Genomic DNA, 72,089 nt, shown 5'->3' on the forward strand with positions numbered 1-72,089 from the left:
AGAAACAACGCACCAAAATGATACTGAGAAAAGTTGTTTTGACGTCCTCTATACGTTTGTGTGGTCCGTGGACGACATTTAAATAACACCCTGTATAGTCCGTTCGTAACGAACTCAAGATCACCAAGTGTCCATAAGATTTCGATTATCATTTTTCAGAAAAGGCCTCTGAACACACATGCATATGAGGCACATATAAATCCATATTGTCCACTTACTTCACGTATCATTCCGAATCAAGAATAGCAACTTGGTCCATCCATAAACGCACAGCACTGAGCACACACACCACAGACAACCTCGCGACGCTGAGGCAATCAAACGAACTATTCAATGTTAATTTTTGTCACAGTTTTATACCCGTTAAGGTCCTACGAACAACTTTCTCCGAGAAATCATTTACCACTTTTCCTCTAAACAGTTTTTCTCTCTTCGTTTTCTTAATATGGTTCCTTATCGACGCACCCGACCTATAAAGTAAAAGGGAATTCATACGGTGACAGTCTGTCGTGGCATTTCTCAATGCCAGCACCCACATTTGCAAGCATGAGTAGCTTCAGCTTTTCCTTGGCGAAGAGTCGCCCATCCATGCGTGAAATTCACATGATAACACACTACGTGAGCTATGCGATGCTTCATTCAGCCATTAATGAACATGAAACCGACATTTTGCTTAATTGTGCGGAACATTTATGTTCTTGCAAGCATTTTCGTGTTTCTCTGCATTTGCTGATCATTTTTATTGGATTTTTTTTGCAAATTAGATCTGCAAGAGGGTTATTCTGAAAGTGAAATGGTTTGAAGATGTGGTAAGAGCCTGAGGGGTTGTTCTTTACAAGCTTGTTACAGAGTTCCTTCGCTTTGAGATTTGCCATACTCGTTTGCAGTCACTTGTTCTAAAGTATCCTTGCCATGAGATTTACCATACTCGTTTGTACTCAGTTGTTCCAAAGTATCTTGGCCATGAGATTTACCATCCTTGTTTACAGTCAGTTGTTCCAAAGTATCTTGGTCATGAGATTTACCATACTCGTTTGCAGTCAGTTGTTCCAAAGTATCTTGATCATGAGATTTACCATCCATGTTTGCAGTCAGTTGTTCCAAAGTATCCTGGCCATGAGATTTACCACAATCGTTTGCAGTCACTTCTTCTACAGCATCCTTGCCATAGGATTTACCATACTCGTTTGTAGTCAGTTGTTCCAAAGTATATTGGCCATGAGATTTACCGTACTCGTTTGCAGTCACTTGTTCTAAAGTATCCTCGCCATGAGATTTACCATACTCGTTTGTACTCAGTTGTTCCAAAGTATCTTGGCCATGAGATTTACCATCCTTGTTTACAGTCAGTTGTTCCAAAGTATCTTGGTCATGAGATTTACCATACTCGTTTGCAGTCAGTTGTTCCAAAGTATCTTGATCATGAGATTTACCATCCATGTTTGCAGTCAGTTGTTCCAAAGTATCCTGGCCATGAGGTTTACCATAATCGTTTGCAGTCACTTCTTCTACAGCATCCTTGCCATGGGATTTACCATACTCGTTTGTAGTCAGTTGTTCCAAAGTATATTGGCCATGAGATTTACCGTACTCGTTTGCAGTCACTTGTTCTAAAGTATCCTCGCCATGAGATTTACCATACTCGTTTGTACTCAGTTGTTCCAAAGTATCTTGGCCATGAGATTTACCATCCATGTTTGCAGTCAGTTGTTCCAAAGTATCTTGGCCATGAGATTTACCGTACTCGTTTGCAGTCAGTTGTTCCAAAGTGTCCTTGCCATGAGATTTACCATACTCGTTTGTACTCAGTTGTTCCAAAGTGTCCTTGCCATGAGATTTACCATACTCGTTTGTACTCAGTTGTTCCAAAGTATCTTGGCCATGAGATTTACCATCCTTGTTTGCAGACAGTTGTTCCAAGTATCTTGGCCATGAGATTTACCATCCTTGTTTGCAGTCAGTTGTTCCAAAGTATCTTGGTCATGAGATTTACCATACTCGTTTGCAGTCAGTTGTTCCAAAGTATCTTGGTCATGAGATTTACCATCCTTGTTTGCAGTCAGTTGTTCCAAAGTATCTTGGCCATGAGATTTACCGTACTCGTTTGTAGTCATGTTCTAAAGTTTTTCGGGTATCATACTCTTTTGTAGCCAGTTGATCCAAAGCTTTTTGGGAATGAGATTTACTATATTCGTTTGTATTGATTGATTGATTTGCTTTATTTTACTTCGCCTTTTGTGCCACTATTGGCTAATTTGCGAAGATGGGGATGAGAGATGATATGATGAAATTGATGAATGGACACTCACAAACATTCATGCTCATGGCCGGGATTCGAACCCGGAATCCGGAACCCCTAAAACTTATCATACCCTTTTGAAGTCAGTTGTTGGAAAGGTTTTTGGTGGTATGAGATTTATCATACTCATACTCAGTTCTTCTAAAGTGTTTTTGCGGTATGAGACTTAGATATTATGAATAGTTTTGTGAATACGTAAAACTATAAAATCATTAGTAATATCTAGACAACCGCGAAAGCAAACCACACGATGGTTCACGTAAATGTTCTAGAAGGAATTCTAAGGAAATGCAATTTTTCAGATTTTGGAATATTAAAGCGGTTTCTCGGAAAGAGAAAAAATCAAAAACATGCTGCTCGGGTGTCGACCAAATGTTTAGTTGAACCTTAAACTATAGGAGCATCTGGACCTATGGATCTACCAAACTATTCCCCACCGCAGAAAACATTTTCCAAAGCGCTGTATGTATATGCCTTTAGTTCTCATATAAATGACTTTGAAGATATATCATGGCCTCCCAGGCACGTATCTAGAAATATGTTTCGGGGGTACGAACCCAATGTCTCAGGAATTAATATTAATAATAATAATAATAATAACAATAATGTTTATATTAAGATAATTATAAATCAAATTAATACTAATTACAATACATAAATTAATATTATGTTATTATTACACGATTACGTAAAAACAGTGTATAAGAATAGAGATATAAGAGTGCATATCCATTAAGTAGCTTAGTAGTTAAGATCGGAATAATACATAAAAACAAGTGCCTTGGCAAGTGAAATTAATGTCAATTTGATGAATAATTGAATTTTATCGAATAACAAAAATGATGCTACATGTAGTTGAGGAAAAGTAAGTTTCTGATTAAAATTTATTGCATATTATTTTGAGTAGTAGTGTACATAAATCTTCTTTGTAATGTCATTCAAAGCCGTATGATCCCAATGTAATCCTTGTCTTACAATAAGTTCTTAGGAAATTATACAACAAATGCTAAACGAATATATTTTCATTATTTAGTTTTAGTACTTGATAAGTATTTCGGGTAGGGGGGTCCGGACCCCCTAAATACGTTCTTCGTGTCCTTCAAAACCCTATGATTCCAATATAATCCTTGTATTCGAATAAGTTCAGAAGAAATCATACAACAACGGCTAAAGGAATATATTTTTCATTATTTAGTTTTAGTACTTGATAGATATTTCGAGGGGGGTCCTGATCCTCTGAACCCCCCCCCAAATACGTCCTTGGGCCTCACCGATGGCATAGTGTTAATGCCGTCGGCTTGTCATCAAGATATCTCGGGTTCGCAAATGACTAGAGGCACATAGTGGTTCGGATTCGACATTAAACTGTATCTCCAGTCCCGATTAGCCTTTCTGTGCATAAAGTTGACTTAAAACTCAAACCTAAACCTAAAGGAAAAATACATATCGTGTGGGCTATTTGGATAAAGCTTGTAGTACGTGAATTTTTCTTCTGGTGGCAGTGGCTACCATTTTAGGACATCCCTGTCTGAAGGAGGACCAAGATGATGTCAAGCACCACTGGTCACTAAACCAGTGCAAGCGAAAGTAATGCCAAAGCCCTGTTCAACAAACAAAGTATCTTTTTAAACGCTATCAGCAAACACATGACGAAGCAAAACCTTTCATTTCACTGGAATCTCATTAGGATAGTGAATCTGCATTTCTCTCTCATTTTATATGTATTAGACGCATCTCTCTTGTCCCTTTATTGCTGCATACATTCGTTGAATTCTTTTTCTACTTCATGATGCAAATGCATTTATTTTTTATCGCTCTCCTTCAGCTACTTAACAACCCATAATATTCAAAAGTTTCATTCTGTCTAGCATACTAAGGACCGCTTTAGACGAAAGCATTTTCCTTAACATTTATGCCATGACCAAAAAGCTACCGTGTAAAGTGAGAAATCTTATGGCATTTCAGATGCCATGGCATATTTCTCAGGGATAGGCTCGGTCCGTAGCATTTTTCGTAGCGTAACCAATCAGAAGCGACCTCTAGGTCACGAGTGCAGCTGTAATGGAGGCCGCGTGAGATGTATGTAAACAATGTATCACTTCACATTTTTAAAAGCCGATAACTATTGAACCGAGAGGAATGACGTTTCGTATAAAACGTTATTGGGTATAAAACAATAGCGCTGCTTAGATACATACTTTACAACGTTTACTGTGCACGTATGGAAGAATATTTTAGTTGTTTCAAATGTAAACACAGTGCACTCAGCATAGATGGTGTAACTCGACGTGCCTTTCATGCTGTCTTACATTGTAATCGCAAAAGCCAGCCGAAAAACTACATGAAATGCTTTCGTGTAAAGTACTCTCTGCCATGAGATTTTTGGAAGCATTTACGTAGCATTTATGCTAGCAAAAATGTTAAAGGAAATGCTTCTATCTAAATCGAGCCTAAAGGTGATCATGTGCAGAGGCTACGAAAGGGCACCCCGTAATGTGCTCCTAAATTAAAAAACATAGAAACTACAATTAAAATAATGAAGATAATATTAGTGTTTTAAAATGTAATATTCATGTACTTAATAGTTAATGTAAGAAAAAAAACATGACTGAGAAGAGCGGCACTGAATAACAAAATAACAAAAATACTTTTATTTGAATACAGATCATGTAGACAAAAGAAAAAAATACGTTTGGTAACTAAAAATGAGCTTCTTTGAACCACGGTGTATGTCAATTTAAAAGGGTTATATTTAGGATGAAAAGATTTAGGGAGTTACTACACCACAAAACGGATATAACCCCCTTTACGCTCCCTTTTATCGCCCATGTATGTTACAGATTATTATCCTGATTTTTAAGAGTCGACAGAGCCTCGTTAGTCTGCAACAATACAGGGTATTTTTACTTTCATGCTTGATGTGTTTCTGAAGTGCGTTGGTAATCAGTAGGGAACGGATTTTAAGATGCAGCAATTTTCCAAAAAATATAGCTGTTTTCATGCAGATCCTTTGAGATATGTATTTTAGGACATGAAATCAAGTAAAATGAACACACTTTGTTGCACATTTTCGTGAGATTAGCACATCTTTCTATTTTTTACCCCTTCTTTGATGCTTCAACGCCTATTTCCTTCCCGGGTTCGAATCCCGGTCGGGCTTGGTTGTTTGTGAATGTCCATTCATCAATTTCATCATTTCATCACTCATCCCCATCTTCGCAAATTAGCCAAGAGGCACAAAACGCGAAGTAAAATAAACTAAATCAAATCAAATCAAAAGCCTATTTCCTTCCTTTTCTTTCATGTATTGTTGAAAAATTGGACTGGACAGGAATATTAAAAAAAAATCACTCTTCTTGAGCAGCTACATAAAATTCTATAGTCCCATTTTGTAGAGCAGAACACGAGCTATAAAATCGTGTAATATAATCATTGCAGCCCCAACAGTTCCCAAGATAACGTAGCAAAACCCGCGAGAGAAAACACACAACAAAACTTATTCGGCAGAACCACAGTTCTCTATGCGGTCCGCGCTAATTAAGACACAGAAAAAAGAAAGCATTGAATAAACTCATTTTATCAGCACCTTTTTTGCACCTTTTTGAAAACATTTTCAGAGCACTTTTTCCCCGTTCCCGACCATAATTTGGAACTTTAAAATCCTTTCCCTAGTAACCAGCAAGGCCATGACACATGAGAATTAACGTGTAACGGAAACAGATTTATATCAACACGTGTGACCCAACATCGTGTTTCCTGTGATACATTTTATGAACAGGAGAGGGCTCTTCATTTCTGAATATCTGTTAAGAGCAACTGTTGTTTAAAGATTTGTTGGTATATGCAAATGAGTACACATTTAAATTTATCCACTTTTTTCCAATTTGTAGCATGAGTTTAACTTGAAACAAATAGCTTTACTTCACAAATTAATACCTATGTCAGAAAAAGGAAACTGAAATTAAATTTGGATTAGTAAATTTGACTTTGGATTTTAAAAAAGAGTTGCAATTATTTTCGATACTTCATACGTCAGAATCCCTTTTGCTTCTCTGTTTATTGTTATAAGTAGCTACGCTAAAATTACAAAAAAAAAAGTGATATTATAGAGATAACAGGCATCAAATCAGAACATTGAATACAATAAAAATGTTTAAATTATAATTACTCATTAAAACCGTAATACAGTTGAGACTTGTTTATACGTAACTCGGTTCTACTTAACTCTGTTCTATACGTAAATTAATGTAGGTCCCGGCAAAATATAATTTGAAAATAAACCTTATTTGTACGTAATGCATTTGTACGAGGGTTGCTATTTATGTACCCGGAATAACAAAAAAAATATATATATTTATCAATGAAAATGGTTTTACTGTTTTTCAAAATATTCTCCATGCTGATCGTTGCACTTTTGCATACGTTTGAACCAATTCTCATAGCACTTTGTCCATCGAAAACATGCATTTTGAACGCATCAATCGCTTCTTCTGGCGCCGAAAATCGTTGACCACGTAGCTTATTCTTCACGTACGGGAACAAAAAAAAAATCATTGGGTGTTAAATCAGAGCTATACGGCGGATGATCCATAAATTCAATGTCACCGGTCAAATACTGAGTTGTTTGGACCGATGTGTGACAACTCGCATTGTCATGGTGAAGAATGATCCTGCGTCGCTGGTTGTTTCTTCTGATTTCGCCAAAGACTTCTGGCAAACAAATGGTTGTGTACCATTCGGAATTGACGGTTCTACGATTCTCTAGTGGCACTGTAGCCACATGTTCATTTTTTCCAAAAAAACAGGCGACCGTATGCTTCGAAGTGCTTCTTGCACGAACAACTTTTGTTGGGTTTGGCTCATCTTGGAACACCCACACCGTCGACTGCTGTTTGCTTTCGGGCTCATATGCATAGATCCAAGATTCGTCACCTGTGCAGATGTTATACACGGCTCTTGAAGCACCACGATTGTATTTTGTGAGTATTTGTTTGCACCAATCGACACGAGCCTTCTTTGAGCGATTGTCAAATTATGCGGCATCCAACGCGAACAAATCTTCTTCACGGCTAAATGTTCATGCAATATCTTATGTATGCTAGTAATACTAATGCCCAGGGATGCCTCTATCTCACGATATGTCACATGACGATCTTGCATTATCAGTTCTCGCACAGCATCAATGTTTTCTGGCACAACAACCGATTTTGGACGGCCTTCTTTAGATTCGTCCGTGAGCGAGCGACGGCCACGATTGAATTCACTAAACCAGTGATATACAGTGCTTTTGGATGGTGCTTCATCGCTAACAGTCGAAGTGAGTTGATCGATGCACTGTTGTTCAGATAATCCACGTCGAAAGTCATAGAAAATCATTGCTCGAAAGTGTTCTCGAGTTAATTCCATTGTTGGTCTCCGATGAAATTTTCAAGTCCCTGTAACAAACAAAAATAGCATCCGTAAGCACAACGTTCTGGGTACATATACATAGAAATGCCCAACTTTACGATGGATATATTAGATGTTACCTAGCAACATTAGTGTTGCCAGTTCCGGATACATACATAGCAACCTATGTACATAATTCGGTATTGTACGTACTAATTTTCATAAAATACAGTTGAGTTGTATGTAACCAGACTACAACGATGTCACAGAAGTGACAGTAGCTAGCTACTGCCGTGGAGAACAGCAACAGGAAAGGTTACACGCTTGACCAGAAACAGGAAAGATTACACGCTTGCCCATAAATGAAAATTTATACGGGAAGTGGACGCTAATCGACATAAAACCAAAAATGAAGTAGCTGCAGATTTTGGCATCGCTTATACAACACTTTGCACAGTCATTAGTAAAAGAAATGCTATTTTAGACAATTTTTCAAAATTGGGTAGTAAAACTATAAAACTATAGTACCTATTGTAGTCAGTTGCGGCGATTGGATTCTAATAGCAAGGAAGCAAGGTGCCAAAACTGGGGGGGGGGGGGGGGAGCAAAGGCAGAATATTTATTTCCCTTTGTAGATAAGGTTTAGCATAGTGCGGGGGCAAAAGTGGCGAAAAGTGGAAGGGCAGCTGCCCCCCTCGTCCCCCTAATCGCCTCCACTAATTCAGTATCAAAGTGGTCACTAATAAATTGGCAAATGTAATGTATTTAAGAATCAAATTTTTGATTCTTTAATTTACCACTTTATGTCAGAAATAACCTGTAGTACGTATATATTCTTCCTCAAAATTGATGCACTTATAGTATGTTAATATTGATGTAACATGGCATGTAAATCTGATTTGTAAGTTATTCTCAGTTGTACGTATTACTTTCTCTTCATCTTGACATGTACGTAACTCAGGTTCAAATGTACTTCTCCAGTGTAGCTACGTTAATTTCCTAATGAAAGCTGAACATTGTGGAACTACGTATTAATAGAAAGAATAAGTGATGAAACTCCTTTTTTTTAAAAAAAAAAACACTTTTCTAATTTCAGAAATAATAAAATAGTTCAAGTATTATCAACATTTCTCTCTTAAAAAGACTGAAGAAAATAGGAATTCATGATAGCAATATGCATCAGCCAACGTGGAGGGTCATTGTAGACAGAAAGTGTTCGCAATTAAGACATGAAATTATCTTTCACCGTTATGTGCTCGCAATCAGGACTGTTAGCAATTAGGACATGGAATTATTTTTCAGCGTTATGCGTTCGCAATCAGGACTGTTCGCAATTAAGACATGGAATTATTTTTCACCGTTATGCGCTCGCAATCAGGACTGTTCGCAATTAAGACATGGAATTATTTTTCACCGTTATGCGTTCGCAGATTGGACTGTTCGCATTTAGGATACAACACTTTGTGCACTTCTGGAGGTCGTGTCCTCTGGGATCCGAGCTCAGTAGACAATCTGATTGATTTTTATTTCATGGGCATTTCAGCACACAGGCTATTTTGGCCCGTCACCAGTGATGTGCGTCTACGCGTAAACGACGATAGTCTACATTCTACACGTAGACTATGATATACACGTAGATTACGTAATCTATGTAAACAACATGGCGAAAGGTGATAACTTAGCAAAGGGCGCCGTGGAATTAGAAGAAAATTATATTGCGTATCAGTTGCTGATGTGTGTGGAGAACTTTTCATACTCTTTCTTTCAAATTCGAACAATTTCTCACCTAGAATGAAACCTAACATAGGAAATATTCTAGTGCTTTATGTGGAAAAGACCACTCTTGCCTCACGACTGCCATCTGTTGTTGGTTTTTGTAGTTGATAATAGTTGATAATAGAAGAGAAGAGAAATTTTGTTGTAAATATTGTTCTTTTCATTTCGTTAGGAACCAATATAGTTGAAAATGTCACTTTCCTTTCATGAAACCCTTGAAAATTAATTTTAATGCACTTTAGATTGTCTACGTAGTCTATGTAAACTACAACCCAATGTAATCTACGCGTAGATTACGTGTAGACAACACATGTAGACGTAAACTTATAGTCTACGGCACATCACTGCCCGTCACGCAATACTAGGAGAGGACACGCCACTAAGAAAAAAATAAAATGGTTCTGTTATAAATTTCCTGACTCAATTTTTAAAACTATTCATTCATTCAAATCTCCTTACCTATTAAAAGCTGAGGCTGTAAACGGCCACTCAGTACTCACAGGACAATGCGACTTCATAGAGGAATATCCTGGCCGTGGTTCCAGACACTAGAGCCTCTTTGGCAGTAGACAGTCTGTGAGAACAACGTACAGCGAGCGGTGCTTTGTCTTCCAGACGACTGCTGTCTGTATTCCATCTTGGTTTCGCCGTACATGAAAGACCAAGAACCATTCTGTTGCAGTGGATTTGACCATTTCAAGCCCTTTAATGTTACACTTGGACTGGGTCGAAAAATATCTCAAATCCTAATTCTTTTCATTAACAGCAGATCCATGTAGCTTGAATTATATAGTTTATGTGGACTCATTGCCAGAGCAACAGGGAGGTTAGTCACTGAGAAATGTAATATCTTGAAGATTTTGCATACAGGGGAAGAAGGAGGTAAGTCAGTTGAATGCAGGTGGAAAAAGGAGGCAAGTCATTTTACGAAAGTAACTTCACCGTCTGATTATGCATCTGAAACACTACAATGCAGCATGGGTTTCCACAATCATCCGCGGGAAGAAATAAAACAGAAGCCTTGCACGTCATCTGGAATCTAACGAATTTCTACACCCTGCTAGAGCTTATGAGGGATTTCTACAAAAATCAGACGAAAAGTTCAAAGATCTTCAGGAATTGAAAGTGTTCTGCACAAGAGGCTCAGGTTTACTACACAAACCTGCCACGTGGACCTAAGTGGCAGAAACAATATGGACAGCACTGCCTAAACCTGAACAAGTGAATTTGTGCACCACTTCATAATGCTGTAAACTGTTACATTGAGAAAGTTTTTGTCATAACTTGTGTACTCTTCTTGAATCAATTTCTTTCATATTTCATTTTCATACAAAGAAATATACGCTTGCTTCATAATACATGTAATGAAGAACATACATCAATAAAAATAAAGATTATTTGGTTTCAAACTTCAAATTTGCTATTCTGTTCAATTATGAAAAACTGACTTGCCTCCTTTTCCCCGTGTAGTCTTCAACTGTAAACTGGCGCCCCCTAGGCAGAAGAAAACATTACCCCTCTTATTTCAATTCTTTGAATTTGAGTTGGTGTTTTAAGTCCACTTTATGCACAGTAAGGTTAATTGAGAATGGACCTACAGTTTAAAGTGGGATCAGAACTGCTATGTGCCTCCACTGGGTATCGAACCCGGGACCCCTTGATTACAAGGCGACGACGCTACCACTACGCCATCGGGGAGGCCCTTATTTAAATTGTTGATTGATCTATTCGTTCATTGATTGATTGATTTGGTTTAGTTCTTCTTCGCTTTTCTGCCACTTTTGGCTAATCTCGAATGATGAAATCGACGAAGGGACACTCTCAAAGAACAGCCTTTTCCAAGCCTGGATTCGAACTCGATACCCCTGATGACGTGAAACGTTGTTATAATCACTCCGCAACAGAGGGCGTTTCATTGCTATATTAACACAGCAGTAACACGATATAATGTGAATCTTGTAAGGGTCCGAGAACTTTTGAATCACCCTACGTTATAAAAGCCTACAAATCTGTCCAAAGGTACAAAATAGGCAATTTAAGTAAAATCGTGGCTTCCTTAATGCAAAACTGCTGCAATTCAAATCTTGTTATCGAAATGCGTAAATAAGCATGTATTTGTAAGCTCCCCCATGATTTTGACCAATTAATTTAAACATTTCGCGAAATTCTTTTTATCAGATCGTTGAACGCAACGGTGTGTATAGTATGCGGAAAATGATGGGACAATTATGAAAGGCTTTCTTCCTAAAGTTTCCAACTTTTCCCCTATCACAATACCATACATTTAAATCAAGGGGGAATGTTGGGAATTTTAATTATTATTTTTGTTTATATTTCCAATGCTTCTTCAACAACCAGGAAGACGGACAATATCTTTTGGGCTAACAAATCGTTGGAATGTAGTTGCTTTCAACTTTCTTCCGCTCAGCAAGTTTAGGGGTAGATCAGAAAAAAAACTGACTGGATTAGAAGTTGAACTCGCTATTGTCAATGCACAGTAAAGGCTAGCTTTTCTTTTTTATTTATTTCTTCCTAATTCTTCTAGTTTTGTTATAATAAAGAGAAAGTGGATAAGAAAAGGTAACAGTATGGTATAGTGAAAACACATTTCACTCGTTTATTTCCTAATTATTTACATTTGTACTTACCTGTTATGCATATCGGAACATTTTTTAACGTGGGATTTTGCTTTTTTCACTGGAAAAAGCGTAATTTTTCACATTACAAGTATTTATTGTTCGTTGCTAATTCGCTTTCGTTACACACAATATGGCGGGCAAATCTTGACTCACGTTGTCTATCGTCAGCTGATATGCAGTGTTTCCAAACTTATTAACCGAAAAATGCCGCACAAACTATTCACAGAAGATTTTTAAGCGAAAATTATCCACAAACCATTCACGGAAGGTTAGGTTAGGTTCAGTTAGGTTAGGCAAACAGAAAATTAAATTGGAAAAAAAAGCTCACACGTCATCTTGAAAAACTACCGCGTGCTTGCTACACTAACAGGGAGTTACATAATCGAACGCACGGAACATTTGATTCACGTAGTCGAGGTAATGGTGGCAAGAGCTATCGTGCATCGGAGATACATTAATGTCGAAAAATACATGATTTACCGGCCGAATAAGTTGATCGAAGGGAGAAAACAATTCCAGGAGCTTCCAAAACTCTACAGAAACTCAGTTCCGTAAGTAGTTTCTCCTGTAAATTTGAAGAAATGTGTTTTCACTATACCATACTGTTACTTAAAAGAAATAAAAAAAAGATATTGCTACGAATGGACTTAATGAATCTTTTAATATTAAGGTTTTTAATCCATTCGCAACTTTATAAACCTTTTAGTATTTAGTTAAAAATCAATGAACTTTGTCCTTAAAATCGGGCTATTACTGAAATAACAAGAAAATGTTGCAATTCTTTCCTGAGACACTTTTTGATTTTCTACATTAGTTATCCCTGGATGATGTGCGAACTTTTCCAAAACGCCTTGCGACATCTGTTATAGTGTTGAACAAACTTAAAGAAATTTGACCATGCCAGGGGCCACGGTGTTGGGCATGGGTGTTCTTTGTGATGTTCCCTTCATCAACTTCATATCATCACTCATCCTCGTCTTCGAGATTTACCAACAGTGGCGGGCCTCCCCGATGGCGCAGTGGTAGCGTCGTCGCCTTGTAATCAAGGCGTCCCAGGTTCGACACTTTAAACTGTAGGTCCAGTCCCGATTAGCCTTACTGTGCATAAAGTGGACTTCAAATCAACATCAACAACCAACAGTGGCAGAAATGTGAAATAAAAAAAACCAAATCAATTATATAAATTTTGACCTTACCTTCCACACGAGGTGTGTGGCCACGGGGGACAGAATTTTATTTTGGGAGGGGCTCATTCCTTATCGACAGGCGCCATATAAAGACGAAAAAGTCGGGGGTAGAAGCCTTTAAGGTGAATTTCTCAGTATATAACAACTTATCATACGAGATATAAAATTCTTTCAAATGAAATAAAATTAATTACCACTATACATTATTTAAATTAGATATTTGATGGGTTTCGTGGAGGGGGACTTCAGCTGTCCCAGGCTCTTTGACTACGTGCCTGTGTAGAGGCATAGCCTATTTAGGGATAGGGAGAGATGCGGCATATTTGTGGAGCGGCTGCTTTATAGCTGGTGTTTTGATTATTACATAACAGTGGCGGCGATTGCGTTCCAAAACTGGGGTGGGGGGGCAAGGACAGTTTAGTTTCCCTTGGTAGATAAAGTTTTGTATAGTGCGAGAGCAATAGTGGCAAGCCCCCCCCTAATAGACGCCACTGTTACATAATTTTTAAAATATATTTATTTATGTAGGGGTTTAGGTTTAAAACAAAAATGAACTCATATTGCAAGGTATTACTTGTCATCAAATCAGAGGCGATAAACGTGAAACAGCATTTCATTTCTTTCGCCTGTATCGCTTGCTCTCGCAAATTACAACACACACACAATATTGCACATCTAATGGTATTGCAGTACAACAATTGTTAGGCAACAAAGGAAATGCGACCGGAGCGTGGTGCTAATCACATCACCTCCCGTTCTCTCTCACGTGTTCATTGGCGGATCCGTTTAGCGTCACTACTTGCGCAGAGACTTGTTTTCGTTCCCTTGCTCCAGAGACACTTGGGACAGAGTATAAGTTCGTAAACTACTTCAACATTTCTGATGCTTACATCACATGCATGACATTATATAGAAATAACTTGGAATAAGTACTCAACGTTAATATTTCAATGCATGTAATATTCTTTGTTATTGACAAAATTCACACGTTAATCATAGTAAAACTAAGATAGTGCAATAGTATAAAAAGTAAACAATATTAAAAACTACGCCTCAGGTGCTGTAGTGGTTGTAGTCCCAAGCTGGGCTTCTAGACATTGAGGATCTGGCATGTCGTATGTATTCCTAGGATTTAGAGATGATGACGTAATCATCCTGTCGAAGGCTCTTAGTTCAGCGGTGGTGGCAGCAGTTTTTGTGAACAGGCTGTACCAAGCCAATATCCTTCCACCTCGCTTTGTGTAGCAAGATTTCAGTATCATGGATCTTGTACGGTTGATGACGTTCAAGTGGAATTCCAGGCCTGAAAGTAAGGGAAAAGTTAAAAGTAACTAAATTGATACCTGTTATCCTGGAAAAGAATATGTGATACAATTAACAAACTAAAAGTTAGGTCTTCAATATTCCCCGATGGTATACCTAATTTTATTTTGAAATCTAAACAAAGATGTTTTTTACCATTAACAAAAATTTGCAATAAGTCACTATCTTTTGGATTATTTCCAGATCTGGAAAGATGAGTTTATTGTAACAAAAAACAAAGATGGAAAAGCCAATGATGCATTTTGTCAAATCTTATGCGAAAATTAATGCATTTTGTTAGTTTATTCTCTTGAATACTATCCGCCGGACCCTGTGGCATCATTTCATCACTCATCCCCATCTTCGCAAATTAGCCAAGAGGCACAAAACGCGAAGTAAAATAAACTAAATCAATCAAATTAATCTTCTTTACTATCCAAGGTATAAATACAAAATATAGGGTTCTATTTCTGAATGGTTACCATTACGACAGCCATCTTGAATTTCAAAATGGCGGTCGTTCAAAATATTATGGGGTGGTTCATAAGTCTGTGAAACGTTTTAGAAATTTCCTGCAGGTAAACATTACATCTGAGAGTAGAAATCTTGATGCCGCTAGAACATCAAACTACCAGAGGTTTCTTTTGTACATATCCTCATAAAATCTCTGTGTACACCTTTGCTGCCCTAAATGGCTTCTCTAACAAGATGCACACGCTCGGGCTGAGCGGTCCCTATATATGACCAAGAATCACACAGAAGAAAGCTTCGCACCAGACTGATGGAAGCCAGTAAACCTGATAATACGCTAATTAGCATTGTCCCGCGGCCGGAGAGTGGTGCTGATCACACCACCTCCACATATGGATGCGATTGTGTTTGTGTGTGTGTGTGCTTACTTCCACGTCCCCTTGAAATGCCTTCATGGTATTCTGCAACGCGCAAGGGTAGCATTACACAGTGTTGAATCCAGCGACTTTCCTCTCGGAGGGCGTTGATACCAAACTTCCCGGGGGGGAATGTCAAGGGTAAGAAATTGTAATACCATTAAGAACAACACTAATATTTTAAAATGGCCCCTTATCTCTAATACGTAGTTAAATTAAGTGTAAATTTTGTTAAGACTGCAGAAGCACGTTACTCCCTTTCATCAGCAAATTTTTGGCTGACTAACAGTTAAAATAGCTACAAGAATTTGAAATTCGTTGCAATAATAGAAGCTTACAGTACACCAGCCCTACCGTTCTTCACGTGTTTATTGTTGTTTCAATGAAATGGAATTACATATTACCAGTTGCCGCGATTGGAATTGAGGGGGCAAGGTGCCAAACCTAGGTGGACAGTATATTTTCCCTTGGTAGAGTCGAATTACTTTTGGAACATCTCCAGAGGACTGCGCAAATCTGTCTAGCGAGCCTAGTGGGCGTGTAGAACCTGAGCAAGGGGCTTGGCGATAGGTTCTGGGTGAGATGACGTCAGTGGCTTGCTTGGTTAATTGGCTTCTTCGAGAGTTGTGACTCGTTCCGAAGCTTCAAATGCATAACTGCCAAAGATGTTACGGAAATTATCTCTCTCTACATAAGGTTTACCATCGTGTGGTGCAAAAAGTGGGGGGGGGGGGGCAACTGCCCCTCCCTCATCGCCACAACTGTATATTACTAGTTAGCAGTTATCTAAACGGGCGATAATTTAAATCCTTTTATTATTTTGAGTTTTTATCATATAGAGGGCCGAAACTTTGCTTATTATTGAGAAAAACAAATGAAACTATGTTCTACGTTCAATCAAATTGAATTAAAAAAGCCGCAGTGGACGTGATTGCAAAATTTCTTAGCTATTGTCGAAATGCTCTGACAGGTATTGAAATTTTCGGGGATCTCGTAATTTCCCGGGTGGATCCCCTCGGACCACCCCCTGAATTCGTTACAGTGGATCCATGAGTATTACCGCGCAAATTGTCCATGACTATTTTCATTAATTTTTCTCACATATCCTATGTGTTTTTAATGTATGCAGGTACAGAAGTTGTAAACAGCTTGTTTTGAGTTTTCTTTTAATTCTTGAAGCTCTTAGTGGGTGAAATAAAGTGAACGAACATGGTGATGGACACACTCTCGACATGGTCCATAGTGGAAGTGATGTGCTCAGCACCACGCTCCTGCCGCCTTAACCCTCCTGCCCCAGGTAACAATTTACTACAGGCTGGGTGAACCTTAGAGCCGTTCGCACGTGACAATTATACTTTACACCGTAACCTATTATTTTTTTAAATTGAAACACTCATGCCCAAGGCAGGACTCGAACCCGAAACCCTCTTTGGCGAAATCGGGAGTGGACCACTCAACACGCTCTGCTCTCTAGAACAGATGTGTGTGTGTGTAAGTATGCAACCGGCGTTACATGACCTCGTTACGATATAAGAAAGTAGAGAATATTATTTTTCACGAGGTAAAGAAGTTGACCTTGGTTGAAAAAGCTGAAGAAAGTTTTAAACTCTCCTGATTTGCTTCGAAAGACAAATAACTCCATTATTGTTTTTTTGCTCCCATCTGTCTCAAGACAACAACAATGCTGCAAAGATGGAAAGTGAGCACCCAGAGGGGAAATCTGGAGTGAACGAAGTGAAAATGAAATCTTGGCAATAAGTTAGAAACAAAAGTAAAACTGGGTTGTTCTTCCGTTTGAAGCACTGGCTTGAGATGGGAGGTGTACTGCAATGGCGTACGCAGGGGGGGTAAGGGGTTAACCCCCCTTGAGCTTTTGAAATATTATGAAAAATGCTGTGAAGAAAATTAAAAATGGCCAATTTATCACAGTGAAAGATCTGCGACGGTACTACTACTACTACTACTAATAATAATAATAATAATAATCGTTTATTTTAAGTGTTGAGCACAGTATGAAACCTAATACAGCACTAAGTCTGATACAAAAGTACAAAGTTACACGAATCAAATACATAAGCTGTAGAATAACATAACATAACAAGTTAGCATATTTACACTTCAAGTTACAGTTTTCAACGAGATCTATTATATCTCTGATACTAATAATGGTTTATTGTTATATAATATTGTGCAATTAACTGTGTATTGTTCTAATAATAATAATAATAATCATATTTATTTAAGTGATGATAACGATTAAACAACCACTATGTCATACAAAATTAAAAAAATTAATACATTATTATAAAATATAAGAGTGGATCCTACAATCTTATACATCAACATAAATTCAAATTGTAGGTTTCAACAAGATCAGCTACTAAACCTCTTGCCTTGTTTAGGCATGTGAGAATTGAGATATACATATGGGAATATCTGGGAATTTTATAAGCTATATTATTCAAAAAGTATTCACTGTCAACTTGGAAATTTAATATCTTCTCTACAAAATTTATCCTTTTCATTTTTCTTCTTTCTTCTAAGGAAAACCTATTCAACTGTGATAACCATTCAGAGTAATGTTGGTCATAGTAATTTTTTTTAAACTTTGTGCATAATAACCTGATAAAAAGTTTTTGAACTGATTCAACTTTTTGAAGGTGACTGGTTGCAGTCAGAAACCATAATTCATTTGCATATTCAAGAATAGGACGAACTATCGTTTTATACAGGAATATTAAAGTATCTTCCTTTTTAAAAACTTTCCATGAGAAAAATATATAACCAAGCATTCTCTTTGCTCTTTTCCAAATTTCTGAAATGTGCTCATCAAATATGAGAGAGGAGTCTATTACTATTCCTAGGTCTTTATGACTGTCGCACACTTGGATTTTATTTTCATAAATAAAATAGTAATAATATTATTATTAATAATAATAATAATAATAATAATAATAATAATAATTTGAATTGTTATTCCCATGCAGCATGGAGAAAAAGCACAGCATTCCAAACACACGTGTCTTTCAGAGTGAATGCCTTGAAAATAAACACGAATTCTTGAAAATAAAATATGAGGACACCTTTGATTTAAAAGAAAAAGAAAGTTGTTTTGTATCTCAGCTGCATGAATGTTTAATGAACATCTATTTGTGTGTGTGTGTGTGTGTGTGTGTGTGTGAACAATGAACATTAACTAAAGAAAGTTCTTCGTTGTAGGCGGGTAATGTATAGACAAAAGCTAGACGGACAACAATACACAGCCACAATTCCGCTTTCCCATTATTTACACTGGCACGTTTAAATTTCTGGTTTCAAACGACAATAAAATTAACTATTGTAAAATGTTTTGTTGGTAAGAACCAATTCTTAATAGTAGTAGTGGTATTAGTAGTATTATTAGTAGTAATTCAACTAATTCATAAATTATAAGTATTATTAATTATTATTTATTAAAGTATAATAAAACAATGGTAATGTGAGTTTGGAGAAAGCTTTAGAAATAACACTCCCCTTGACGAAATCCTGCACACGCTATGGTGTACTGTACCTGTAAGATTAAGTGTTCCCGTGGACGTGCGGACAGAGCACTTCCTGTTTACTGCACAGAAAATGATAAAATTTTAAGAATCGAACTGTGGTTTCATGTTTCGTTGTTGGAAGATTTACCACTTGTTTTTGTTTCTATTGGCCGTGGAAATATTTTGGTATGTTTGTGGTATTCTCTTCATCTCTCTCCTTTCAAGATATCCAAGATTAAAGATCCTATGGATATCCAGGACTTGATATCTCATGAAAGACAATGGATACCAAGTAATGGAGATACCATGGATATCCATTATTGGAGGTCCCATGGATATTCATGATTTGAGATCCCATAGAAATTCAATGGATGTCATGGATATCCTGTGGACATTCCTTGGAGATGTGTGCTGTAAGGATCTGTATCTGTATTTTTCTTTCCTTTCCCTCTCTCTCCTATCGTCCCCCCGTTGGATCCCTCTATTCCTCAACTCCGTCTTTCTCTATTTCTGTATTTTCCTTTCTCTCTGGCTGTCTGGCTGTTCCATTCCGTTTGATCTTTCTCTCTCTTTGGCCTACATTCTCTCTTCCTCTTCTCTGTATGTTCCTGCCTTTTTTTGGCCTACCTTTGTCTCTTTATCTTCTCTGCGTGTCCTTCTCTTCCTGTACGTTGTTTTCCCCATAATCAACAATATTTTTCGATGTTTTCAATTCGGGAGTTATAAATAAAAAAGTCGCTTTCCGGTAGGTGTGGTAGCAATATAATCTCTAAAAAAATATGTTCTTCCTTTTACCCTATTCTGTTCATGTTCACGATACTGGAACTAGAGTGCGCGTCAAATCTCCTGCATATGGCGATAGCCAATAGCAGCGCACTGCAGCGGTGCCATATCTTACACGGAAAAGAGGCAGCGTGTTTGAGCGAAACGCCTTGTCATGGAGAACACGGAACTAGGCAACGCCGCACGTCTGTGATTGGTTGGTGCTGTTCAGCTGTTCAAGGCCATATGCAGGAGATTTGACGCGCACTCTAGATTGTTAGCAGACATATTAACAGTCTTTCATCGAGCGTTTGCGACTTGGAGAATAAAACGAACATTTTCGTAGGATACATCGATGAATTATCAACTTGTGTTAAGATTCAGTAGTTACTGAACAAAAATATTATTTCAAAAGCTCTCAAAATTATTTACTTTGGATATAATAGTAGTTAACTTACAGCGATAATTTGTATTGCATCTTTCTACATAATGATTGATCATCCTACTTAAGTTGTGTATATTCCGAATATTCTTACATTACTCTATTAAATCGCGATCATACTCGTATGAATTTGACCATCTAATTTCGTCTGTTGTTTTGACAGGATGAAACATTCGAATTCATAAAATTGAAGACGATTGCTATGATTTAATTTTAAATATACAGCGTGTCCCGCTTATACGTATAATAAAATAAAAATTCATAACTTCTAAACAAACTGTCAGAATGATGCGATTGTTGTTTCATTTTAAAGAATGACTCAGACATTTTTTTTAGCAACACATTCAGTGGTAGTTGCGCATGCGCAGTAGCCAGAATGTCTTGAAAACTGATATTATCAGTTTCTCAGTAGCCATTCGTGATGTGGTCAACACAAGAAAAGGTGTTTTGTGTTTTAACGTTGTCTGAAGTGAAGTCTGTGACACTTGTGCAGAGACGATTTCGTGCACGTTATGGTTTGGGTGCTAAAGAAGTAGTTCCATCGTACATTTCAATAAAGAAATGGGAAAAACAGTTACGCGAAACCGGTTCATTTCTCAAATCTCGTTAGAGACTTCCTGGACGAGCATTTCAATGGAAAATGGATAGGAAGAGGTTCGAATTTTATTGAATGGCCCCCACGTTCGCCAGACCTCACTGTGTGTGATTTTTTGTTGTGGGGGTGTGTTAAGGACAAAGTTTACTGTACATCGGTTAGAGATTTGCAAGCCTTGCGTGATAGAATCGTGGTTGCAGTAAGCAACATTACCCCGCACATGCTTCAAAACGTGTGGCTTGAGGCTGACAACCGGTTTGACACTTGCCGTGCCACTAACGGTTCACATGTGGAAGTGCGCTAGTTTTCTTGATTTGTAAATAAAATCTCTGAGTTGTTACATGTTTGTACAAAGTTTGGACAAAACATATTGGTAAATAAAAAAGTTGTGATTTTTTATTTTATTATACGTATAAGCGGGACACGCTGTGTATATATATATATATATATATATACGTATATACACCTTCAAAGAATCCGGACTCAGCATGTACGGGAGTAAACGAAAAATAAGAGAATTAATGTAAAGTCAGCGATACCAGAAATGACGGTTAGGAGGATAATGCTACCGGCTCAGCCGGTCAACGTTCGAAGATTCGAATCCCGTTTAAATAGACCGGGAGAGGGAGCTCATGGCCAGTTATCCTACTATTAGAAGCGCAACGTGTTATCGAGTATTGGAAGCCAAGCATTGTACAGGGAGTATATGAATTCGAGCGAATAAGTGTTAGAAGGAGATAACCGGTTTAAACTACGAAGCTACAAGAGAGATAGAGAGAGAGAGGAAGCCATCTCTCCACGAACCAGCAGGTAACGTCCTTTCACTATTCTATATAACCATGACCCCGCTGGAACAGTCGATAGAAGCTTGTGTAACCCTACATTCGTGTTCGTTGAAGTTATTTATCAGGAGTGAGCTCCAGTTGTAGTTATAAGGATACCTCTCCCCAGTAGCGTACGCAGGATTTCATCAAGGATGGGAGTTATTTCTAAAACTTTCTCCAAATTCACATTACCATCGTTTTATTATACTTTAATTAAACAATAATAATCAAAATTAATTAATAATACTTATAATTAATTAATTATCTGATTACTACTAATAATACTACTAATACCACTACTACTGTTAAGTAGTAGAGATCTACATAAATATAGTATTTATGAAAACAATAGAATGAAATTAGTTTTTAGTCCTTCGATTTTTATCAAATCCTGGGACCATTTTTTTTTGTTTCTTCGTTACGAAATAATTGTCTGGTCAACGAGATGAGACATTTCAAGGGTGAAGAAGATCCATAAATACAATAAAATATATTAAAATACATTGAAATAATCAAAGTATGGAACTCATCCAACAAGCTGCGGTGGTCTGATCGGTAGATCGTCTGACAATCACGCGGGAGATCCGGATTCGATTCCCGAAATTGGTTGGAATTTTTCCGGCTTCTTCCCTGCATAAATGTCCCCGATAATTCACATCTGGATTGTCTCCCTGTTCTTACCAACAAAACATTTTACAACAGTTAAGCTTATTGTCGTTTGAATAATTGTGTACTCAAGAAGGTCAGACATTTTAAAGAAAGACATTCAAATGTGCTGCGGTAAACAATACAATGGGAAGGCAGACTTATGACTATATTCTTGTCCGCCTAGACTTTGTCTATACATTAGCCTCTTACAACGTACCAATAACTTTACACTTCACACACACAAAAAATGCATGATCGTTGAACACTGGTGTACGTAGAGGGGTGGCCGATGGTGTTACAGCCCCTACCGAAATTTTGAGAAAATCAGAATTTTCAAATAAAAATCCGTTAAGAACTTTAAAAAAAAATCATCAAAATGTGTAAATGCAAAACCTCTTTTCAAGTGAGTCCCGATTACCATTTTTGTCTTTGAATACAATTTTAATAGACTGAAAAGCTCCAAAAATACGAAATATTTTATTATGCATCCTGCCTAGTGTTGCCGACGAGACGAAACGAGACGAGACATTGGTCTGTCCCGTCCCGTCTCGTGAAAATGCTGTCTCGTCTCGTGTCTCGTCTCGAAAATATTCGTTTGTCCCGTCTCGTGTCCCGTCTCGAAGGGTTCTGTCTCGTCTCGTCTCGCCCCGTCTCGTTTTGTCCCGTCTCGTCTCGTAAAAGTGATCCGGGATATCATGCCAACAAAAGTCAAAAGTAGCAGAAACACGAAATATCTTTCCGGAAAGTGGGATAAAGTTCCAAATATTTTACCCATTGCGTGGTGAGAATAAATAAGGTTCGTTAATCATGAGGACATTAATATTAAAAATGCAGTTTGTTGGTTACTGATTGCTAGGTATCTTATGAAATCTACCTTGTGGTTTTTCTCGCTTGATACAACTGTCTATCCATCGTACATTTATACCAAGTTTGTTAGAACCTGTCCCGTTTCCCGCGCTAGCGATCGCTCGACAGTTTTGGTGCTAATGAGAAACGAGAAAAAAGTCGTCTGCTGGCCAGCGAGGAGCGAATGGAAGCCAGAAGAGAGGAGTTTACGTAGACGTTGTTGCCAAGTTGCGTATTTTAATTTGCTGCCTGGCTTTGGCTTTCCCCAGCACGGAGTTCACGCGGTGTTCAGCAGCAACACCGCTTGGTTTATGCTAGAAAAGCCAGCGATCAGCTACCGCGGGAAGCCGGACAGGTTGTAACAAACACGGTATAAGTGAGTGCTCTTTTTCATTACTGCTATACCTTTTGGAAGTCTTGAAATGTTTTCCAATAGACCTTCTTTCTTTCTGAATGTCGAACTTCCGTGCACTATGAAAATGTACATTTTTTCTTTAAATTCTAAGCTTGACGCTGGGGAGCAACAAAAAAGTTTTTTAAATGTGTAGTACGAACACAAAAGACTATTTAAAATTTCAATATTTAGTATATTACAAATAGAAAGCATTTATTGTTCTTAATATTGTTAAACATCTTCTATGACATAAGTTTCAAAAAGTGTTTCTTTGTGATATTGTGCTGTTTCTTATGCTCAGTTTATGACGCACATACTTCTTTGTTTTCCCTTTAGCCTCTAAGTCCGGTACCACCACCGCTTGATCTAATTTATCCTTCGGCAGGCACGCATCTAGAAATATATGTCGGGGGAGGGTGTCTGAGCCAAGTGTTTCAGGAAAAATGATAATAATAACATTAACGACAACAATTAAGCAAATGTTTAAATTAATGCATTAATATAATTCATAGGTCTATTCACTTGAATATGTAAATTAATCAATTCTATTATTGTTATTGCATGACATGTTACAAAGATGGTAGAAGAATAGTAATATAACAGCACGAATATTAGCTAATATCTAGCTTACGTGTAGTTAAGATCGTCAAAATCTGCATAAAAACAGCTGTCCTGGCAAGAAAATTAATGTCAAAAAAGGTGATGAATTGAATATTTGCTGAATAACAAAAAAAGATGTTACATCCAGTTGACGAAAAATAAAGTTCCTGATTAATATTTTATGCTCATTATTATAAGTAGTAGCGTACATAAAACTTCATTGATACTGTCATTCAAAGCAGTATGATCCCAATAGAATCCTTGTTTTCTAGTAAGTTCGGCAGGAATATGTAACCCTCGATTATGCTAAACAAATATATTTTTTGTTTAGCTACAGCAAGGCCCCAGGAGGATGCAAGAAGCCTTTCCTGCAAAAGTGTATGTTTTACGAAGCGAAGAAACGTGACAAAACCACCACGTATGGAAGGCAAACCTGCATTAATTTTATACCACACGTTTACAGAGCCGTGCCTCCTGAAGTTATAAAAATCCCAACTTCAATGATTCTTTTAGATATGCCATAGTTGAAAAAAATATGTTTAGATGCACCCAAAGTGCATCATTATCAGATTATGCATATAACGTGTTATTGGAATCAACATATTTGTGTAAATTTAGTGCCTCCCCGATGGCGTAGTAATAACGTCGAGGTCTTGTAATGAAGGGTCCTCGCGTCGATACTCAATGGAGGCACAAATTGGATCGGATCGCACTTTAAACTGTAGGTCGGTTCGCGATTTACCCTATTTGCGAATCAAGTGGACTTAAAAAAACAACAAAAAAAAACAACAATATCAACCTTAAGAATATTAGAATAAACTAATTCACCCGCAGGTAAGTCATATTTCACATATCCTTCTTCATCCTCGTTCATAGACTTCCTGCAATACTCTTGTGTTGCATCCCACCAGGTACGAAAAATGTGAACTTATTATTTCCCCGTACTGCGTTATTTCTTTTCATAACAGTAAGGCTAAATTCTCGTTTTATCTGAACTTTTAAAAAATGTGCAAAATACGTCTCTATCTTTAAACAACCACCCTTTCCCATGTATGTGTAAAATAATCCCACTCTGTCTCAGAAAACCTCTTCCTACGATCAAATGAAGGAAACAACTCTCAAGTCTCAAAAATTATAAATTTTTGCTTAAATTTCCTATCATTTATACAAACAGTAGCACATATCACGTCCTTTGGTGCAACATTGTCAACAGCTAATGTTACTTTCCTCGTCCTAATAAATTTACTTCCAACCAGTGACGGCGCCAGGGAAATGTGACTGGGGGGGGGGGGGGCAGGCTGGCAACAAAATATTGTAAGGGGGCAGTTACATTAAAACGCCCGAAAACACTACACATATATATACTTATATAATAATAATTATAATAATTATTATTATTATTATAATTATTATTATATTCATGTATGGTGTTTTGTGTGTGTCTTTTATTTAGAGTGGACGTTTACTGCCTAAATTTACTTCTTGATTACGAGTTTATCTCCACATGATTCGTTTTAATAAAGACATTAATTCTTTTTTATTGGTAAGTTGCGTTGTCTCTGGTGGCCTATTTCAGTATTGAAAGATATTCATAATTTTATAATTCATCGTCTTTCTTGAGATGAAACTACTGATATAAATATTTAAGTTATAAGATAATAATATAAATGATGAAAATAATGCTTCTAAGAGTTTAATTTTCTTTCAAAATAAACGTGACGTTGGAAGAAATAAATCTTCTTAAGTATTAGAAACAATGTGAGGCACTTAGTGAAGTGCAATTCTCCTGTAGGAGAATTCTGCTCTATGTGCTTTGGAGAACTCATTGCGCACCTTTGGTACGTCCAGGACTTGACATTTCTTCTCAATGGCAAGAACAGCCAAATGAGGCAGTTTGCATCCAGCATCCTGTTTCGAGCAAGCCTTTTCAAAGATTTTAAGGACAACCATCTTCGTAACGCTGAAGAGTTTTGGGCAAAATTTGTGTTTCACCTTTCAGGGAAATGTTATCACAGGATAAAAAATCAGACAAAGGTTACAGTTATCTGATAATTCAAGAAATATTCTGACCCTGGCATTACTTACTCTTACTGTACCACTCCAACGTATGTCTGTGCTACCCAATTACAGGCACCTATGGAGTTCGTGGTAACAAGTTCTTCGATTTTGATATGTGCGAGAAAGAGCGAATCTAATGATTGAAGAGTGGCAAATCCTAATAAGCGTTCTTTTACCTGCCCGCGATATGTTTTGAATCGAATTTTAAGTGTAATTTGCATTTTAAGGTTCACGTTCAATACATTTCCAAATAATATCCCCTCATTAGCTTCAAGAGTATCGAAGAAATTCCCTTTGTTAAGGTTTCCTCACACTCATCATCTCGAAATTCAAGTCCCTGAATAGTAAGAAACCGCGATGAATCCACAAAAACTGACATGTAGTGACGGGTTTTCTTCGATCACCTTTGGTCCTGGGTTCGATACCCAGTGGAGGCACTTTAAACTATAAGTCCAGTCCCGATTAGCCTTACTGTGCATAAAGTGGACTTCAAACACCAAATCAACCAACCAACCAATTCTTGAATCAACTTTGAATGTCTTTTAATAATTAGCGTTGTCACTAACGAGCACGATTAGAATAATTTGCCCGTACTACAGATGATGTCTTGTGGTCCTCAAAATATTCGTGATGTTTTAAAACCATCCACATTCAACACTTTTCCCAGTTCTTAAGACTGGCTAAAACTTAGGTTAATCTCGGCTATTACAGGACATAAATGAATGAGAAATCACCTATGCCCAGGTCGGCGCTCGAATCTTGGACGAAACAAATTAATATTTTTCTTAATCAAGTTGGTATTATAAGCAGGAAAGTGATATCATGCAGAATACACCACTTTGAAAAGGTGAAAATAGTCATACTCTTATAAATGAACTCTCTTATTATTCGATATTTAATTAACTTCAGTTGGGGGGCCCGGGTGGTGGGGGGCGAAGTGTCTGACATGGGGCGTCCCACTGCCCCCTCTGGCGTCGTCACTGCTTCCAACCTTCTAATAACTTCGCTGCTGATAGCCTCACCTTCGAAATGGAAGCTTGTGTGTCGGCGAATAATACAAAGAACTTGTGTTCACTGTCCCTCTTTCATTCAAAGTCTGCCGTTTTCCTTTACAGCTTTTCCTGCAAAACTTCCTGTCAGCAAGCAAACCAAATTACAGAATTTTTATTGCCCCTCCCTTGCATCAACTTTCATTCCTACTTTAGGCCTGGATTTATGGCACGTACCCGCTACTGCAGGTAAACCTCGCCCTATGTTTTGTGTTTGCCCCCTGAAGCAACGGTGTCCATTGTTCAAAGCGAAACCTTTGTCAGTGGGGAACGGCGAAATATAGTCTCGGAATACACCCTGGTCGTAAACAAGCTCCCGCCACCCTGACATTGCTGTCAGCTTCCCTCTGAAGTTCGATAAAACTACTTTGTGAAATGTGTTTAATAACGAGTGAAAATGTAGACAGTAGATACTACATGTATTTTGCTCATAAACTTGAAGGCTAAATTCACAGAATAAAAAGAACAGCTACAACATTCCTTCATCTGATTTACAGAAAGGCTAATCGGGACTGGACCCACACTTTAAAGTGGGGTTCAAATCACAATGTGCCTTCACCGGGTATCGAACCCGGCACCCCTTGATTACAAGGCGACGATGCTACCACTGTACCATCGGGGAGTCCCCGCATAGAACAAAGTTTCATTCTGCGACGATTATACAGAACTTACTGCACTTCCTTCATTTGAAATCTGCCCGACCCTGTGGCCGAGTGGTTAGCACATCGCGCTGCGACGCCTAGGGTCCCGGGTTCGAATCCCGGTCGGGCTTGGTTGTTTGTGAATGTCCATTCATCAATTTCATCATTTCATCACTCATCCCCATCTTCGCAAATTAGCCAAGAGGCACAAAACGCGAAGTAAAATAAACTAAATCAATCAATCAATCAATCAATCATTTTAAATCTATTCTATATCAGCCTCAGTATTTCGTTGTTACAATCCAAGGAATAGTATTCTCCTTAAATAAGAAATAAAGAAATAAAAAAAAAAAAACATTGGAAATAATCTTCAAACGGACGTAAAAAATCGAATCCAACCACCTGCAGAATGCCTGAGGGAAACAACAAGAATTTTCTCAACAAAGACATCCGAAATTTCCATAACATTCTAATAATTTCGCAACCCGTGCAAATAATCATGTGGTAAAATCTTGTCGTGGTTCCCTGTAAACACTAAAATCACCAAATTACTTATTTCCATATTTCCCGTATTTTCTCCTCCTCTTTAGCTCTCAGCTGTTCGGAGTTGGATAATGCAAGATTATTTGTCCCTAATTATCTCCTTCTCTTAGTCTTGCTTATATCTTGGACTCCATAATAACTTTCCCAACAACTCCTTATCAATTTGTACTGCCATGTTTCCTACAATGCTTTTCCTACTTCCTAATAACAATCACTTCTGTACACCCTTTGATGTAAAAATTAAATAATAAAAATAAACCATATCCGTCGGTCCGTTTATCTTTCCAACATATAGAGCTGAGACTATTTTTACAAGATAAACCTCGGACGCAGACACTCCACGATCTTTTGGCCCCTCCTTCCACCTTCTCTACCTGCCCTTTTACTTGATGTTATTCAGAATTGTATTAGTATCTGGAGTACTATCGTAACATAAAGTTATTAACCTGGAATAATTTTTTTAAAAAAATGGGGAGTAACGCTGTGTTTCGAAAGAGTATAGGAAATAAGTTTAGGTATTCTTTCATGCCTCTCTCTAGAATAGTCTTCTTATTTTGACTTAATACACGCTTATCAACGTTTCTAATTGAAATACTTTATTCCAAGCAAACAAGTATTTGCAACTGATAAAAAAAATTTTGCTTTTATTTTTTCGAGACATTCGAGACGAGACGAGACTTTTCAAAAGCCGTCCCGTCCCGTGAGCAACACTAATCCTGCCCTCCAAAACGAAGCCATGTGCTATCCACATTTACTATTCCAGCCCCTCCTGCGTACGCCAGTGTATTGAACATTGTTGCAACTGAGATACAAAACATTTTTTTCTCTTTTAAATCATAGTTACCCTCATATTTTATTTTGAAGAACTTGTGTTTATTTTCAAGGCATCACTCTGAAAGATCGTGTGTTTGGAATGCTGTGCTTTTCTCCATGCTGCATGGAAATAATAAATCAAATTATTATTATTATTATTAGTAGCAGTAGTAGTAGTAGAAGTAGTAATAGTATTGTCCCAGATCTTTGACTGTGTTAAATTGGCCATTTAATATTTATTCCACATCATTTTTCATAATATTTTACAAGCTAAAGGGGGGGGGGGGGTTAAACACCCTTAACCAACTTGCGTACGCCACTGCCTCTCCCAATAACATGCCAGCGAGTGCTTCAGGCTTACATAGTTTGAAGAACGATCCGTAGTAAGCTGAAGAGTTTACACGATATTATCATTTTGATAATTTTATTTTAAAATTTGTACTTAACGCCTTCCGGATGAATTTTTGCTTAATATATCCTCCATAAAACCATTTATTTCTAGAGATTGTAAGAATGGAGACATGTAGTGTACAGGCCCGTAGCCAGGCAGGGGCGAGGGGGCTCAGCCCCCCTGGCATCATCGTCAGCCCCCTCTTGCATTGTCGTTAGCACTCCGTCATTAGGTAAAACTATTGTATAATTTGTTTGCAGTGAAGAGTGAAAATGTAGACAGCAGATATTATTTTGCTCACAACTTGGTGAAGGATAAATTAACAGAACATAAACTTTATCTTGTTTATGAGCTCGAAGTAGCGGCAAGTATTTAGAAGATTCTATAGACCATAGATTGTTCTTTCGCAGAGGAGCTTCTTTATCCGCACCTTTGATGCCCCTGGTGCGGTCTCCCGTTTAGACAGAAATCTGTGACTTTGACGTCATCATCCACATTCCTTCCATATCTGTATCAAAGGTCAACAGTTCCTAAGTTTTGGGAACGAAGGGAAGTTTTATTCCTTCAGCTGGGGGTGGAGTGTACAGTAGGCACTATGATTGAATATTGTGCTATCTGGATCATCAAAAGTAGTGTGTAGTATGTAATAAGGGATAATGCCAATAACAATTAACACTTCAAGAGATGTTTTAGAAGATACCTATAGAAAAATGTACTATTTGTGTGATATTTCTAAATTTTATATTAACTTAATGACCCCCCCCCCCCACACACACACACACACACAAATAATTTACCTTCATTTAACACTGTTAAACTTTTGAAAAATGGACTAAGTTTACAAAGCCCTCCTGATAACCCGTGAGCCCCCCCTGGAGATCAATTCTAGCTACGGGCCTGATAGTGTACTGTATTGTATTGCAGCGTTACTTCAAGTTTTAATAAACTATAATTCAATATGCAAGAACTTAGGAAACGATAGGTTTCAACATTATTTATTTTTCCTTTTTCAAAGAGGGGAAATTTTCCCTGAAATAATGTATAGGGACAGTAAACGTTTGATCGTACTAGTGCCAAACGCTAGTGCCATCTAGTAATGAAAAACTGCAACAAACCTTGATGGAATCTGATACAGTATACAGATGTTACCAAATTAGACTTCAAAAAATTTGAATAGATGACACTGTTATTTGCCTAGATGCTTTTTATAGAGTACTAAATGTCTTTCTAAGAATACACTGCATAATATATGACATTAAAGTATTTTGATTAAGCTATTTACAAACACGCTTGTGATCTACTGTATTTAAATGTGATTGATTCGCCTAGTTTTGACTGGATTCGAATTCCACTTAACTATCATTCCTCGTCTCAACTATAAATTTCTAGCGGTACTACAACTTTTACTTTATTCATTCCACAATCATAAGTATTTGTTGCATTAACAAATAATATCCCTGTAACTAGATATTTTATTTATTTTCTACATATGTGTTACAATTTCCTTGTCATTACTAGATATGGACCTATTCATCAATTTATAAAAATTATTAAATGTTTTGAAATTGTGATATTTTATAGAATTGCTGGCCAGTATCGTATAATTTCTCATTTGTAAACCCGCCTTAAGGTAAGAGGGGACCACTAAATTGTACGGTACCTCAACCAAATACGGCCAACTTAAGGTTTGCGATTATTTATAATGATAAAAGTAATTGCATTCAAAAGAGGGAACCTTTCTGAACGTTTACTGACATGGGTGCAGTGAAAATTTTATTAAAAAGTTACGTTTAGGTAGAGTCGAATTACTTTCGGAACATCTCCAGCAGACAGCGCGAGTCTGTCTAGCGAGCCTAGTGGGCGTGTAGAACCTGAGTAAGAGGCTTAGCGATAGGTTCTGGGTTGAGATGACGTCAGCGGCTTGCTTGGTTAATTGGCTTCTTCGAAAGTTGTGACTCGTTCCGAAGCTTCAAATGCATAGCTGCCAAAGATGTTACGGAAATAATCTCCCTCTACATATGTGTGTGTGTGTGTGTGTGAATGTATGCACATAAAAGTAACTAAACCAAATCAATCAAAGCTTAAAATAAGGTATTCATTCATAAATTTACGAGAGAAAATTGTCAATCCTATACTGCAGGCCTGGAAGCACGCTCTCGTATACTCGTGTGAACTGCAGGGCGAGCATCGGTACTATAGCGTTGTGAGATGGCTGCTAGGAGGCTTCGTCGGTCGCGTCCGTGCAGTGGGAAACCTCTCATTAGCGCTGATTCGTAACCGCACTGTGTTGTATTGTAATTATGGCAGAAGAAGCCACTTCTCTACTGCTTCTCTACTGGGATGCATCTTGATACACTTAATTCTTCAACCTGAAAAATAGCGAACTTTATATATTGTTAATTTTTCAAACATAACTTACTCTGCGTTGTGGATTTCCAAAATCCAGGACTGGATATGTTGAGATTATAGTGGAAAGGGAATGCATGTAGGCCTGATCGTATGGTCATTACCATGTTCAATGCCGTATGGTTCACACGCTCTAAGTCCATGGTGCAGCACGGGAAGCTAATTTCTTCCTCTGGCATGTTCACTTTCTGCATAAACCACCTCCCAAGGATCTGCAATTAAAGAAGAAGGTATGTGACTTGAAAGTAATATACAGGGTGATTAAAAAAGGACTTTACAACTTTGAAATCATATAGAAATTTATTCAGATAACTTACAGAGTCGGTTGAGGTGCCATTGTAAAGCAAAGCACATCAAGTTTTGACTCACGTAGTCCATTAGTACCGAACTCACCCACCAGTAGCACTGTCATTCTTGAGAATGGCTAATTTTACTGGTGCGGAACGTGCTCGCTGTATGTTTTGGTTTCACGAGGCGCAATCAGCAACTGCAGTGCAACGTAAGTGTCGTACGGAGTATCGTATGATGCCCGATACCCAGCTCGGTGGATTGGTCGTGCAGGTCCAATTGCATGGCCACCTCGCTCCCCAGATTTGTCCCCGTTAGATTTTTTTTCTTGTGGGGTTTCATTAAAGATCGGGTTTCTGTACCACCTTTACCTGCTGATCTTGCTGAGCTGAGACTTCGAATTAACGCCGCCGCTGCAGAAGTGAAGCCTGACTTACTGGTGAAAGTCTGGAATGAAATCGACTTCAGGTAGGATGTATGCCGCATTACAAATTGTAGCCACATGGACACAACAAGAATGTTGTTTGACACACTTGATGTGGTTTGCTTTGCAAGGGGACCTCAACCGACTCTGTAAGTTAACTGAATAAATTTCTATATGATTTCAAAGTTGGAAAGTGCTTTTTGAATCACCCTGTATGAAAGTATTTGGAGTTGAACACGTGGATTAAAACGTAAAGCGAAATCCCTGTGTTAACGGTTGAATCCCCATAGCACAGGCAGCGAAATCCCTGTGTTAACGGTTGAAGCACCGTAGCACAGGAAGCGAAACCCTTGTGTTAACAGTTGAAGCACCGTAGAACCTCTGTCCGAAGGGTACAAATTACAGACTTGAAGTATGGTCTTGACGGAAGTTACGTTGTCACGGGCTGCTAATTTAATAAATAAACTAATTAACTCAACTAACTCAACTGAGCTGAGCTTAGCAACGCAACAACGAAGAATCTCTCGCCTCACCTGCTGGGCGAATTAAACATTACATGAAATATAATACGGTCAGGATAAGTGCCTAACAGTCGGAGTTACCGAGAATAAACCTAGGAGGATTTGATTTTAAATACCTAAAAAATGACGTTACATAATACTACGGTGTTTCTGAATATACACATATATTAAAGCACAGATAAAAACACAGTACATCTTGCCCTCTTTCACTCGATCTCACATTCATACTCTCATTCCATGGCATATGGCGACAATATGACAATTACAAAGGTTAGATTATTTACTACTTTGACCATACTCTTGCTATGTCTTGGCTACCTTGCCTTTTACAATTTATCGTTTAGGATTTTAAGTATAAAGTGAATAATTGTTCCTTGTGCGAACTCCTTCTATCTTTTCTTATATTCAATAAACTATTGTTTGCTGTTAACATAAACTCTCATCTTTAACATTGATTACTCCGCCGGAAAACAGATGTCTAGGGATGCCATAGCACTGATTTAAGTTAAGCAATGATTTGATTCACGCAGATTCGCGATAGATAGTCGTCATCTTTCTCACACACGCACATGGTTGGATCTTACCTTAGCTGCATTCCCTCTGACCTGGGTTGGGTGAAAGTGGTCCTATAGTTCTGGAAGACATCCCCACACTCCATCGTTGCACCTCGCGGTTATCCTGGTTGGCGAAAGTGGATCAGTCGGCAGCTCCATCTGGCCTCATCGGATCCTGGCTTCACTCGTTCACTGTCGACTCCATACGACAACTTGCGCAATAATAGGTCAGTTCTTCGCGGTCACTCGTAAGTACAGATACGTGACTTGGGCGATGAGACGAACGTACGCGATGAGCCATTCGCGGTTTCACATGAATATCAAATGTTATTAACTTTCACTACTTAGGACGTTGTTTCGGACGATTGACACGGGTGGACGTGTCTGGCGTTATTCTCACATAACCACACGTATGTGCACGGATGCGTTGACGGCAAGGGGGTGTAACGACCCCCTGGTTCTATTCTGCTCTACTCCATGGCTCTGAAACACTCACTCGAGGAAAAACAAATCCAGACCTCGAGTCTGCTTGCAACTCGCAGCTCGGTCGCGCGTAGCTCACGCTCCGGTGGCGATTGTAGGCAAACTGTGTAAAACTGTTTCAAATCATCCCTTTTATTCCAGATTTGAACGTAGTGACGCGCTACCCTCTATGATCAGGTGCTTGTTTATTGTTTCTGGTGCTTTGACCGTTGTCCTCCTATCCTGGTCAATGCTCACTCCGGTCCTTAACCTTTGGTAGCAGCCCCTCGCGCAGAGATTAGGCTAACTCTTTCTCCATTGTAGTCAGTCACGAAAAGCAAGGACATCTCAGTAGGGTAGCTTCTCCCTTTCAATTCAGCGATGAATCTTTAATAATTCATAACTCCCGTAGTTCTGTTCTGATTAGGCTCAAATCTTGGAATCAGTACTTTCATGATGTGTTCTTCCGCTGGTTAAAATCTCATCAAATTCGGTCCATTGGTTTAGAAGTTGCATTTTTCTTGTTATTCCCATAAGAATGCATGTAAATCCGAATTCGGGCGAAAAACGGTGGTTGAGCAAGCTAGTGTTGGCTAAGGCAGTTCGCTAGACACCTGTATTCGCGACGGATATTAATAATACCAATTGCAATTAATTCCTACTAACGGGCAATTAGATTAATTACTTGTCACTCAATATTTGACCGTTATAACGTCACCTAGTACAGTTCGAAAGCGCCAAGAACAGAATCACGCAAGTGCACAGCTCGCAGTACAGATGCTTGCTGACTAGTTCACATGATTCTCGTACTCGTTGTTCATTTGTTTAAAATCACGGAAGTAGAAAGCCAGCAACACAGATTAAATATACGTTATGGGCCAGAAAGTTGCAACTGCAAGCAAAATTCCTGTGTTAACAGCTAAAGCCCCGTAGGACATGATGCGAAATCCCTGTGTTAACAGCTGAAGACCCCGTAGGACAGGAAGCGAAATCCCTGTCAACGGCTGAATCCCCGTAGCACAGAAAGCCAAATCGCTGTGGTAATTGTTGAAAGTCCGTGCTATAAATATATTCACTAAAATTGTGCTTTGTTTGGAAGGTAATGTCTTAAATTCTTTCTTCCCAATTTAGCTTTAGCGCAATCTCATATCGCGCAATGTCTTCCTCCTTTATCTCTTGACGAATCGTGCTTTTCTAAAGTAATATAATGCGAAAATATATAGGCTTCATTCGTAGTTTATCTTCGGGGATGCCCAACTTGATCTTGAAATGGCATTGAGAATTCATTGCATGCCGTATGTGTGCGTGTGCGTGTGTGTATAATGTGTGTATGCGTTTGTATGTAGTTACCTCTCTCTCTCTCTCTCTCTCTCTCTCTCTCTCTCTCTCTCTCTCTCTCTCACACACACACACACACACACACACACACACACACACACACACACACACACACACACACACACACACACACACACACACACCAGGAATATATTTCCAAATTTTGAAAACGTCTTTATCTGATAGGGAAGTTGTAGTGAAAATGACATGTGTATACGGGAGATACAGAGAAAATAGCCTCAAGAAGTCATTGTGTAAAAATTAAAGTGTACCCCAAACGTGGTGTGGACTTCCTGGGACCACTCTCTGCGTCGCTTTAACACCATGTTTTTACAGTGTACTGTAATCGTGCTTAGGAAAGTACAGTAGAAATGACGTAACTCTGGAGTCACCCTGTACTAGGCTCTAGTGCCTACACAGAAGTAGGCCACATCAACACGCGCCCTCTCAACACACAACAATAATGGAGAGATAGAAAAGTAGAAAATGATATACGAAACAGCTTACAAATAACAGAACAATTTACTTACACGACAATTAGTTGGTGTTTTAAGCCCACTTTATGCACAGTATGGCTAATCGGGACTGGACCTACAGTTTAAAGTGGGATCCGAACCACTTGTGCCTCCACCGGGTGTCGAACCCGGGACCCCTTGATTACAAGGCAAAGACGCTACCACTGCTCCATGGGGGAGGCCCTACACGACAATTACATAGTCGTACAAATTAGTAATAAATTGTAAATAACCATTGCTTGAAGATTGCGGCTGCAATCATTATATTTTTATCGATGCTCATGTGGGCAATAAATACTCATGTATTGCCGCATAAATATGAAAACGATATTTTATTTATCCATTCTGTTAATGAAATAAAAAGTTATGTATCTTTACTGATTATTGGTTCGGACATTCACGCTTTCTGCTCATACTTAAAAAACGCCCACGTTACGAAGAAAGTACAGGAATGGAAATTTAGAAAATGTGCAGCAACCTGACGCGCCTACAGTCACGTGTCTTGCTTCACGCTGGCTGAGCTTTGGAGTCATGATTTAATGAGCTTCATGGAAAGTTATTTTGTAAATTAAATCGAACTTGTGAATCGATTATCGGAAAATACTACTCTTGTTTCCTGTTTTAAGCGAGCTGAACTCAATACACATGTTCGTGATTGCAATTGTTTAATGTGAGAAATGTCCCAGCAGTGTGGAAATTACGATAGCTACGATATTGTTTGTCGGAACGTATACAGGGCCCATTGCCTTGCTCAGCCTATAGATAACAACTTGTTAAATAAACGATGTTTTTTACCAAATATGGATTGTTGTACAGGGCTACTATAAATGATTCATTCGATTTCAAAAATCTGTATTTTCCAAAGTATTGCACATACAGATATGAATGATACATGAAAACAACTGTAAACTCACCAAGTTTACCTCACATTCTACAAATGTTCTCTGTGTTCCCCTCTGGGCACACGACACACACCCAAGCGATAGTCGAGTTACACCCATACATTTTGTAGCAATCACATTGTCCTTAAACTGCCGATACCACCGCAAAATGCTCTGTTTACATGGTGGTTCTTTTCTGTACTCTCTTCTGAATGCACGCTGCACTGCAATGACAGATGAACATCTCGCATAATCCAACACACAAATCTCTCTTCTCGGTTTGTCGCCATTTTGTACAGGCACTGCACTCGTGCTGCCACCTGGTGTGTCACGATGCGAACTTGGTGAGTTTACAGTTATTTTTCATGTATCATTCATATCTGTATGTGCAATACTTTGGAAAATACAGTGTTTTTAAATAGAATGAATCCTGTATTTAGTGATGTTAGAATACATGTTGCTATTTTCTCTTCACCCATTATTTTCTGGTAACAATATTCATCGAGAAAGTTATCTTATCAATAGAATATATGATCAATAGAGGCTTCTGATTTGCAAGAGTATCTAGTCGGTACATACTGATCCCAAAACCTTTCAATTGACACAAACATATACAATCTCATATAAACGTTATCATTGACTGTCCATCTACTTTTGGTTCACTCTGTATATATTTATCTTTAACCCAGTAACATACTAAATTGCATTAGCTGGAAATAATGTAGTTTTGGTGCATCAAAGTTCTACAAGAGTATCGGGAATGCAACCACTACAGTGAGTGAGCTTTCCTGTTCTGCCGTTAGTGTCGCTGTTTTTATGTAGCACATGCGTGACCTCTGGTTGATACCTTCTTAGATACTTAACAGTTATATTCAGCTTCTTTCCGGCACATGTAACCTATGAACTTCTTCTGTCTATGATAATACACAACCGTTAAACTCGTTGAAACAAAATATAGAGCAAAGCTCTCAACAACCACTCTTGCAGACATGGGAACGTAAAAACTTATGCAGGTTGATAATTATTTTATGCTTTTTATTAACTTCTTCAATTTCGCCACTTGTAATTCTTAATTATGTTTTCATAAAATAATGTTGTTACGTCATTGATACATATTGAAATTGAAAGTCCTCAAAGATGTAATTTTTGCCGTATTTACAACTGTAGTTCTGTCTCTGTAATTTTGAAAATTGTTAAAAATATCTTCTTTCATAATGTTTGCACTACATGAAATTTGAACTGTAGATGTGGAGTGAGAGATGTAGAAAGAGAAATATAAAGTAGGATAGGGTAAAAAAGTAGAAAGCAAAAGTATGTGCGTGACACACACACACACACACACACACACACACACACACACACACACACACAGGGGGGAAGGGGCTCCCCGATGGCACAGTGGTAGCGTCGTCGCCTTGTAATCAAGGGGTCCGGGTTCGATACTCGGTGGAGGCACATAGTGGTTCGGATCCCACTTTAAACTGTAGGTCCAGTCCCGATTAGCCTTACTGTGCATAAAGTGGACTTCAAACACCAAATTAATCAACACACAGGGGGAGAGAGAGAGGGAGAGAGTAAGAAAATATAAAGAAAGAAAGGATGCATGTGAAGTGAAGAAACATTTTGTGATAAAGAACTAAGGAAAAGAAGAATAGCAAGGGAATGACTCATTAAGAGCGAGTTTGAATCTGTTTAAGCCTGCTTTATGCACAGAAAAGCTAATCGGGACTGTTTAAAGTGGGATCCGAACGCAGGGTATTGAACCCAAGGGGGATATTATAGTAGTTAACATAGGAAAATTTTTACAGGTGGAGGAATTCATTGCTTAATTTTTCCTAGATTGGGGGAGGGGTAACGTCCCCGACACTCCAAGCTCTAAAAGGAATTATAAAAAGAGCCAATTTCTCATTATTTGGATTGTCGCAGTTGCTCTGTTCTTGAAACGTGGCAGGCAGAGTGGGATGAGATAAAGGGGAACAAGCTTAGAGCTATCAAGCCCATCACTGGTGCTTGGCGTTCCTCATCTTAACGTGGCTTCGAATCGGACACAGCCGTCTTTTGCGCTAAGGACTGGACACCCCGTTGTGTCGTACTTGCAACGCTGTTCTAAGTGTTCTCGAATGTATCGATTTTTATTACCTCAGACAGAGTTTTACTTTTTCCAACGGTTTGTTATCTATGTTGGAAGACGATGTCAGTGTTTTAACCAATTTTATGTAGATATCTGAGGTAGTTTTAAAACTATCTTTACCTTTTTTAATATGTTATTTTTGTACTATGCATTTGTAACTTTTCCCAAGGGGCATTTTACACCCCTTTCTTAATTTTGAGGTAAGGCAAGATAAGGGGACCTTCCCCGCATACACTGAGGGGTACAAAATGGCCACGCGTGTCGACGCACACAAAACTTTTAAATCAATGAATCGAAAGGTTTGGTGCGGACTCAGAATTTTGCCCGCGGGAATCGAACCTGTAACCTCTCGAATCGTGCATTTACCTGATCGACAGTGAAATCTTCTTGGTAGCTTGTCGGACATAGGGAATCGTTTCCCGCAGATCTCCGGGTCCTGTGGGTCCTGAACGACGATATCCCAAATGCGGATGCGGCAGCCACACACGCACACAGGGCAACGATCCGAAACAGAGCCTCCATTGTTATTCTCCAAGCCTCTGCGTCCAAGGACGTTCTCACACACGAGACGAACTCCGAGTGGTGCTTTCTCGTTGATATCACGACGAGAGATTCATCTCCCGGGTTCTTAATGAATCCTAAGAGTCTCTTATCTCTCTCCCAGCGGCATTGCCTAATTTAAAGATGAAAAAAACTGTGGCTCAAACAGGATGTTGGGCGTGTTGTAGCAGCGGAGTGGTGACAATAGAGTGGGGCTGTGGCGTACTTATGCTTACATTTCTGGGGGGCTAGTGTTTTTTTCCGACAGGAGTCAATGACAAGGAATGAGACAATTGTAGGAATTTAATTTGAATTTTTGTTTCAGGTGCACTTTATACCAGGGTTTTTAAAGGTCCAGGAATTTTAGATAAATTAAATTCCGGTCCAGGAGAGAAAACTAGGACACGTAAATGGGTTCTGGACCGTAAAGAACCTTTTTTACTTATAAAGTATTTCAATTCGGTCCAGGAACCTTTTTTCCAGACCAATTTAAATACGGTCCAGGAACAATTTTTTCCAGATCAATTTAAATACAGTCCAGGGACTTTTTTCGGGATTAATTTCAATTCGGTCCAGGAACCTTTTTTCCAGACCAATTTAAATACGGTCCAGGAACAATTTTTTCCAGATCAATTTAAATACAGTCCAGGGACTTTTTTCGGGATTAATTTCAATTCGGTCCAGGAACCTTTTTTCCAGACCAATTTAAATACGGTCCAGGAACAATTTTTTCCAGATCAATTTCAATACAGTCCAGGGACTTTTTTCGGGATTAATTTCAATTCGGTCCAGGAACCTTTTTTCCAGACCAATTTAAATACGGTCCAGGAACAATTTTTTCGGAACAGTTTAAATAGGGTCCAAGTTCCTTATTGAAATGAAACAATACGCAACTTGGACCGACTTTAAATTGTGTTACGGAATTGTTATCGAACCAGTGTGGAAATACTGCGAGGAACATAAATTAAAAGTATTTGAAAATAAAATCATTAGACAAATATTTTGACCTAAAAGGAATGAGGAAACAGGTGAGTGGAGAAGATTACATAATTTAGAACTACATAATTTGTATTCATGTCCACATATTAACATAACCCACAGCGCTACAGCCCTTGAAACACATGAATGCTAAGAAGCATATTAAAAACTTTAGTTTTGATATATTTTTCAGAGTTGTTGAAAAAAAAGTAAAGAACAGAAACAGGTTTGTGTCGAGCACAATTTTGGAGTTTTTATTATAAATTCTCAGAGTTTCTAGTAAAAAGGATGTGCCTGCATTTGGTTGTGGACTTTAAACTTTCAAGCGAAGATTCGGGTCCCAATTTAGTTTATTATAGATTTCGAACGAGTATTTTATTTCAAAACATATGAATAAAGATAAGAGTGTCAGTGACATATCAGCCTTATTTTCCTGTTGAGTGCTAAAGCTGTGAAGTCTGAAACAATGAAGTCTTCTCTATACAGCTGCAGCAAGAATGTTGTCGTGTGGGTATTCTCGACATTTCTCTTCCGAGCTGATCGCGTACCCCCTTCAAGTCGTTCATGTACCCCTGGGGTACGCGCAACACACTTTGATAACCACTTTTGTAAATTATTGTCTCCACACGTACCGACCATAAAAACATTATGGATCCATCAGCATAAGGTTTACCTCTACGTTGAAATGAAACACACCATCTTGTTTCTCGAAATTATAGTCTTTCGAACATGGCCGCCATCTTGGTATAAAAAGCGGGCGAATGGCAGCTAGGGCATGGGTCTTCTTTGAGAGTGTCCATTCATCATATCATCGCTCATCATCATATTCGCGATTAGCCAAATAAGCAGAAAAGCGACGTAAAATAACTTAATTCCTTCCTTATCCTGTTAAGGCTGATTGTTTCGTTCTTTCCCATCCGCTATGCTTCAAACGAATATTTTCACACTTACTGATCTGATTACTGATCAGGGTTATAAGAGGTGGATTAGAAAATAATACAACAGATAGATGATGATTTTTTCCATGGAAATGTGCAATAGATGAATTTATTGGTTCAGAGATCTTATTTTTTAAGCCAGTTACATTTTAGCGCTAATTTCAATAGCCTTAATTCTATTATTTTTATTGGCTATATATTGTGCATACATAATATATACGGTACGCGGTACGCGCATTTTCTTTTTCCAGTCAGCTTCTGAATGCAGTTTCATTTCTTGCTCTCTGATTGACTGTTGGAAAGTTACGGAGCTGTGATTGTGAGAATATCTTGTTTGCCCTGTACGTTAGGTTAGGCTAGGTTAGGTTAGGTAAGGTTAGATTAGATTAGAAAGCAGCAAATTTGCGCTAAAAATAGGAAATAAGACATTCTCACAATCACAGCACCGTAACTTTCCAACAGCCAATCAGAGAGCAGGAAATGAAACGGCATTCACAAGTTGACTGGAAAAAGAAAATTCGCATACGGTACGGTGTACACAAAGTTACTGACACATTTCGATAATTAATAACTTAAAAACTAATGAAAATACAAAGAAACTAATGCAAATGATAAATAGATAAGCTCGGAAAGTTTTATGTCCTGTATCAGTACAATTCTATAGCTGTGTGTCCCTTTAGTGAAACTTTTGCCTAAAAACAATGTCTGCAACATACCCTCAGAAAAGCAATCCAAACAATACAATGGGTTGTGCCGGGTGACCAAGTCAAATCCATTTTCCCCGGAAAGCAGGGTTGTAAACGGTCCGGGAATTTTAAATAAATCAAATTCCGGTCCAGGAGAGAAAATCAGCAAGCGTAAATGGGTTCTGGACCGTAAAGAACCTTTTTATCTGTAAAATATTTCAATTCGGTTCAGGAACCTTTTTCTTCCGGATCAATTTAAATACGATCCAGGAACCTTTTTTTCTAGATGAATGTAAATACGGTCCAGGAACCTTTTTTTCTAGATTAATGTAAATACGGCCCAGGAATCTTTTTTCTAGATGAATGTAAATACGGTCCAGGAATCTTTTTTCTAGATGAATGTAAATACGGTCCAGGAACCTTTTTTCTAGATGAATGTAAATACGGTCCAGGAACTTTTTTTCTAGATGAATGTAAATACGGTCCAGGAACCTTTTTTTCTAGATGAATGTAAATACGGTCCAGGAATCTTTTTTTCTAGATGAATGTAAATTCGGTCCAGGAACCTTTTTTTCTAGATGAATGTAAATACGGTCCAGGAACCTTTTTTATAGATGAATGTAAATACGGTCCAGGAACCTTTTTTTCTAGATGAATGTAAATACGGTCCAGGAACCTTTTTTCTAGATGAATGTAAATACGGTCCAGGAACCTTTTTTTCTAGATGAATGTAAATACGGTCCAGGAACCTTTTTTCTAGATGAATGTAAATACGGTCCAGGAACATTTTTCTAGATGAATGTAAATTCGGTCCAGGAACATTTTTTCTAGATGAATGTAAATACGGTCCAGGAACCTTTTTTCTAGATGAATGTAAATACGGTCCAGGAATATTTTTTTCTAGATTAATGTAAATACGGTTCAGGAATATTTTTTTCTAGATTAATGTAAATACGGTCCAGGAATATTTTTTTCTAGATTAATGTAAATACGGTCCAGGAACCTTTTTTTCTAGATTAATGTAAATACGGTCCAGGAATCTTTTTTCTAGATGAATGTAAATACGGTCCGGGAATCTTTTTTTCTAGATTAATGTAAATACGGTCCGGGAATCTTTTTTTCTAGATTAATGTAAATACGGTCCAGGAATATTTTTTTCTAGATTAATGTAAATTCGGTCCAGGAACCTTTTTTTCTAGATGAATGTAAATACGGTCCAGGAACCTTTTTTCTAGATGAATGTAAATTCGGTCCAGGAACCTTTTTTTCTAGATGAATGTAAATACGGTCCAGGAACCTTTTTTCTAGATGAATGTAAATTGGGTCCAGGAAATGTTTTTTCTAGATTAATGTAAATACGGTCCAGGAATCTTTTTTCTAGATGAATGTAAATACGGTCCAGAAATCTTTTTTCTAGATGAATGTAAATACGGTCCAGGAACCTTTTTTCTAGATGAATGTAAATACGGTCCAGGAACCTTTTTTCTAGATGAATGTAAATACGGTCCAGGAATCTTTTTTTCTAGATTAATGTAAATACGGTCCAGGAACATTTTTTCTAGATGAATGTAAATTCGGTCCAGGAATTTTTTTTCTAGATGAATGTAAATACGGTCCAGGAACCTTTTTTCTAGATGAATGTAAATACGGTCCAGGAACCTTTTTTCTAGATGAATGTAAATACGGTCCAGGAACCTTTTTTTCTAGATGAATGTAAATACGGTACAGGAACCTTTTTTTCTAGATGAATGTAAATACGGTGCAGGAACCTTTTTCCTTGGATGAATTTAAATAGTCCAGGAGCCTTTTTTCACTTAAACAATACGCAACTTGGACCGAATTTAAATTGTGCGAGATAAAAGGTTCCGGTCCTGTAGCGGAACCTATTTGAATTTATGGGTTTCTGGACGTTTAACAACCCTTCCAGAAAGCGTTCGTTCAAAACCCGATGAACAATGATGACGAACCTTACAAAAGTGATGAACATTAATGAACTGCAAGTCAGAATAAACAACGCGATAGCCACCGTGGATGTCGGCATGCTGACCCAACATCTTTATTCCTTTAAAATTTCCAAAATTTAAACTTCAAGTTTTAGATCATGTTTATAGTTTTTGCCTATGACTATAGTCGATTACAATTACTGGAACTAATCATTTAATTAACAGAAATAGGTCGATGCATATCACACCTGTTTCTCCATTCAGTCTATACATTGGTGTACAGAATTACTTGAAATCATAATTGCACTGATCGTGGTGAATCTGGTACATTCCCTCCGGATCGACTCTGCCTCTGCGAAGAACTGTGTTTACGGCATCAACTTCCTCCTGACCTAGTTCAACGTCTGGTCTAACGTAGATCTCTGTCCATCTGTTCTCCCTACGTCCAGTCGAGAATCTCATGCACACATTCAGGATCATGTACTTGCGAGGATCGGCCTTGATTATCTTCACTACATTTTCTGAAATGAAAACAAAATATTGGCCTAGCTTTATTTCCCCTTTTCAGAAGTAAAAACGTTCTCTCTTTTTACTATTTGTTTTACACGCTACGCCCTTTTAGCTCATAGCAATTGATTTTAGATAAAAATAGAATTACAATTACAATACAGGGTGATTCAAAAGTCTCTTGACATTTTCCTCATATCGCTAATGAATGGTTTTCAGGATGGGATAATAGACACTGTTGTTTTCCAGCAAGATGATGCACCACCCCATTTCTGTGACTGTGTATCGTTTGCAAGGTAGATATACCGTCTCGGTGAGGAAGCGCGAATCTGGGTTCGAATGATGGCCTGAGTTTGAATGTTCCTTATGTTTGCTATTTTATCGTGGTCGTGATTAACATGGATGAGCCAAAAAAGCGACGCTAAACTAACAAATATAGTATATTCATCTATTCTGGACAGGCACGTATCTAGAAATATGTTTTTGGGGATCCGAATCGAGTGTCTCAGGATTAATAATAATAATAGTAATAATAATAATAATAATAATAATAATAATAATAATAATAATAATAATGTTTAATTTTAAAAAATATTAACTTACATGAATGCTAATTACAATACATAAATTAATATTATATTATTATTAGACGACTAGGTAAAAAGACTGTATAAGAATAGAGATATATCTAACAGCGCATATTCATTACGTAGCTTACCTGTAGTTAAGATCGGAAATATTTAGATAAAAGCAAGTGACATGGCAATGAAATTAGTGTCAAATAGATGAATGATTGAATATTTATGGAATAACAAAAATGATGTTACATGTAGTTGGAGAAAAGTAAGTTTAGGATTAATATTTTATGCATATTATTTTGAGTAGTGTACATAAATCTTCTTTGTAATGTCATTCAAATCCGTATGATACCAATATAATCCTTGCCTTCTAAAAAGTTCAGAGGAAATTAATAACCATCAATTATGCAACAAATGCTAATATTTTCATTACTTAATTTTAGTACTTGGTAAGTCTGTCGGGCGTCCGGGCCCCTGAACCCCCCTACATACGTCATTCCTGTCCTTTAAAGCCTTATGATCCCAATATAATCCTTGTTTTCCAATACGTTCAGAGGAAATTATACAACAAATGCTAAACGAATATATTTTTTCATTATTTGATTTTAGTGCTTGATATGTCTTTCGGGGGGGCGGACCCCCTAGACCCCCCATAAATACGTCATTGATTCTGGATAAAATGAACACACCTGAAACTGATTTCAAATATTAGCATAATAAAAGGTAAGGTGCCCCGTGCATATAGCACCGTGTCATGAAGGCACATTTAGGGAATGTGGGGGTAGGACCTCACATATTCTCGATCACAGCCATTTTGGAGGTGATGTGATTAGCACCACGCATCGGCCATCTTTACTCCCCCCCCCAGGATTGCCTCCCGGTACCCATTGATTTGAGGCTGGCACCTTAGGTCAGCCGGCCCGGAAATCGAACCCGGGTCTCCAGCGTGACAGTCAGACGTCATATCTAGACCCAGACGTTAGATCACCGCGGCTACAATCAGGATAGATAAAAATCATTCTTGATTTAAGTAGATTTTTTTTATATTTAAAAAACACGCTTAAAATTGCTTGTATGTTTTTGGCACCACACATATATGTAGATGTTTTTTTACAAAAGGATTTTTATGGTAAACAGTCCCGTAAAATATTTGAACAGTTTGATTAAAGTAAATAAAAAAAATATGTAAATATACATTTTTCTGTTTCTGATACTGTATGAACCTACTATGGAAATTTTTGTCGAGTTTGTTAATGAAACTATAATTTCAGTAACTTCTCTTATAGTGAAAATAAAACATTCTGGATGCACTATACAATTGTAACTTAAAATATTTTTATGGTCTCTGTAGCTGAATTTTGTCGATTATTTTAATGATAGTTCGCAAAATATCAGCTGACATGTTTATTTGCAGTTTAATGATAATTACAAAATTTACGGTTATATTTTTCTACACAAAATGTTTGCTATTTTTGCCTATACAAATTATTGAATTTTAAATCAAGATAAATGTGTGTGTGTTTATAGTTTACATTCTATATTTCCTTTTGTATGAACTTCACCCAATCAGTACATATATTTTGTTTCCTTTCGTAGAGCCTAATAAATGCCATTAAATGTTTACGACATTAATGTACTTTCACCAATAGTGATTCTGATATCTACAAAATCCTTATGTACATTATTCTATGAATCATTTAGTTAAAGTGATTTAAATCAACCTTGGCTCCAATAAAATAATATTAACAGAATAATCGTTATAAATCAGCGAAACCGTATCAGAAACGGATTCTGCGCAACTTACCGTACGCTGGTTCATCATCATCTTCATCTTCTTTCGGGAACATGCATTTGTCACGGGCTTTAATCTGGCAGACGGCAACTGCACGAAATATTCGCCCATCTCCTATGTCTACGGCTGTGCCCAGTATCACAGTAGTCTCGTTCAATAGTTGTATCCTCAGCTTGTAGCACTCCAGAAAATTAATCGTTGCATTCAGTGTTATCCAGTAGCCAGAGAGCTGCCGAGAAAAATACTTATCTCAGAAATAAACCCATAAACATTTGGGGTGCAACTGTTCGGGATTCCCCCAATTTTTCACCCAGTCAGGAATGATATTTTTAAATGTAAATATCTTCATGAAGCACCCTTTAATTTTCTTCCCGACCCTCTTCAGCACCCTTTTTACAACACCGATATTCAACACAAGACAGCAACTCTTACTGCGTATTAGGGGAAAGTGGGGGAATTGCGACCACCTAAGGGAGATTTTAAAAATCTCAAAAACTGTACGCAGTGAAACAAAAAGAAAATGTGGGCCTGAAAAAGCAATGTTTGTAGTACATCTCTGCGTATTACTTTGCTCCCTGTCGTTAATAGTTATCTCTGTAAACGTCAAAAAGTAACAATGTGCGTGTGAGCGCAATTGCCCTATTAGTAGGGTAATGGCACTCAGTAATCATCCTAACGTTAAATCAAAACCATTTTTGTACTATACAGAAACTATATCTTTAAGTACTTATATTTATTAATATGCAGATACAAATTAAATTGAGCACAATTTTGCACAAAAATGCACACATGGGACGCTTATTATGAGAAACGTCTTTGCACCCTTCATGTTCCCATCACAAACAGCGTGAGCGTCATTACCCGATAGGCGCCATATTATGTTCTTTGTTTCTCGTCTCATGAAGAACCTCAAATGTTAACTTTATAATAATTAAGAAATAAACAGGAGATACTATTATTATATCTGTAAAATTTTCAAGACTCTAGCTTAAACGTTCCGTCTACTTACCTTGCACTTTTTTCCTTCCCAATTTTATAACAAAATATGACGAATACGTTCAGAAAGGGGGTTGTAAAGTGCCCCTTGAGAAAGGTTAAAAATACAAGTTGTAAAAGGACCTCTGCAGGACCAACACAACACTAAAAAAGGTTGTGTAAAAACTTCCTCAGAAACAATGTAAAAGGTCCGCAATTCTCAACCAACTAAAATCATTTTCTAAAACACTGTCATCCCTCAACATGGCTGTGTGAAAAAAAAATAGAAACTACACACAGAACACAAAATATATTAATTGGCACAAATATGTTGATTCAAGTGCATTACTACTAATGATGCACTTCTGGTGCAATAATGTGCACGCAAAAATGCATAAAAAGGATACTTGTATTAGCTGATGTTCATCGTAGTGCACTAGGCTAGACTCTACTTTACGTCCTTATTGCCTTTTGGTGGTAACCGATGAGAGTTAACAACACTGCAGGCTCGTCTTTGTGTCCGCGTTGTGAATACGTGTGTTTTGCTCGTTTTCATTCTGTGTGGTGATTGCTTCTTTGCGTTCGCGGTGCGTTGTGCGTGTGTATGGTGCGTGAAGAAGAACAGGTTCCAAAAACTTGTAGATAGTGTAAAATATGTTTATCCCCAGTAATAATTTAGTGCATCGTTCAAAACCGTGCTTGCAGACAGCCAGCATCTCTTCGGATAAGTAACTTTTTCTTCACGGGTAACCCCACGAACCATTCACGATAGCCCCCACAAACCATTCACGTTAGCCCCAAAAACCATGCACGGGTAGCCCCACAAACCATTCACGTTAGCTCCAAAAACTATGCACGGGTAGCCCCACGAACCAATCACGGGGAGGTATGCCTACGAGGTTAGGTTAGGTTCCATTAGCACTCATTTCACCCCTAAATATGTGCTTCATCATCGAAAAATTTCCTCAGTACGTTCAATTACGCATATACGGACAACATCGGTTTATATCGATTTGCTCCTTCAGGTAACTTTTCCTCGCTTTGGGATTTACGTTGTTGCATTCCTTATACAATAACCTTTCCATCGATATATGACACGTATTCTTTAGGAATAGGACGTAGAGTCTTACCGTGCACTAAAAATGCATCAATTGAAAAGATGGGACACGATCACTTCAAAGAAACAAAAAATTCACGCTGGGATAGTTTGTGCACAAATAATGCATTTCATTTGATACATTTCGAGATCTGTAGCTATATACACAGAAAGTTCGTTTCCTCACGCAGATACATTCCTGAGCATTTCCCCTCAAAGTAACTTCTTTAAGTAAGTAATTCCTACAATTTGCCATCAAATATTCCCTTGGACATTTGACATATTGTTTAAGTATATTATGAATAACTGCAGAAAATCAACAAACTCTGTTTAATGTTACAAACAAACTTACCTGGTTAAAATCAGGTGAGTCGTATATGCCAAAGTTAGGGCAACTTGATCGCGTTGATCGCTTTGCAATATTATGATCTTGGAACAAGAAAGAGTTGGTTTCCACTAGAACAACCAGCAAAACGAGAACTACGTGAAACCCGCTGCAAACCTTCATGTTCGACAATACAGACTTCAGGTCCAGGATTGAATACTGTTCAGCCTTTACGTAACGTGATTCTTCTACTGCACACGGACTGTAAACTCAGGATTCAGCAATGGCGAGTATACTCATTGCTCAATGAATGTGATTCTTCGCACCTGCAAACTAGGCTTAAACAATGGTGAGTAAACTCAGCGTTCAAGGTCAGTCACGTGATTCTTCTAGTGAAGAGGAACTGCAATCTCACAATTAAACATTGACCATTGCAATTTTACGTAACGTAAGCCTTCTACTGCTCACTGACTGCGAACCAAGACTTTGTACCTAATGTGATTCTTCTACTGCTGACGAACTCAGGGATTAAGGATTAAGCACTGATAAATAAGCAGAATGTTAGACTACGTAACTTGCTGCTTCTTTTGCACACAGACTTCAAAATCAGAAATTGAATCACTGATTACATAATGTCTTCCTTCCACTACACAAGGAGTTCAAATTCAAAATTAAACAGCAATTAATAAGCAGTTGCGTAACGTAATTCTTCTACTGCTCACGGACTTAAAGCCCAGGATATTAAACACTGGATAACAGTTTTACGTAACGCAATTCTTCTACTACTCACGGACTGCAGACTCAGGGTTAAACGTTAGTTTCAAACCAAGGGTTTTATGTAACGTGATTCTTCCACTGCATAGCAACCGTATGCATAGAGTTAGACACTGAAAGTTTTACGTATTATGATTCTTCCTTGGGCCTCTCTATCGCCATTCTCCTTATTCCGGTGACCTTGTACAAGCTTGATAAATTGCAGAGGAAGACGATAAACACAGGCTGTGCAATGCATGTTCGCAATGCGAGATAGGGTTTTTATCTTTGGCCATGGTCCTCTTCGAGTGTGTATCTGAACTCATAAGAATGAGGAAAATTCGCAGGCAAATAGTTTCGTCTAGAAATGTCCCCAACCATCGTGTTTGTAACGTATAAGGCCTTCTAGTCTAGAGGACACAAATTGATTTTCAAAAATAACTCGGTTGTAGTTAAAGTACTAGAAATATATTCGTTTAGAACAACTTATTCTTGCAGCTCAGAAGGTTAAGCATGTCCTAAAGGCTCCAACTTTATTTGTAGGAGGGTTGATTGGCATGTGTGTGTGTGTGTGTTGAGTATATATTCATATGAGTTTTGAGATGTTGCCTTAAATCCACTTTACGCATAGATAGGCCAATCGGGATTGGACCTACAGTTTAAAGTGGTATCTGAACTACTATGTGCCTCCAACAAGTATCGCACTGTTTTTTAACAAATTTTAAAAATCTGAATATCAAGAATTGTGTTTAGTACCTTTCTGCCTGAACCATACGAAACTTTGATCACTATCGGACCAGCCGTTTTTTATTTATAGAATTTCAAAGAGAGCGATCGTTTGTAAAACTAAAAAAAAAGTCACTTTCTTGTTCTCACGTCGATAAAAAATAGATGACGTACTAAATAGAAAGTGGTTAGCATAGATTAACGCAGAGTTGAATAAGTTAAACTTTGATGTGACTCGTTTTTATTACTGGTTAATTTTTAATTGGAGTCCAAACTGGAGTATCTACAATTTTTAATCCGATAGTAGAGCACCGTTCCACCAGCATAACCCTAGGCGCGATAATCACACCTTTAAACTTACTGTAGCGCCACCTTCAGAGCCAATTATTAACTTTCACTGTGTAGAAGCGACGTTTATTGGACACTAGCTGATTACCCGGCGTTGCCCGGGTATTTATTTATCATAATCTTCTATTATACCGGAATATAATGAATTCTAACTATAGTGTAAAATGAACTTGGAGTTGATCGACATTGGGAGTGTCACTGTTCATCTCAGCAGCCCCGAAAACAATGGATTCCACACTAATATCGGTCGTTTTATATGTCACCCCCATCCCACCCCACCCCCAGAGGTGCCATAGGTGTCTTGGAGTTGAATGGCATTGGGAGCGTCACTATTCGTCTTAGCGACCCCGAAAACTATGAATTCCACACCAATATCGGTCGTTTTCGGTCATTTTACATGTCACCCCCTTTTCACCCCCACCCCTAGGGGTGCCTTGGATTTGAACGGCATTGGGGGTGTCCCTATTCATCTTAGCGACCCCGAAAACAATGGATTCCACACTAATATCGGTCGTTTTCGAGTATTTTTACGTCACCCCCTTCCCACCCCCCACCCCTAGGGGTGCCAGGGGTGTCTTACCCCCACAGTATTTCTTTCCAGATTATATCACGAAAAACTCCGTGGTGATGTTGTTAGCAAAGATCGCTAAGACGCCAGGTGTCTCGGGTTTAAATCCTGGCCTAGACAATGGTGTCATTTGTTATTTCATCATATCATCCTCATCTTCGCGATTAGCCAAAGGTAGCAGAAAAGCAAATTAAAATAATCCAAATCAATCGATCAATTATGGAGATATTTTAGAATGAGTAAGTAATCTTGAATTTCAGTCTGCCCATTATTTGTCTTGGTCAGTTTAAAAATACTGTCAATTCTTCTTACAACATCGTAAGTATCATTAATGTTTTGGATTTTGCTCAGGCAAGACTCCCAAGTTGTTGTTTTCAAGTCTTCTCTCTTAACGAGGAAAACGCTAGTGGCAACCCTGCCACGCGCCCCTGGTAGTTATGTCAAAGCAGGCGTTTGCTTTGTTGGGTTGCATACGTACAGGATAGATTTTAAGCGCTTATAGCGCAGAAACTAAGCGCTTTCGAGGTAAACTTTATAGGGAAAAGTTACTTGTTTTAATGATATCTACCAGCACCCAAGCGTTGTTGAAAGAGTTTTGCGACACCCTGTATATACGAGTATATAGAAGTTAGAAGATTTCATACATAACACTGCATTTAGAAAAAAAAATTAAAAGAAGAAATCACATGCTATTTGGTTGGCGTCTGTCTTGTCCTCCCGTATCTAGCGCCTCCTACACATTCACTTTGCCCCTCTTCCCCCCCCCCCCCCCCACACACAGAACACCAATGAATCTAACGGTGCTTAGTTGCTTCGTTAGTGCTCCAAACTAGTGTTAATAGTTTCGTTATTGCTTGATTAAAACAAGAGTAATTACAAAGAAACTGTTAGGGGGCTAATTTCAAGTTCCCCCCACATAAATTCAAAGCGCGTATTTATATCCTCATACATCTAGAATGTTCCGCAGATAAAACGTTTCGTTAATATTGCCAGTAATTCGATTCCACTTCCTATTCAAAAACTTTCCCTTTATCGCTTACTAGAGAATAATTAATGAATGCAACGAATCGTCCTACTCGTGGCGCTATCTTCGACAATGCTTTGTTGTGCGGCTTCCATATGCTGATGCTGACAAATCTTTAAACAATGCTCACACTCGCAACAGCACCGAAAACACAAGAAAAGTTTACGTACAACATTATGAATAACAAGGTTATAGAGCATTCATCGTCCTGCCTAGATAATTATTTCTTCTCTTAAATTATCATCACAATATTTTATTTCACACACACGAAAACCTAATTTTATTTAGTGCAAACCAAAAAAATTCAGGAGCTCGAGCCCCCTGACCCCTCCTCCTTGGATATTATGCAGATAAGAGGACAAGAACCTAATTTTATCTAGTGCAAACTCAAAAAATTTCGGGGGGGTCAGCCTCCTCGAGACCCCTCTGGATACGTGCATGGTATGTAATAACAAAGGTTTACAACCAATAAACTCACACAGACACAAAAGGCTGACTGAGTGTTGTGTCGAACTTGCATTCCTGTACATTTTTTTAAATTTGTACCCAATTGAATTCGTCCCTCCCAACTGTAACTTCTGGCTCCACCACTGGACGCATTGGTTCGGATCCCATTATCCTCTTGGACTTCGAGCTTAAATTGTAGTTTAATTTAATAACATAAACAACTCTGCAGAAAGACACCTCATTATTATAATTATGAGTACATTTATATTTCTTAAGATGGTGTTGAAATCCAAAAGTTTCGCCAGGAAATTAATTAACATGTTTGTTTCAATCTTCATGTTTTGCATTTCCTTCGCGATCCCCTACAAATTTCACCCTACAGTGGCGTAGCAACATATCGCGAGGCCCTGGGCGAGATTAGAATGCGAGGCCCCCAAACGTTCTTTAAATTTGAAATCTCAATGTAAATCGATACAAAATCTTCAGTGATACGTCAGCAAATTATCATATTTAAATAATAATAACGATAATTTACTGACGAAAATTATATTTAATAATTTCACTCACCCTAAACATCTCTCTCTTCCTGTTTTCAGAGAACTGAAATCTGAAGCTGTAGGAAGAAAGGAAGAACTGCTAATAATCCATGCCCTTTTTGAGTAAAAAACAACGCAAGCATTTAAATCTCTCAAACTTGCTTCGTGACAGTTGGAGGTGCTTTATTGTTAACACATTAAAATTTTTGCGTAAATGTTTCACATGAGAAATACGACAAATAGTTTTAATTTTGTTTTGCCCCTTAGGCATTGGGCCCGCTCGCCTGTATGTTACGCCCCTGATTTAACGTATTCATTCAAATTATAACGTATAACTAGAATTTAAAGCCAGGTAAAAAACAGAATGTTTTAATTTTAATGCCCTAAAAATTATTCTTTACCATATTCTCTTCACTTCTATTTTGCATCAACCCAGTGAGGTCCCTTCAAGCGCGAGTCTCCGGGCTGTCGCCCTCCCCTTGCTACGCCACTGACCCTGCACAAGAGTCAGTTTTAGTTTCTAATTAAAATCTCGTCTGAATGAATGTAATTATAGTTTACAGCAGAGGATTATTTCCCTGGAGCCTGGAAAACGAAAACTGAAATCTTCCAACTGTACTCCAGCCACGGCACCAGCTGCTCTTTGCATTCGCTACGCAGCCTTTTCTTATCTTGGTGGTGACGTAACTTCTGCAGGATCGGTCGACCAATCGGTGAGTAGAAATATATCTCCTTTGCACACACCTGGACTGGTGCTGCGCACCACGTAATCACGTTCATGTTTGAAATTTAGCTGTCACTGTCAGCTGGGCAGGATTATGGCTAGCAAGAACGACAAAGCACCAAAGTTTAATGGATTACTTTGCCAAACTAAGCAGTCGGAACACTTCAACAAGCACGTAAAGTGGAAACTACACATGGTAATTATTCAATTTGTAAATATAATTACACTAAAATGTCGAACATGTTTGGTAGGTTTCTGTAGCTGTAAATTCAAACGCGTATTTCTTCTAGCAAACCTGTAAATGGCATGTTGCCACATGGGCTGCAATTTGGATGAACGTAACTGATCCAGATAGCAACTTAACTGCAAATAAGTGCTTAATTTTGTGCCTAAGTAAGTATATATGCTAAACTTTAAACACAAGGGAAAGTAAACTGTCCTTGCTCCCCTAGTTTTGGAACCCAGTCGCCACTATTCTGGAGAAAAGTCAGTTTTTGGGGTGAGAACCAAGTTTTTTTTTTCTGATTCTTTTTTTTGTAATTATTTTTTTTCTTCAGATTTTTGCAAAACCTTGTCACAGCAAGCCATGGGGCTTTTCAGTCACGTGGTGGTGTTCCTCAATCTTCGAGAGCCAGCATGGTAAATTCTTTTTTGAAGTCTTATTCCCGGAAATTTTACTCAATTCTAGTGATTGTATAATTTGTCATTGTAGGTAACACTGAGGAAACACTTTGGATTTGTCCTACTCACTGGTGCAGCATCACCTCGCTACCATGGATGACAAGGAATTAAGGAGCATTGAGGATGGCCATGTGACTTCAATTGTGAGTTATATGTATGAACATTTGTTTTCTGTTCTTGATTTTATGTAATACATGGTAGTAATTCTCGAGCAGTATTGAAATTTAGTGTTCTTTCACTTCTGTACCATAGTGTTGTTTCATTTGCTTTTTAAATTTTAGCAGTGGCGCAGGAACGGGGGGCTACATGGGTACATTGTACCCCCCTAAATTTTTGAAGGGGGGTACTGTACCCCCCTAAATCCGTAAATCGAGTTGTACCCCCTGTACCCCCCCCGTTGATAATTTGACAGCAGACGCAAGGTGCTACTGTTAAAAGAACCTATTTTCAGTTCGCCCAATAAAAAAGTGTATATTTTTTATAACTTATCAACATTATCTTCCTTACCACAGAAATTCAAACCATTCTAAAGTTATTCTACTACATTGTGGTTGATACTATCATTGACCTAAGTTCTTGGAAACCTCTTTAAGGAAAACCAATAAGTTGCTGACCAAGGCAGTTTATTAAGATAAAAACACTTAACACGTAACGTTTCGACCCTGTATCAGGGTCTTCCTCAGACGAAGAACTAAACTAAAATGATGGAATATACTACACACAGAAAGATTACATACACATAGCAGGGTCACAAGCCACACAACAACAAATCAAGTTGACAGTCCTTATCTAGGAAGATTTCTCTAAAGGAATTAAACATATCACTTCCTGACAGTTGTTGACTAATGGGTCTACTACACTGACAGGTGATTGGCAGGTCAAGATTAGCACCTGCTTACCACTCCCCCACCCCTCCTGCCTTTTTGGTTATGGATGCATGCCTCCTCCTCTGGTCTCCTTCTTTTCTCTTCTTTCTTCCTTGTTCATACTTCTTTTTTCTTCATTCCTTTTCTTCATCCTTTCAACTTTCTCTAACACACTCTTCCATTCCTTGTTTATCTTGAGTCCTCCATTCCAATTCATGATGTCTTCTCCTTTCTTTTCTATTTCTTTGGCCTCCTTCCATTTTCTCACTAGTTCTCTCTTCTCTTTTCCTATTCGCCTAGCCGAATCCCATTCAACTTCATGTCCTGTTTCTCTAGTGTGTTTGAATATGGCATTCCTGTCTCTCTTCAATCTCACATCATCCATGTGTTGCTTTAACCTGTCTTTAAGTCTCTTCCTCGTTTCCCCTATATATACACTTTCACATCCTCTGCACTTCACCTCGTAGATAACCCCTTCCTCTTCTTCCTCTCTCTTTTCTTCCTTCTTCTTGCTGGCTATACTTAAAATAGTGCGTCCTCCCTTCCTGTAAGTTCGTATACCCACTTTCCTCAGCACTTTGCATATCTTCTCTGTGGCATCACCCATGCTTCTTATACCAAACCATCTCTCTTTTTCTTTTTCTTCCTTCTCTTCCAGTCCTCTCTCTTTTATCTCTTTCCTTCTTCTGTTGATGTTGTGTCTGTCTTTCTTTTCATAGCCATTCTCTTCTAGTTGTTCCCACAGGCTATTAATCTTGGTTTCTTCTTCCCCTTTCTCTGTGCATATCTTCTTTATTCGGTCTTCCATATTCCTTATAAAATTACGTTTAGTTCCATCACCCACATCACTTCTTTTGTGGCAGAACACTCCTGCCGAACACTTCTTTTGATACCATGTAGCCACAATCCCCATTCCTCTCTTCTTTTTCATCTCAATATCCAAGAAATTTAATGTTCCTTCCTGTTCCGTTTCGAGCTCAAGGAATATCCCTGCTTTCTCATCTTCTACATCTTTAACAAGCTTGAGCTCGAAACGGAACAGGAAGGAACATTAAATTTCTTGGATATTGAGATGAAAAAGAAGAGAGGAATGGGGATTGTGGCTACATGGTATCAAAAGAAGTGTTCGGCAGGAGTGTTCTGCCACAAAAGAAGTGATGTGGGTGATGGAACTAAACGTAATTTTATAAGGAATATGGAAGACCGAATAAAGAAGATATGCACAGAGAAAGGGGAAGAAGAAACCAAGATTAATAGCCTGTGGGAACAACTAGAAGAGAATGGCTATGAAAAGAAAGACAGACACAACATCAACAGAAGAAGGAAAGAGATAAAAGAGAGAGGACTGGAAGAGAAGGAAGAAAAAGAAAAAGAGAGATGGTTTGGTATAAGAAGCATGGGTGATGCCACAGAGAAGATATGCAAAGTGCTGAGGAAAGTGGGTATACGAACTTACAGGAAGGGAGGACGCACTATTTTAAGTATAGCCAGCAAGAAGAAGGAAGAAAAGAGAGAGGAAGAAGAGGAAGGGGTTATCTACGAGGTGAAGTGCAGAGGATGTGAAAGTGTATATATAGGGGAAACGAGGAAGAGACTTAAAGACAGGTTAAAGCAACACATGGATGATGTGAGATTGAAGAGAGACAGGAATGCCATATTCAAACACACTAGAGAAACAGGACATGAAGTTGAATGGGATTCGGCTAGGCGAATAGGAAAAGAGAAGAGAGAACTAGTGAGAAAATGGAAGGAGGCCAAAGAAATAGAAAAGAAAGGAGAAGACATCATGAATTGGAATGGAGGACTCAAGATAAACAAGGAATGGAAGAGTGTGTTAGAGAAAGTTGAAAGGATGAAGAAAAGGAATGAAGAAAAAAGAAGTATGAACAAGGAAGAAAGAAGAGAAAAGAAGGAGACCAGAGGAGGAGGCATGCATCCATAACCAAAAAGGCAGGAGGGGTGGGGGAGTGGTAAGCAGGTGCTAATCTTGACCTGCCAATCACCTGTCAGTGTAGTAGACCCATTAGTCAACAACTGTCAGGAAGTGATATGTTTAATTCCTTTAGAGAAATCTTCCTAGATAAGGACTGTCAACTTGATTTGTTGTTGTGTGGCTTGTGACCCTGCTATGTGTATGTAATCTTTCTGTGTGTAGTATATTCCATCATTTTAGTTTAGTTCTTCGTCTGAGGAAGACCCTGATACAGGGTCGAAACGTTACGTGTTAAGTGTTTTTATCTTAATAAACTGCCTTGGTCAGCAACTTATTGGTTTTAATATGGAAACAAGGCTTAATTACATTACTCTTTAAGGAGATGAAAATTGTTTAAAATGTGTGTGGAACGATGGAATAATAATAATAATAATAATAATAATAATAATTCCTTTATTTAGCGGGCGAGGTTCAGCCGTAGGCTGCTCATTTGCTCTCAGAAAATTACGCTGCAGACGAATGCTCCTTTGCGTAAGGGGGCGGGGGTACACTTTTCTAAAGAAATGGTCGCGTCGGTTCGAAGATAAGATACAAATCTTCATCAGAAGAGTATATGACTGATCCCATTTCCTTTTGAATATTTAAAATGGAATTTTACACGAACGAGACGAGACACTACAGACCAACTTGGGGGTACAATGTACTGTTGTACCTCACCTCACCTTACCCACATTTTTTATAACTTTGTAAGGTGGTGTTCGGAAAACTATACTTAAACCTATATATTAAGATATTTTGAAAATAGAGTCCCGATTAGCCTATCTGAGCATGAAGTGAATCTAGAATAAGTTTTAATGACTTCTGAGTGGAAACCGAAACAAAAATAAACACAAACAAGAACGAGACGGACCTCGCCACACCGGAGACGAGATGAGGCTGTGACAATTCTCGACTCATCGCATCGCGATATCATTCCTAGGTGAAATGAAATTTTTCCTAGAGTGCGCGTCAAATCTCCTGCATATGGCCTTGAACTGCTGAACAGCACCAGCGAATCATAGACGTGCGGCGTTGCCTAGTTCAGAACCTGTTTCACCTCGCTACTAAATCGTGTACCTGGCGCTCGGATATAAATAGATTATTTCAAGTGTCAGTAGTTCAACAGATGGAAAGATAATGAATTTGCGAGTATGTACGAAAAACAAGCGTGATTGTAGCTTATACCGTTCCCTCTGTAGAAGCAATGTCATTATAAAGGTATTTGCATTGTATCGTTTTTGTTCTCCCTTCGTTCCTGTTGCATTCCGAAACTTTCCGATTAGCGAAGGGAACGGGGCAGGTTCGTTCCCAGTGATGGTAGAAGGAGAAATTGACGAAGAGGATACCGTCACTGTTCGTTTTTCCCACGTTTTTAGTGTGTGTGTGTGTGTGTGTGTGTGTGTGTGTGTGCAGCATGTCGTTGAGTAAACCAAGTGGTAGTGATAGCGAGAGAAGAGAGAACAATACAGTGTTGTACACTTCGCAACATCTTATTTGACCGCCATGAATAATTTCAAAGTCCGGAATTCGTAAATTTGGCAGCATAGCGCTTCAGAGCCAACTAAGAGTAGCCAACTTTGCAACATTTCTTCTTCCTGAATGAAAACGCTCGTGATTTTTTTTTTCCATTCTTTCACATTCCTTAAAGTAAAGATACCCTAAAGCAGTAATAAAATATATGAGTAGACAAAAATATCTTAAGTAGAAATACGAATGTTGAAAATATTTCGAGTTTCTTCGTTCTGAATTTGAAAATAGGAAAATGTATGTGCATTGTGAAACACTGAACAGGTTCTCATCCACCTGGAAAGAATTGCGGTCACATTTGAATGCAAGAAGGCAAATTTATGATGATTTTATGCGAAATGTTTAGTAAAGATACCTTGCACAACACGAAACGATTCTGCAAAGTGTGTCTTTTCCTTGGTTCTTGGCGAAAAATGGTTCGTCAGGGGTGGGCAAGGGTGGGCAAGCGCCCACCTAAAAATTCCTATGCCCACCCGATTGCCCACCCAATCAAATTCACTAAATACACATACTTAGAGATGTGAATGTTGCAATAAATAAGTGTATTCTGGTGTTCATTAAATGTATATTTTACTAATGAATATTATCTATACTAGAACTGTTCACATATCATCATCCCATAAAAACTGATTTAACTTTGTCATTAGAAAGCAAAAGAAATTACTAGAGATCTTGAAACAAGAAAACTGTGACCAATTGAATACTTGTATGATTAGAATTAGCTAGTGGGCTTAGGAGGCGCAAAATTGTGCAGGGTATGATCAAAATAAGGTCAGTATTTAGAATAAGCTTGAGGGCTGCAGCTCCGGGCCTTCACTGGGAAGAAAACTGCTTTCGAAAGTACCACATAAAGAAAAAAATAGGTACTTCGGATGTGATGAAAAATGTAGAAATACGTATAACTAACCATCTCATGTAGCTTGATGAAAAGTTATAACTGAAACTGTGGAGGGGATTGGGGTGGGGTCTTGGTGTTGTAAGCTCCGGGTCTTCACATATATAAATCCCGGCCTGCGTATGATTAAAATAATCTCTAAATAAGCAAATAAAAGCCTCGGCGTTGCTTCCTCCAGCAACACAATAAATTATTTCGACTTTTTATTTAGGTCTACATTGAAATTCCAGAAGTGTCTCTTTCTTCATTTCATTACAATTTTTATATTTATACATATTTTACATACCTGTCATTTTCAAATATCTACATGGAATACACAATAACAACTTTGTATTCGTTCTACTAATAAATACTAATAAGAAGCAATCACAATAACCACTACAAAACCGAGGTATATTAATTTTGGTGTAACAGTTATGTGGATTTGGATAAAGCAAGAGAATTATTGAATTGATAGTAGGTGGCTAATTCTATTTAGAAATACTAGTTCCAGACATAAATTTTGCCTATCAGTTACGTAATCATGCGATTTTTCTTGTAATTTACTTACGTAGAATTAAAAGGAGAAGCGGTAGAAAGGAAAGCTTTGTTTTGAGGGCGTCAGAGAACTTATCAATCACGATGAAAATGGTTTAAACTTTAGTAGCATCAGAGGTTTAGCCAGAAAGGTTAACAGAATCTGTAGATGCAGATGAAGTAAAGAAGAAAAGGTATGTCACGAAGTATCCATAAGAAAATTTTGTTTTTAAGTCGAATTTTATGCTCAGATAGGTTAATCGAGACTAAACCTACAGTTTAAAGTGGAGTCCGAACCAGTGTGCATTGTGCTTCCACCAGGGGAGGGGGCAGTAGAAGCCAGAACCTCTTCATTATAAGGCGAGAACGTTATGTCATTGGAGAAAAAAATATACAGGAAAAACTCACAGGAAATGTGTCATTTCATCACCACAGAAGATGCGTTCATTTAAGAGAGTGTATTGGCAGAGACAAATATTTGAGACTTTCGGAAAACAACGTTATTGTTCACGCAGTTAGCTGCCTTGATCCAAGATTGAAACAATGTGAAATTGAAACTACCACCTCAACTTTCGAAGGGGTATGAACTAATGAAACTCCACTTTTGGACGAGTAAGTTGTTGCTGATTCGACTGATTTGTTCTATGTGAAGTCACTTTTCTGCTAATTTTGGCTAATGGCGACAATGAGGTTCAATGGTGATTAGATGAAAGTGACGAAGGGGGGAAAACAAATACACGCGGACATTGAAAATACAACCCCTCATAAATTTTTATTTTGACTGTGGTTTCAGGCGCCAGAGATTCATTCGCCTGCAAGATTAAAGTTTCGGTATACTGCGCAGGATAGATGTTGACATGGTCACGCTATTCAACCCAAGTCGTCTGTGAAAAAGAGATGAATTTCCGGGTATGGTGATCAATTTCGATTAATTCCGTGTGTCCAAAATCACATTCTACAAAATGTAAACTATTTGTTACCTCAGTGCATGTGTTCATCTAACCATACGTGTATCACTTCTACCGCATGAGTAACGAAAACTTACTTCAGAAAACGAATAACAACTTAGCTCACAGATTTTTCAATGTTACTTGATTGTTACTTTTGGGCAATATTTTGTCAAAATAGCCTTTCTTTCATAAACCTGGGGATACTTTATGCAGAATGAACAAATAATTGTTTTTTCCGTGTGTGTGTGTGTGAGTGTGTGCACATTCCCAATAAGACATTAATTTTAATCCAAATATCCAGTGGCGGAGGAGGAGCGAAGGGGGGGGGGCTGCCACATTTTGCCACTTGTGGCACCCGCACTATGGCCTTTTAATGCTAAGACTTTCCTACCAAAAAAGTAAACTGTCCTTGCCCCCAAGTTTTGGCACCCGATATCCGTTACTGCAAACATTCAGATACATTTGCCAGCTGTAATAACCTTGTAAGTCAAGAAATCGTAACAATCCCTAAGATTGTATGTTTATTTTATTAAGTCTCTCTGAACGCTTCATGTTGACCAGGGCATTCACTTGTTTTTCTCAGCTGTCTCAAGCCTCTTAGGCATGTTTACAATGCATTGTGTTGTGCCATGCAAACCTCCTGAGCATTCAGGAAACAGGTAATACTTCTGGGTTATGGTGTCAGCGGTTTGCATGGTAGCAATTATAATAAACACGATTCGGCGATTCGGCATCGAGGAAGAGCTCGATGGCCAGGGAATATAGAGGTGAGACAAGCTGGGAAGTGACTGGACTTTGGGAATTGAGTTGGTAGAGAGAGGTGGTCAGCAAGGCAGGAGGTCGATAGTGGAAGCACGCTTTGGTCAGCATTAGAGAGAAGCTTACAGAGAACTTCGCTATTTTCATTCAGCTCAGAGACTTCAGTTAGACAGGTAATTATCCTACACCCAGCCATGATACAGGTTCAACGGTTCACAAAATCCAACGAGTTGCCATTGTCTTTTCAGTAGTTTAATTCCTTTGTGTAATTTGTACCTTTCGCATGCCAAGCAATAACTCGTCATGTCAATGACGAGTGGTCTCATCAAGAGGATGAATGATGAGTAGTTTACATCACCCCATCAGTTAACTGGTTCAGATCCCTTCATTCTATAGAATGACACGAAATGTAATCATTAACCCTCAAGTTTCAGTCAAAAACGCATTTGAGGAAAATATTATGATCAGGAACATGCATTTAAATTACAAGAAAGTAATTTAATCCTTCCCCATTGTCTACCATCACAATTTCTATCACTGTCGCCTAATATATAAAATGGAGTAGGTATGTGCCTTGTATTTTTGCACTTGGACAAAATGTGATGCAACCAATTCACATTTATTTCACTACATTTACATGAAGGAAATAATGTGATTAGAATGTATGGCTGCGCACACACAAACACTTACCTTGAAATAATTGTGTCCATCGGAGACAAAGAAGTGGAACAAGATGCGAGAATAGATTAGAAGAGAATGAGGAAAGACATCTAACACACACACACACACACACACACACACATACATGTGATGTGAGTGTGCATGGCAGTTAAGAGAAACATTTGAAGAATGGAACGAGAGAAAGTGAAAGGGAGAAAGAGGTAACAAGCTGAGAAAGAAATATATAAGAAGGCATTAGGGAGTAAAACAGAAAAGGTGAAAATGAAAGGGAAAAGAAGTGAAGGGAAATCGGTAGTGTAAGAGAGAAGGGGATACATATGCATGTATGTCATACATATATGTCTTATATGGCCTTACATTTATATCTGCCCACCCTAATATATCAATATACAGCTTCTGCCCACCCGGTCGAAAATTTCTGGCGCCGTCCCTGCTCCGGCACAACGTTGCTTCAACTGAGATTAACGTGTTTTGCTGATCTTTCTGTTGGCAATCTCCTGGAGTAGTTGGTTAGATGACAGCACTTTCATTTATTTACTGTTTTCGTCAAGATCGAAACATCGTAGGTTCAAATCCCACACTTTCCTTATTATTTTTTCCTTTTTGTTTACCGAGCACGAAGTGTTCTAATAACGTAATATAATATTATATGATATTACTGTAAATATTTATGCGATACATGTTCAGTGGCGGCGATTGGGTTTCAAAACTGATGGGGCAAGGACAGTTTCTTTCCCTTGGTAGATAATGTTTAGCATAGTGCGGGGTCATCTGCCCCTCCCCACTCCATAATCGTCGCCACTGTGCATGCCTCATGTAATGCTTCTACTAATGTTTTTAATCTTTCAGTGATTGGCAGGATTTTAGGAAATACTTTTCCTTTCATTAAGCTGTTATAAGTTAACACATATTAAGAACTTACATGTCAACTTTCTGCATCCGGAAATGCTGGACATAAATCGCATAAATATCAACGGAAATATCCAAGAAACGTAGATAGGCATTCTCGTTCAAAGCCGTTTACTTCCCGAAAAAGATTTTGCAAGGAAGTAGGTTTGAACCCATGACCTTCCATTCCATAAACAAACGATCCCCCTACACCACACGGTTCACGTTATTTTATGCACTCGGTTCGGATCCCACTTTAAACTGTAGGTCCATTCCCGATTAGCCTTACTATGCATAAAGTTGACTTAAAACACCAAATCAACCAATTCATCTCCTTTCAGAGTGGGCCCTCTATGATACTGTAGTCGGCCAGCATCCGAAAATACAGTTCTGCTTCGCGCATACCAGAGTGTAATTGCATTTAATATTGTGACTAATTTTACTTTAAAACTACACATTAAAGCAATAATAGTGTCCAGAAAAAGAACCTCAAAGTAGATCTTCACACAATGTATTTTAATCCATTGCCAAACATTTCAGTTAACAATAATATTATGCTTTTCCATTGATTGTATTTTCGATTCATGGTGAATTTGCTAAAAGGACCATGTCAAGAAATCGAAAAATGTAAGTTTTACTAGTAAATACATTTAAAATGCACGAAACAACAGGGGAGGAGAAAAATAAACTTCAAAAATAAGTAAAAATGAAAAAAAACTGTTAAAAATACTGACAAATAAACTAAAAGCCAAAAAAAGCCGAAAAAAACAACAAAAATTGTAAAATAGAAAGTGTTTTCCGGCTCTAACTGAAAGCAAACGGACATGATATCAGGTTTAGCATTGTTTTTAAGGGTCAGAAAAAAAGTCAACTTCCGGACCTAATTAGTAATTATGACCATTGAAAAAGTTAAAGGTAGCTTACTTAAAATTTTCTTGCTGAGGGATCGTATCGTCCCATATCTCCACTTCATAATAAAGAAAAACATCAAGTTCATATTTTGAAAATAACTTGGAGTTTTCCACCACGAAAATATGTTTTTCATAGTTTGAAGTTCGTTAGTATTATCTTTCAAAGTTTCCATTGTTTTAATTTCACACATATTTTATATTTAATACGTTCCTATCGCTTTTCATAGAGTCTTTGGAAAAAAGCTGAAGTTTCTTGTCAAACGGGGTCTGGTTCAAAGGACTCCTCTTTGCTCTCCTGTTCCTACTTTAAACAAACAACAAAATACTTCGTAAGTAAACGATTGCTTGTTCAAAACACGGAATTTTTAAACAATTTACAAAATATGACAAAACGCCAATAGACATGTTCATCATTTTTCCCTTTCAGCGTTTCTCGATTTTATCTGAATTAATTTCCTCATGAAATTTGCCATGAGGAAATTGTAGATATGACATTATGTGTGAATTGGTTTCTTCAAACTGGTAGCAAATTTTAACGTGAGATACCTGGAGAAGAGGTAACGTGCTTGATTCTTACGAGGGAAGTCGTAGGTCCGATTCTCCACCTAGGCAGGATTTTTTTCATGAGTATATCGTTGGGTGTAAAGTTTATCCACCGTACTAAGAAGTTAACATTTGTCTCACGAGGTGAAAGGAAATAGTAAGAGAAAGTTATTTCAATGATAGGAGGAAGTCACATGCCACGTGGAATGCGCAGAATCAAGTTACATAGAGCTAAGTGTGTAATGGTGGTTTCGAATATTGCAAAGTTAGTGCGGAAGGTTTGTTATATCTGATACTCGACCTTTCTGTTCAAAGAAGACAAACATTTTAGATACAAAGCAGTGAGGAATTAACGATCATTATGAGGTTTTGAATTTTTGTTTGTCACTCACTATATAAATACTTATTAGTAGTTTCTTATCGAATCGGCCTTCGTTGCAATAACAATTTATTTATGTTAATTAGCGATTTACTATTAGTTTTAGACGCATGGTAAGGTGGTGGTGAGGGGATTGCTAAGGAACGGACATAAAATTACCAATCTCAGCAATTTGAACTAATTAAACGCTCTCCTTCGTTACAGTACTGCACTACATCACTACTTAACATAACTGTATATCTTTTTCTTAATAATAATAATAATAATAATAATAACCCACAGCGCTACAGCCCTTGAAGGGCCAGGGCTTACCTACCGACTGCTGGTCTCCCTCCCACACTGTTCCTCCGTCACCTGTTATAGCGTGGAGATCTTAGACCAGTATTGGAGTGTCGGGGGATCAGCCCGACGACCCCCAGCCGTTGTTGTAGGTCTTCTTGACCGGGTTACGCTCACTCACTCGGAGCTTCCCAATTTCCTCACGATGGTGGGTTGCCACCGGCCCTATACGTAGGCCGAATAAATTCCGACCAGAGCCGGATTCGAACCTACGCCGTCCCACAGCGAACGATCTCAAGACGAGTGAACGCCTTAACCCGCTCGACTACGGAGGAGGACATATATCTTTTTTTAGTATATCGAAATCAAATAATCAATATTTTAGGTGTCAGTGAAGAACAAACAATACATAACTTAAATAACATTACATTTTGCATCCTGAATACATATATGTGATTTGTGAATTAATCATGATGTGTGTGTTAACACAACATATGAACAATAACTAAAAAGAAAAGTTTTAACTTTAAATCCTGGAAATCTCCAACTTCTAAGGGGAAATATGCGCAGAAGGGACGTCCCTCAAATGTGCATCGGATTCATTTTTTAAATATTCTAATATCAACGGTATCTGTTCAGCAAACAAAAAAAAAGAAAGAGGAGAGGGTGGGATTTGAACCCGCGACCTTTCACGCTTGACTAAAAATAAGGATAGCAGGGCCTAACCAACTACTCTACGTCAACTTAATGACGTTATACCCTTAGAAACATGTTGACGTTTATGAAGACTCCCGCCTTCCATTGTTTCAACCACATTTTCTCGACAAGTCGTGTAAAATATATGTTTTTGCGAACTGTTCGATATTATGCAAGGTATTGTAAATAGAATGTCGCATAAACTCCTCAAAAATTTGCTTCCTTCTGCACAAATTTGACGGCAATTTCCTCCAGGTGGAGAAAAACTCTATTCAGTGTTTCAAACCCCCCAAATTTCAGGTCGAGCAAGCAGAATCGTAAATATCCTTCAAGGTTCTTTTTCCAATTTATTATTTCTGTTTGATTGCGTATTATAATAGCGGTTTATAATTTCTAAGTTCATGGAAAGTGTTAAATTGAAAACCTATCACCGCAGCGTTTTGCGTCTAGTGGAAGGACCTACTCAAAGTTGGCTACTCTCACTTGGAGCTGAAGTTCAATGTTGCTAAGTTTACGATTTCGGGACTTAGAATTCTTTCGGGGCGGTCAAATAAGATGTTGCGAAGTGTACGAAGCCAGGCACGACGGGTGATTTTTCAGGTGTACAATTTTTTTTTAAAAAAATGTTCGAGTGAAGAAGAGAGCAGTAAGATTAACTTTAAGAAGTGCCAGGCTCTAACAGCTCAAGCGTGTGGTGTGAATCAAGCTACCGTTTCTCGAATATGTTCGGGGGCAAAACAATGTGGATCGGGGAATGCTCCAATGTTTCAATCACCTAGAAAGCACATTAACGTACCAAAAAAGAACGACAAACTTAGATAACTTTGAAAAAGACGTAGTTCGTAGAACAGTCTTTGAAATTTACGATTGTGGCGAATTTTCTACTGCCAAAAGGATAACGTACTCTTTACGGGACAAAATATCTTACAAAGGCTGTACAACTTCCACCTTGAGAATATTGAAACAATTATGCAGTCCCTCTGGCATAATCAGGTATGTTCTTTTCTTCCATTAAGTTTATTATATGTTATATTATCTAATGTTCCGTGCTCTCCGTGACAAGGCGTTTCGCTCAACCACGCTGTCTCTTTTCCGTGTGAGATTTCGACATGGCACCGCTGCAGTGCGCTGCTATTGGCTATCGCCATATGCAGGAGATTTGACGCGCACTATAGACATTTAAACAGGGTGCAATTTGCAATATTATCAGAGGAGGGGTGAATTATTTTTACCTATGTATTAGGTATACTTATAATTGGACATTAATTGCTTAAAATCTAATTTTCGTATCGAATGCAACACAAACAACCCCATTTTAAGTTAAACCCTAAAGTCAATCTGTAAGAAAATTACATTAGTCAGATGAATGCACGAGATAAATGAAACTCACTGCAGGTTCTGTTGGTAGATTTTGGATTGGATTCACAAGGTCTTTGAGTGAGATGGGAATGTTTAATTGATTTTTTAGGTTTATTTTACTTCGCATTTCTGCCACTTTTGGCTAATCGCAAAGATGAGGATGGGTGATGATATCATGAAATTGATGAACAATCACATGCCCAACCTGGGACCTCTGGCGTCACAGCCAGTACCGGATCTACAAATCTTAGGCGCCCCCGCAAAATATTGCCAAAGAGGCCCCTTCTACCTACCAACCTCTACACACACACATATACGATATATATGTGTGTGTGTGTGTGTATATATATATATATATATATATATATATATATATATATATATGCGATTGCCGAGAGGTGTCACCTGTAGTCATTTCACATCGCTATCGTGCTATCGAGATTGCTTAGATTACAAAGCTAACCGCCTTTGAACAAATGGATTGCTGCGGTTTTAAGAATTCACTGGAATTTTTTCACGGTTAGTCTTTTAAATTACATATTTACTTTTCCAGAATGTAGTATATGTAATTTGTGTAAGCAAGCGTAAAAGAGGGCTTCTTAAAGTACTCGATCTTAGGAAACAATATGATTATATACTCGGTACCCTACAAGTAATTCTGCCAGCGGTCATGCTTATGGGCCCCATGAAGTGTAATATAATTCAAGGTGGGTCCCAGACAGAAAAAAGAACCACTGGTTTGGGGGGGAACCACATTGGTGTGTTCCAAGTAGACGCCCACCATATTGCATTCAACTCATTTTTTTAAAAAAATGGAAAGGGAGGTGATGTGGTATATACGAGTATTTTACACTGTTTTCTCACACCTGGAAAATGATACATTTGTTACAATCATGCAGTCGTAAGTTGTTCCTGATTCAAGATAGTTTGAAGAAACCTTCACCTCTGCATTGCTAGTGAAATTCTAACCTCATTTGATTCCGTCTGACTGTCACACGGGAAACCCGGGTGGGAATTTTTCCGGCTTTGTCCCAGCATAAAGCGGCTCTAGGGCCCACCCAGCCTTAAATCAAATGGTACCCTGGCGATAAACGCGACCGCAGCGTGGTGCTGATCACATCACCTCCAAGATGGCCGACAACGAAAATATGTGGAGCCCTACCCCGTGCCTTCATGTCACGGTGTTACAGAGATGCACAGCACTGGGAACTTTACCTTTACCCAGTGGCGTGGCGAGACATTTTAAAAAGTGTTACCGGCTATCAGTACGACAATTATGCCTGCTAGACGTTATTACAACCCCCACCCCCCTTTCGGTAAAGAAAACATGTCTTCGAGCTAGATATTTGTTCATTTCGTTCTTGTTTTGCAATCAGCACAATGATTTTAGCCACAAACATTTCTAGAAAGAACTACCACTCATGAGACAGTTACCACGGAAATCCAATGAATGGTGATAGACCCTTGTCAATTCTTCATCTGTGTCCGTTTCTTTGCAATGAGCTGCGAAGGGGAAGAAGAAGAACCACACTTTTCCCGGGCCAGTTTGACGTTTGTGTGGTGAGCACTGAGCAGACGACAGAACTCCGCTCCTTCGTGGAAGGGAAGCGCCCAGCTGTACGTACTACTGTTGCCAACTTAGTATTTTGGAGCAAGGTTTGTCCAAATTACGTATCACACCAAGGAACTATATTTTCGTCTATTACCTAACTGGTCTCAGTTGTAGTTCAATCCAGCCTTTGCTTTGCAGTCTACTCTGGTTGCTTCACATAAATTGTATTCCTATTTTAGGCGGGATTTAGCTCTTTTCTGTCAATCCGATGTGAGAACACTGGCTGCTCCGGTGGGTCTGAACGGCAACAGGGCCCCTTAACAGGCCTATGAATAATACACCAAAGTCCTTCCTTCCCCGCTCTTTCCTTGCATTGGCGCCCTCTTCTCCCTTGTTGCCTCTGCAGGGTAGCGGAACGGTCTCCCTCTTCGCTTCTGTCGGCTGCAGGAAAAATGTCCTAGGCAATATCTATTCGACGGCAACGGTGTTCATTAACGTATTTAACAATGTTGTCATTTTATTTAAACAACTTTTTAATTCTTTACATTTTGCTGTTACCTGCGGTAACACCGGCTACATGCACGCCATGCCTCTGCCTTTACCTGAATATATTGTATTCATTTCTGTACCCCTGAGTAACTGAGTTTATTTTTTACATACTTTTTACATACGCATATACGAAACCCATACTATGTCAATGGCTTAGGGCCCCCTAAAAGCTTACTTGTCTCCGCCCCCCCCCCCCCCCGCACTGCGGCGTTTTGCGGCTTGTAGATCCGGCACTGGTCAAAGCGCTATGCTAACCACTCCGCCACGGAGGCCGGCGAGGTGGGAATGTCTTTAACTGTGACGCGCACATGCTTTTGCTAACATTAAAGTTTACCTTTTCACATAAACGAGAAATTGACATGTCACGCTAAAACACACCACGCATGTATCTGTATTTAATACTACTACATACGAAAAGAAACCTTGGGCGCTTCTTCATATTGTCCACCAAAGATTGAGAAAAAACAACAACTTTTGAGCGTATCTTTCCTTGCTTCCTCTGACATCTGAATGATTTCGGTTTTGTATATGTAATGATAGTACTTTCAGTGCTTGAAGAGTGTCATTAGGTACAGCTAATTATATAACAAATAAATGCTTTGTCAAATGTTTCACAAACATTTCAAAGTTAGACTTCTTACGAGTTGATCGGGAATCATCTCACATGAGTTTTTTTTCTTAACACATCTGCCATACATTGTTTAAATATATTTTTATGCATTGCTATGGGAATTTAAAATTAGAATGAACTGAACTGAAGTGGAACTCTATAAGTATGGTATATTCAATAATGTGGTTTCTATATCCAGTGGGTGGGAGGTGATTATTCCTGGTTGGGGTGGCTCAAGATCCTCCTCACCCCCTTTAATCTCAACCTGCATTAAAATGAATAGATGTATCTTTGTTCACATTTCGAACTCCTGATTTTCCGTTCCGTTAAATTCAAATAAGCCCAGAACGAAGTCCAGAGCGTTATATGTTTCAGAATTGTTATCTGGTTTTAAAATCTGTTTAAAAAACATAAATTCTAAGAAAAACAAAGAAAGAAATAGTTATGAAAATTTTGCATTAAATAACAGGACATTCGTGTGTTCTGTTCTAAAATAGAATATATCCCATGCCTTCACATTATACCTAAGTATCAAGGACGTATTTAGGAGGGGGTCCGGACACTCCCCCGAAATACTTACCAAGAAGTAAAAGTAAATAATCAAAATATAATTATTTAGCATTTGTTATATAATCGATGGTTATTTCCGCTGAACTTATTGGAAGGCAAGGAATTTGGCTCATACGGCTTTGAAGGGTTCCAAAAGATTTATGCACACAACTAATGATAATATCCATAAAATATTAATCAGAAACTTTACTTTTCGTTAATTGTATCTAACTCCTTGTTTGTTATTCAATAAATATTCAATTATTTTTCTATTTGACATTAAATTCCTTGCCATGGCAGTTGTTTTTATGCAAATCT

At 38.3% G+C, this 72,089-nt stretch overlaps 3 protein-coding genes across 3 annotated transcripts in view; all 3 read right to left on the minus strand.

Moving 5' to 3' along the window:
- LOC145980649 (uncharacterized) overlaps nucleotides 1–312 on the minus strand; it is a 19,851-nt gene extending 19,539 nt beyond the window's left edge. The window contains exon 1 of the mRNA XM_083113697.1: nucleotides 219–312. Coding sequence (XP_082969823.1) covers nucleotides 219–230 — 12 coding nt within the window. The 5' untranslated portion in view covers nucleotides 231–312. The remainder of the gene's footprint in view (nucleotides 1–218) is intronic.
- A 13,995-nt stretch (nucleotides 313–14,307) lies between these two features.
- On the minus strand, nucleotides 14,308–39,678 carry LOC145981017 (uncharacterized). Its single transcript, XM_083114112.1, has 3 exons — nucleotides 39,492–39,678; nucleotides 32,025–32,223; nucleotides 14,308–14,592 (listed from the first exon to the last, which is right to left on the minus strand). The coding sequence occupies exons 1-3, from the start codon at nucleotides 39,645–39,647 to the stop codon at nucleotides 14,336–14,338; spliced, it is 612 nt and encodes a 203-aa protein (XP_082970238.1). The 5' UTR covers nucleotides 39,648–39,678; the 3' UTR covers nucleotides 14,308–14,335.
- Nucleotides 39,679–44,237: 4,559 nt separating this feature from the next.
- LOC145980811 (uncharacterized) lies at nucleotides 44,238–49,727 on the minus strand. The gene is made up of 3 exons (XM_083113903.1): nucleotides 49,511–49,727; nucleotides 47,100–47,316; nucleotides 44,238–44,731 (listed from the first exon to the last, which is right to left on the minus strand). The coding sequence occupies exons 1-3, from the start codon at nucleotides 49,664–49,666 to the stop codon at nucleotides 44,496–44,498; spliced, it is 609 nt and encodes a 202-aa protein (XP_082970029.1). The 5' UTR covers nucleotides 49,667–49,727; the 3' UTR covers nucleotides 44,238–44,495.
- Between the last annotated feature and the right edge of the window lie 22,362 nt (nucleotides 49,728–72,089).

The sequence above is a fragment of the Lepisma saccharinum genome, chromosome 28 (assembly GCF_977018435.1).
Source record: "Lepisma saccharinum chromosome 28, izLepSacc3.1, whole genome shotgun sequence".
In the NCBI taxonomy this organism is placed as follows: domain Eukaryota; kingdom Metazoa; phylum Arthropoda; class Insecta; order Zygentoma; family Lepismatidae; genus Lepisma; species Lepisma saccharinum.

Bases quoted from the DNA above. Each gene is read 5' to 3' on its own strand.
- LOC145981017 (XM_083114112.1), bottom strand. From the start codon at position 39,647: ATGGAGGCTCTGTTTCGGATCGTTGCCCTGTGTGCGTGTGTGGCTGCC. The intron at 32,224-39,491 runs GTAAATGCACGA...CTTTAATTGCAG, and splicing joins AAGATTTCACTGTCGATCAG to ATCCTTGGGAGGTGGTTTAT. The intron at 14,593-32,024 runs GTAAGTTATGTT...CCTTACTTTCAG, and splicing joins TTGGAAATCCACAACGCAGA to GCCTGGAATTCCACTTGAAC.
- LOC145980811 (XM_083113903.1), bottom strand. From the start codon at position 49,666: ATGAAGGTTTGCAGCGGGTTTCACGTAGTTCTCGTTTTGCTGGTTGTT. The intron at 47,317-49,510 runs GTAAGTTTGTTT...TTTTCTCGGCAG, and splicing joins ACTCACCTGATTTTAACCAG to CTCTCTGGCTACTGGATAAC. The intron at 44,732-47,099 runs GTAAGTTGCGCA...TTTTCATTTCAG, and splicing joins TGATGATGAACCAGCGTACG to AAAATGTAGTGAAGATAATC.